Source organism: Nipponia nippon, unplaced genomic scaffold (assembly GCF_047370975.1).
Source record: "Nipponia nippon isolate SJK-2023a ecotype South Korea unplaced genomic scaffold, ASM4737097v1 scaffold_2, whole genome shotgun sequence".
NCBI lineage: Eukaryota > Metazoa > Chordata > Aves > Pelecaniformes > Threskiornithidae > Nipponia > Nipponia nippon.
This window is the reverse complement of record NW_028262336.1, coordinates 54,838,794-54,910,882: the sequence shown is the minus strand read 5'-3', so window position 1 is coordinate 54,910,882 and position 72,089 is coordinate 54,838,794. Positions and strand designations below refer to the sequence as shown.

Here is a 72,089-nt window from a genome sequence, read left to right as displayed (position 1 = left end):
GAGAATTCCTCATAAGTCAAAACAACAGTTTTAGAAAATGTTCTTTAGTAAGACTTTGGTAAATGTCTAGTTAGTACCTGGATGCATGTAAGAATATGATAATAAACAAGAATACATTTATAGGAGCAAAGAGAAACCTTATTTAAGAGTTTAATACATATTACTATTGAGATTTTTAGATTGTACTATGGTGGGCACAGAGCCCACTGAAGGGCCAAAATGCTTGGCAAGAAAAAGGGGATATTTTTAATGATCTGTAGTTGGATCAAGTATGAAAATAGTATGGAGGACAGGAGTTGAGATTTCATCGATGAAAAATGATGAAGCATGTCTGAAGAGCTAAACAGCAAAGAATGTTGCTACCTGCACACGTCCGAGAGATATGACAAGTAATTAAAAAAATATTTCCATCCTTTTGCTTTTATGTTAGAATAACCACATGAAGCAGTAGAAATAATGTGCATAGACATATTAGCATACGTACATTGTTGGATTTTCTCTTTTTGTAAAAAGAGTGGATCTCATTGCTAAAGCACTAGTGTCATGCTTTTGATATAAAGCTGTAATTGTGGAGAAAACCCTGTATTAAATTTGAGAAGATGCTAGCGCCAGAGTGTCTTTTTGTATGAGATTGCTTTCTGGGAAAAAAAACAAAACACTGAAAATTAGATAAAGGTTTAGAGAATTAGAAATAGTTTCAACAAATTGAGCAGTTAAGAGTACAAGATTAAAGTAATCAGTCACAAGGGTGTTTGGATTCAAGGTAGTATTTAGCAGCATGTATGGAATCTAATAGACAGAAAAGTGGACAAGATTATAAATGCCATAAAATTGCATCAAAATATTTACAGTTTTGATCATTTTCTGCATTAAATAGAACTGAAGGATACTAAAAGAAGTAGGGATTTGAGATTACATATACAGGCTAAGGAATTTGCAGGGTTTTTATACTTTTAGAAGTGAAGGCATTACAAATACTGATGTATCACAGCTCATATTTTACTGCACTAAGCACAATCATGTCTTCACATTATTTGTTAAAATAAGCATAGAACCTCTAATTTTGTTTAAGATGACTGAAAGATATTCCTTTCTGTGTTTTAAGCCCTCTGAAGACCCGTCTGACCAGCCAGCCTCTGAGAGACACAACCAGATGCCCCCAGTGCTTCTGTCTCATCATCTCTCCCCACTGCGACTCTGCTACCCTCCCGCCTTCCCTTCTGCCTGCCCTAGTTGTTCAGCAGGCAAATGAGGTTGCAGTATGAATTGAAGTGTAAATTCAGCTCTGAGATTTCTCATGGCTGAATTGTTCCCTCCATCTGAACAGGTAGAACCCACAAGTTGATAAAAACATACTAAAATTGGAAGTGTCTCTTAATACAGAAACCCCATCTACACAGATTTCATACCCTCCAATCCAGCACACAAGTTATAAAAGGAAAATGAAGCTATAATACACAGATGGCATTTTTTTCATTCCTGTAAAATTTTGGCTATGTTCTGAACATTTGAAGCTTGCCAGGCACCTGTAAAATATGTAATATAGTCACAAAATAACTGTTTTATCAAATTTTGTAACTGAATATGAGATGTTCCCTCTTTCTCCCCTGCTTAGACCTAAAAGTTCTGGATGAAGGCATTTATTGGTTGAAATTGATTCATGACCTATCTCTGGCAAAGAGCTAACTAAATCAATATTTCTAAAGCAGTGGTTTTCTTGAAAGACAAAAAAACAATTTTTGTCTGTTATTTTACTTTATCCAAACTGATCCTTTATTACTTTGTGTTTTCCTGACCATTTCCACTCTATGAAAAGACTTTGCTTCTCACCCGTTTGTTAGTTACATCCTGCATGATACATGTTCAAAACCTAAGGAAAATACATCAATTGATTCTACTTTAGTTACTCTTCATTGATATATTTAAAAATTCCTAAAAGATAAGTATTTTTTTGAGTAAACTGTAGTCTTCTGCTCTTCTTCCTATGCAATATGTTTCTTTTTACCTCATTACAGCCACTTCAGAATTCTCATGTATTCTATACTTACTGAAACTTTCTGCAATCACTGCACTTACAAATAGGAAAGCTATGGTGGATTTACATAAGCATTTGTAATTATAGCAAAAATCAGAAGTCATTGCCTTATTAAATCATAATCTCATACACATCTTTTTAAAATAAGACTTGAGCACCTTTAAAGTTAACAGCCTTAAAGGTAGTTGAGACAGTTTAAATCAGAAACTTTTTTTATACATCTGATTTTTTTAGAGAAAGGAAACTTTAATTTGCAAAGTATTTTAAGACTTCAGCATTTGGATTATGTTATAAATGACAACAAAAACAAAGATACTGAAATGAAAAAATGTTTAACTAATCATTTTAAATCGTTTGAAATATTATGGTTGAATTATTTCTCTATTATATCATATGCTGGTTTTATACCATTGCGTATTATGACACAGAAAAAAATTGCAAGAACTAGTCACTATACGTTTAAACAGTTCATGTCAAAATACTGACAGCTAAGCAGTGTAAAAGCCTTTTTCTTCATTTTCTATAAAATTAAACTAGTGCACAATTAACCTAATTCAATAAGCTTTTAGTAAATGAACCTCAGCAATGTCAGTTAATGTCAGGCAAATAGTTCAGCTAAATTTTCTCTTATTTATGTCTTTTAATTCAATCACAAAATAAGAAAAAAGAGATGATCTCATTAAAAAAGTAACATTTTTGATCACCCTCACTAACATATATCTTTTATAGAGCTAAATCCCTGTAAGCTCTAAGCCTCTGTCTTTTGGCATATGGCTGATTTGTTGTGTAAAACAAATTTTGTTTGTATTTTTTTTGTTACCATTCCACTACTTCCCAAAGTGGCTTCTGTATTGACTGCACTAAGTCATGCTACAAAAATGCCAAACTGATCTTACATTAATTCCCATCACATCAGATCTCTTCTATTTCCATTTACTGTTATCTTACTTCTTCCTTGTATTTCTTTTTTCTTTGAATGAGTCACATCCTTTTTCATGCCTACGTGCATCTTGCCAAGATATAGCCAGAGTGTTTAGCAGTAGAGACAGGTCCATTTGAACCTAACACTCAAAGATAGGAAAAAAAGTATATCAAGAAAAGACTTGGTCACAACATAACGAAAACACAGCATTTCTATTCATTATTTAATTCCATTACATTTTTAAGGTTTGTTCTGAAGACAGTGATCATATTTTGTCGACAGAAGAGAGAATCATAGCATCATGGAATCATTTAGGTTAGAAAAGACCCTTAAGATCATCGAGTCCAACTACTTCTCTCAGTCTTCCTGTTCTTCTTCCTCCTGTTCCTTCTTCTATTCCATTTTCCCCTTTTCCTCCTCCTCTTCCTTTTTCTGAACACTTCCTCCTGATTTTTTTCATCTTCATTCTTCTTATTATCTTTCACCTTCCTGTGTTCTTTCCCCTGTTCCTCTTTTCCTGTCTCCTTCTCATCCAGTTCCTCGTCCTTTTCTTCAAACTCCTCCTCAAACACCTCAGCAGATAAAAAACTGAACTTCTATTTTATTTTGTGTTCCCTATATGTTTTTCAAAAATATTAGTTTGTTGTAAAATGGTTCCTCCTGGAAGAAAACATTTATCTTGTACAAATTTTTGCAACCCTGTTAATACATATTATTAATTTCTTAGAGGAAAAAAATGTTTAGTTTAAAAATGCAAAATCCAAACCAGTGTAACAAGTGACCTCTTTCACATGAACTATACATGATTAGAAGAGCATATGATCTTAAGTATGCCCCAAAATCTTATTAAATTGATGTCAGAACCGTAGTATATCTGGATTCATTCCACCTTATTTTAAGAACTAAATGAGTCTTTTACCTCCCCAGACTTCAAAAGAGACAATATTCCATTATTACATGTCTTGTAGACATTGATCTTACATTTTATACAGCACAACAGATTTTGAAAAACCTCAATTGGTCTACATAGCTTCTTAATACTACCTAGCAGGGATACAATGTTAACTGGCAAAAAAGGAACTGAAAAAAAAGAAGAAAGAAAACAGGAAAAAGAAAAGACAAAAGAAAAATAAATGGGGGAAAAAAAGAAAAAGAAAAAAAAGAAAAAGAAAAAGAAAAAGAAAAAGAAAAGGAAAAGGAAAAGAAAAAGAAAAAGAAAAAGAAAAAGAAAAAGAAAAAGAAAAAGAAAAAGAAAAAGAGAAAGAGAAAGAAAAAGAAAAAGAAAAAGAAAAAGAGAAAGAAAAAGAAAAAGAAAAAGAAAAAGAAAAAGAAAAAGAAAAAGAAAAAGAAAAAGAAAAAGAAAAAGAAAAAGAAAAAGAAAAAGAAAAAGAAAAAGAGAAAGAGAAAAAGAAAAAAGAGAAGAGGAAAAAGCTAAGGCTTTTCTATTGGAAAAGGAAAGCCATAGAAAAGTTTTTATAAGAAGTTTCTGGGTTTCCTTGCACAGTTGAAAGTTTTGTTCTATTAAAACATATTGTACTGGTTTCTGGTTTTGGCTGGGATAATTTTCTTCATAGAAGGTCATATGGTGCTATGTTTTGGAATTGTGACAAAAACAGTGTTGGTAACTTAGGGATGTTTTAGTTACTGTTGAGCAGTGCTTGCACAGTGTCAAGGTCTTTTCTGCTTCTCACACTGATCCCTCCAGTGAGTAGGCTGGGGGTGCACAAGAAGCTGGGAGGGGACACAGCCAGAACAGCTGACCCCAACTGACCAAAGGGATATTCCATACCATATGATGTCATACTCAGCAATAAAAGCCAGGGGAAGAAGGAGGAAGGGGGGGTGTTTGGAGTGATGGCATTTGTCTTCCCAAGTAACCGTTATATGTGGTGGAGCCCAGCTTTCCTGGGGATGGTTGAACACCTGCCTGCCAATAGGAAGCAGTGAATGAATTCCTTGTTTTGCTTTGCTTGCATGTGCAGCTTTTGCTTTACCTATTAAACTGTCTTCATCTTAGCTCATGAGTTTTCTCACTTTTACTCTTCTGATTCTCTCCCCCATCCCACCGGGGGTGGAGAAAGTGAGCAGCTGTGTGGTGCTTAGTTGCCTGCTGGGGTTAAAACATGACACATATCAACAGCAAAACTTTTTTTCCATAGCTAAATTGGTATTTTAATATTTATCTCCAAGAAAAGAATTTCTCATTTTATGCACATACTTGTAAAATCATTTCCATAGAGATACAGAAAGAAAGGAGAAATGTTTTACAAGTAGGTTTACACAGGATAAATATTCTGCAGAAATGTTCCCCTGATTAATTTCTGTTACTAATTTTTTGTGTTACAACAGTCACTAGCATTCTTGGCAGTACAAGAGACAATGGGCACAAAAGGAAATGTGAGAGGTTCTTTTTGAAGATAAGGAAAAAAAAGGAAATTTTACTGTGATGCTGACAGGTTGCCCAGAGAGCCTGTGGAGTCTCCATCCTCAGAAGTATTTAAAAGCCACCTGGAAATGGACCCAGGCAGTCTGCTCTGTGTGGCCCTGCTTGAGCAGTAGGGTTTGACATGATGACCTCCAGAGGTCCATTCCAACCTCAACCACTCTGTGGTTCTGTGAAACCAGTGAGAACAGAAAACTAGGATCTGTAGGCCAAATTTTCCCTTTGAGAGCAGCAGGACAGTGAAATGATTCTCTTTTGTTTGTTGACTCTGTAAGAAGATAAGACGGCAAAGGATGTTCAGGGTTTGAGTCCCTGTCTGCTGTAGCCAAATACTTCATACAGCAATATCCATAGATACATCGATTCTCACTATAAACTCCCCTACATCTTTACAAGTTGCTCCAATATCTTTCTATCTAAAGGGTCAAAAATATTAATCTGATTTTCAGCCAAGATAATTCATTAAAACCCATTACTTATTTGTAAATTGGGGTTATTCAACTTCTCCCCATGGGAAATTTTCTCCATCATGTACACACAAGGCAGACCTATAGCACTTTGCTTAGCTGCATATCTGGATTTGCATAGAAACAGTGGGAGATACTTGGGCAGTTGTAAGCATAATAAAAAGCTTTCAGACTCACTGCTGGATTGCTCAGTGGCAAGCTGCCAGCAGATTTCCAGTAAGAAAGCTGTGGCTTAAGTAGTTTTCTTTCCTCCTTAATGATTACCTCCCAATGAATTTATAGAAACAATGCTACACTAACATGGTTTGGCAAAGTTAAAACACGCCTCCTCTGTTTTTACCCTTCTAGTCAATATGTATCACGAACAAGCGAGTTCAACAAAGATAGATATTCAGAAATACCCCTGCTCATGCACATTTAGTATGGCAACATCTAGGAATATCTGTCTCATGTGCCTCACGGCTGTCTACCAGCCTTTCTACTGTTGGACTGACATCAGCAGGCAATGTAAAACTCCAGGTCCAAACCCCTTTTCTCCAGGGAACATTTTTCTTTAAGTTACAGTAAAACAGGCAAACAAATGGAATGCACACACAGGAATTTGGACGTTCTTTTGTTAGTGTGTATGTACACCTAAATCGATTTACCTGGAGCAGTACTATTTTTAATAAGCCTCACAAAAGAAATTCATAATGGCTGGCATCTTAGAAATTCAGGAAGTGTGGCATGTGTTGTTTGATGATAAATGGAAAGAGAGACACTCTCTGAAGTGAGCAGTCTCAGTGGCCCATATACATTTTGCTTTCTTAGGGCCAGATGGAGAGAAATGGTAGTGTAATGACCTTCTCCCTATAAATTCAAACACCTGCAATCCAGCAGGAAATGTGGCTAATGTACTGCTGGCCATATAATTACTGCACAGGTGTCTTCCAGGCAAAGAATGCAGCAGGAACAAGCTTCCAGGGCAGCTGCATTACGAACATTTCAGTCTGCTCACTATTAGGTTACAAAGAATGCTGTGTGTGTGTATATATATATAAATATATATATATGTATAACTGTTTATGTATACATGCATCTTTGAGTTTTCAGTTTTGTAATGGGAAGTGGTGCAGAGATGGAAGAAGGAACATTGAAAGAAAGAAATGAAGAAATCAAAATACAGGTCATTACCTACCCAATCCAAAATACAATGGAATAAAGCCTGGCTATTAAAATAATATAAAGCAGATGGTGAGCTCCCACTCTACTTTTAACAAAACCAGGGATTATGCTTATTTTGAATGTGGTCCTTTGTTGTTCTGTTTTTTTGAAAACTTCACTGCCTGCCTAATTTTCCCCTCCTGTGTTATTTTCTATAGACATTTCATTCTGATTTTTTGTTGTTATTGTTCTGGTTGTCATCAGTTTTTATCTAGAAACTACTTTGGAAACCTGAAATGATATTACTTTTAAGACAAGTTTCTTACAGTACTGCATATTTATGGGGATGTTGTTTTAACTCTATAAAGATATTTTAGTTCAGCATAGTATAACCCCTTTGTATGTAGAAATGTGCTTTACTGGCAATATACACTGTGAAAAGAGCAAGAAATGATGAAATCAAAATAGTACCACTTAGGAATACATACAAATACTGGGGGACATCCTGGCCTTTTAATCAAAAAAATATTTCTGTATTTCATTACACTTCCTTTTACAACAAGCCACTCATCTCCTGAAATGTAGATTTAGGACAGTGAATTTCAATCTCTTTAGATTTGTTGACTCGCTGAAAGTTACCCTTTATAGTTGTGAAACTCCCACATAACAAATGGAAACTTCCCCCAAAGCGATATGCTTTTCTCATTTACATTCCACAGATTGCTCAGAAGTTGGTGGACCATATTTACTTACAGTGAAGAAAATGTGCCACACATGATCTGTGACTCATAGTGAGCAAGGCTTCTTAGCAACACAGAATCTTAAAAGTAATTAGCACACAGAATGGCTGTGCAATGACAAAAATTTTCATGCTAGCAGACCGTCAGAGCATGCTCAGTCACCTAGTCTTTTGCACATCTTTTAGGGCATGGGGAGAATGTTGAACACATAACTACCACTGGCTTATTTCTCCCACAAGGGCAATTTTGAATCTTCATCAGGTATGACTCCAGGGTTCATTATGAGACTGTAGCAAACCTTCACATTTCTCTCCAGAGTTCAGGAAACTGGAGTGCTGTGACTTATTACTTTAATACTCAACTGCTATTTTATTGCTGTTCTCTTTGTGCTTCTGTTGCTATTATTTTATTTGCATTCATTAATTATTACTATTATTACTTTTATGTACCTATATAGACCCTCATTTGGCTCTTAAAAAAATAAAATGTATTGCATGTTCTCCAAAAATCTAACAGGGGATTCTCTTTGTGAACCTAACAAAGTTATTTTAGTAAAGTTATCCTCTTTGGTATGTTATTCTACCTAGCACAAAAAAAAAATAATAAAAATGCTCTTACAAACTTATGAATAACCAGTGATAGACATTGTCCTGTTATGTGTCTTAAGTAATGCGGAATGGACCTATTAAAGAATATGCTGTTAGAACAGGAGAAGAAACAGTGTAACAACTCATGTGTGCTATTTACTTATATGGTCCACATATTTTTCTCACATGCACTTTACATTTCCCTTCTGAAGTAAAACAAAGTCTATAGGTCCCTACAAGCAGTTCTTATTTTGCCATGTTAAGCTTTTTTTTTTTTTTTCAGATTTCTTTGTGAACCAAGACAAAAATTTTCAGATGGAAAACCTAAGATCAAGGTTTTAAATCCATATATGCAGCACACTGTCATTCAAAGAATAGGTTTTGAGCTGAGTTTTCGTTCTTCAAAACTTCTCTTGTTTTGTTGAAGTAAAGTCTGTTCAGTTTTCCAAACACTGTACCCTACGCTTCATAAGCCCTCTTAAAAACACCCAAAAATATTAGCTATTCCAAGCTATTGTGCTTTCAAGAACCCACAGAAAGAGAACCCTAATAAAGGCAAGAAATGTGACCGGGTAGGATAAACAGTAGTAGCACTGAAGGGACACTTCCAAAACTAATTCCATATGAATTAACCAGAGGATATGGTTACAGAATTTTTATTATCTTCATCAGAACTTTTTGGAAATTATTCTGTTATATACACACTGATGGAAAATAGTAGCTTCCTCAAAATACTCTTTTTGTGGGAACGTATTAGTTTGAGCATAATTTTAATTATTGAAAGGATCTCAGTTCCAGCAATTTTTCAGCAAAAGCAGTAGCCCAGAGCTTAATAAATGCAGGTCAAATTCAGAATCTAATACCTACCTCAGTCAGAAGAATACCTGAACTTAGCCTTCCTGCTTGTAGTGAGACCTATTTTTTGAGGAGCAAGTGATGAACTTTCAGTCCTTCCCATTGGAACTGCTCTACTTCATATAAATAGTCTTTGGCAGAAGAGGAACAAAAGGTGTCTCTACAGGTCAAAGCTTCTGACACAAATCTGACAGAAATAGTCTCACTTTGAAGTCCCTTGACGCAATCAGAAGAACTTGACTCTGTCATCCTATCTGAGTAACATCACCAGTGTGATGGTTATGGCCAGCGAGGTATTTTCTTGTTCTCTTTAAGAACAGAACAGCACAGCTATTTCGAGGGTTCCAGAAGAGCTTGAAATTATTTATACTATAACTCTGTTTGATGGTAAGGGAAAAATATTTTCCCATCTTCACCTCTTGCCTGCTTGCCAGTATCATCTTCTTTTTCTTGTTTAAAAATTTACAGTTAACTGAACAAACAATCTACAACTAGCTGATGTTTTGACCAGCTGTTTGATATGGGTACTTCTGTGCATATAATGATATATTTTGTAATATTTTCTCATCATTGTTATAATTATTTTAATGTAGCTTTCACTTCTATTTCAATTACATTTAGCTACACACATAAGTGAAAGTGGTCCCGGGTCATCAATAATTTATTTTCCTCTATGTCTTCATAAATACTGTTTTTTTCATTGAGCTATCAAAACAAGCTCAGCATGCCATTTGTACTTTTAACAGACAATGTGCAGAAGGGATTTCTCAAGTGAATTTTATTGCAAATTCAAGTGCTATTCTTTTGTATTCCTTTTTTTATTCTTTTGTTTTTCTTAATATTTCCTTTAACTTTATCTTCATGGAAATATGTCAAAAAAAATTCTCAGCCAAGTTACCATGCTATCCAAAGAACACTGCTTTTTTTTTTCTGTAATGTGAAATATAGAGACTAGTATAGAGAATGAATGGTTTTGACCACCCTACTTCCACCAGTTTTCAAGTCTGTGACTACCATTCTAGTCCATTCTTGAGATTTGTGTTTGAGGAGAGTCTAAGCAAGTCAGCAACAGGAATACACTGCAGCTTCTACCTTTACTTTCTTCAAACTTCCCTAATACAGCACATTTTAATTATACAAATATGAACTGAAATATTCATATTTTCATTTCAATGTTTTTTGTTTGTTTGTTTCATTGTACAAGCTCAGTTTGCATTTTTGACCTCTTGACACCAGTTAGTGAATTGAGGATTCCCATCTGCCAGAAACAGGACTAAGCTGAGATGATTATCTTAGTTCCAAGATCATCTAAGTAAATGCCACTAACGTTACTTTCTAGGTCTGCTGCTCAGTTTCTCTGCATATTGTGCAGTGCCTTCAATGCTCATAAACCCTTTCTGCTAGCTCCTTAGGGCAAGTATATAAAATCCACCTGTTCCTTAGAGTAATTGTATAAAATCCACTACCAAAGTTCAACATACTGATAATCTATTATATTTGAGAGTTTTACTTACTGGAAGGAATTTCTAACCATAAAGGACTGAAATATAGTGTAACTGAGTGATCCTATTTGTTTTTGTCAGGACTCTTGTCCAAGAACTGAGTCAGCTCTTTGCAAGGGAGGGGAGAGTGATGCCTCTCTGGCTTTAATGGTGTTCTTGAAGTAGCTAAATAGGAAGCTTGCAGAAAGGCCAAGAAACAGTAGAAAGGAAAGAAAGGAGACATGGGATCAAATAAGCTGTCAACAACTGAGTACATACAGGAATCAAGAGGTAAGATATCAACATATATTTTGGGAGTTGAAAGCTCACAGTCTAGGAAATTGGAGATCACAGAAATAGGTTTTGCATTGGGACATGAGGTGGAGAAAAAATGTGATAGCATTTGAGAAAAAGAAATTTAAAATATTTTATAAAAATATTTTAAAGTTTAGGAAATGTAAACTTTTTTATGAAAATTGTTATTTAAGATAAAATCCCTTACAGTATGATTTTCTGCATTTAGAACTCACAGAGACCCCTGGAATCACAAATATAATTGGCTTAGGAAGGAATAAAGTATTATTTGTTATTATTATCATATTTTCCTAGTGGTTCATTCCACAGTAAGAAATGAAGCTCCCATTAGGAAAAAGGCAAACAAAAATGTGTATCTTAGCAAAAAAATCTTAGAAACTAAGTTTGAAAAAGAAGACAGTAACACTTCTGTATGAATTCTGCTAACTTCTAAGGAACAGGAAGTTTATTTGGTTTCTAGTGAAGCATGAAAAAGGACAATCACATGAAAACTACTCCATTCCTCAAAAAAAAAAAAAAAAAAAGGAATTACATCCCCGCCACCCCAGACAACAATAAAGAACATAAATGCGGGGGGGGGGGGGGGGGGCGGGAAGTCCATTTTTTGTCTTCTCTGAACAAAAGTTTGGAAGAATAAGTCTTTAAAACATGGCTTATGGAGTTAATTCAAGCAAAGGCATAGCTGTAAATGATGTGCATCACTTAGAAATGAAAGAGCTGTGAATGAGGGGCAGCTCATCAATTACTGAAATGGAAGTCTCAGAAATGTAAATAAAGACAACTAAAAATTAAAGAATCCAAAATAAATCTTCATGTTTTAATAAAGACTGACAGGGTTACCATAAAGCTTTTGAGACTGGAAAAGTTCGAGCTGGATTTGTGTTTATTTTTCAGCACAGTACAATTTCAGTGAAATACATGCAATACACACTGAAATCAATGTCATTTTGCTGAATCTAATACATTGTCAATTGCTTCTGAAATCAATAACAGTACTTTCCAACTGATGGAATTACACTTTATATATAAATATGTTTTCTTTCAAAACATATATTTATAGAAGCCAGTAACTTTTTGTCAAAGGCACTACGTTTTCATTTACAGCAATACATTTATTTCTCAGCTTCAGCTTTTTCCAGTCAGAAGTACTTGCCCATCCAATGCATATTTCCACACAACATATATCCATTCAAGCTAACACAATACAGCAGTATCTGCTATTCTGCTATGAATAAATATAACGTACTTCTGTGGAACTGAATGCATATTATTGAAAACAACATATCTGAAGCTTTGCATTAAATCAGCATGGCGTAACTGCAACCAAGATTTGTCATTTATTTTTCAGCTTCTGCTGAATGCATGCTTCTCTACATATTGAATAAACAGTGTTTTGCTGGACAAAACTTAGATCTAGTTGAATATATATTCAGGTATTTTCCAAGTGAAACTAAAATGCTTTCAGTAGTGATGGGAAAAAGCAGTTCTCATAACCCAAGCAATTTTACTTTCCTGTAGTCTCCAGTTCTTAGGACTGACAGGTGAAGGGCAAAAGGTTTCAGAGACGAACGCCTCAAAATCTCATTACAATATCTTTCTCTTCCTTACTTGCTAAGTGTGTCAGACAGTAGTGGAAAAAGTGGTTGTCTGGGGTACAGATCCAGGAAGTATGAAGAGAGATCCCTATTATTTCTATTCACACTTTGGACTACAAGAGGGAATCTTCATGCAGTGGAAACTCAGATTTTTTTTTTTTTTTATGTTTGATCTCAAAATTGCTCCTTCAAAGTAACTGTGAGGACATGAGGAGGTAAGATACCTTGCTGTATCTGCCTTCATGCATCAGCACTTCTGTTAGTACTCTTTCTTGATTCCTTCACTGATGATCATCATTCTGTGTACCATCAAAGCATTTTCTGTTATTCAGATTTGAAGATGAAAGAAGTATCAGCACTCTTCAGGCCAAGGTGCTGAGTCACTTATCAGTTATTTTTGTTGGTACAATGTTCATGCTTGAAGAAGTATTTGACAATGCTACATATTTTCCCCTTCCCTCTCCCCTGCAGAATTTAAAAAGTTGATGAGCAAAGAAGTATAATAACAAAATTGCTTGTCTATAAACTCTGTTTCCAATTAGCAAAAATTAGGAGGACTATTTTAAGTATATGTAATATAATTAGAAAGAGGATATTTTCTAAGTATACTGTTCATCAAAAATGTTTTCATGCTGCTTAAAAGATTTTTATCTGACAGTAGTAAACAAAGTAAAAGAAGAACAGTGACAGCTACCAAAGGAGAAATGGATTTCATGTTAGATTTGACTTACAACAGATGATGTTTTTTTGCTTCTTTAAGCCTTGCTCCCACCAAAAGTGACAGATTGAGGGGACTTTTAATAAATCCATACAATCTAAATTACAGATTTAGTAAATCTATACAATAAGCCATTTATCTATACAATAAACCATCATATGGTTCTTCAAAATGATTATGTAATAACAGATTAAAATATCAGTCATATATATATATGGAACCAGCTACATCTCTGCAGCCCTTCTACAGTGGACAGTAAATACTCAGGAAAAAAAACAATTATGTTTTCAGATAAGGATTTATATTTTCATTATACTGTTTGACCTTAGGCTGCAGATATTTATTCAATACAATTTCTTATAACTACCATACCAAATGTAACCTTAATGATGTTCCACAGTTTTGCAATGCAAAGTATAATTTGTTTATGATTCCTGATTGTGCAAATTAAGCCTAATTAAATCTTTTCTATTCAGGGAAACATTATGCATTGTAAGAGGATTTTTATTGGAAAAGCAAGGTCAATATAAACAATTAAAAAGAATTTGTTGCTCAGCAGTCTGAAAATGTAATTTCAAATGCTGTTTATCGGATTCAATTTAGGGGTTCCCCACTGGTTAATTTTTGAAGCACGTTTATGAGAACTGCAAGCTTCACAGTGTCCTGGAATCTACTCCTTCATTAAATTAAGATAAAAAAGAAGTAGACATACCTTCATAAACTATTGCGTGTAGACTTTCACCCCATAAATTGAAAGGTTTTTGCTAGAACAATCTTTTCTGCATGTGTCCTGAACACAAATATTTCTCCCTAAGAAATGTGCACTGCATGATAAGGATTGGCAAAAAGGAAGTTTAAGGTACTGCCCATAGAAAAGAGAGATTTATCACTTTGACTTTGACCTTCTGAAGAACTTCATCTAATTTGAAAATATTTTCACAGATCACATTTTATTAATAATTTTATTAATTTGTTAGAATAATATTTATTTTCTCTCTATCTTATATACATTATTTAGACGTAAGACAAAGCTTGTCTGTACCCAGATATGGTAACACTATGAATAGAGTAAAACACCCAGTGAAGAAATGGAAGCAAGGAACGTCATTTAATATTCAACTTCCCTGAATGGGCTGCAACATAATCTGGACCGTGGAGGACTGCTACAATACAGATACCAAAATATTAACAGAAATGCTGACATTAAATTTCACTGCTCTTTTTCAGTTTTGACCTTTTTAAAATGTGTCTGCAACACATATATAACATATATAACATTATAGCCATATATATTTATGCTAATGTATGAAGGTTTCAGCAACAGATTTTTTGATGGTGATAATTGTGTCAGAAAACTTGCCACCACTAAGGAAAAGACTCTGCTTAATATTTTTTTCTTAACTGCCCTCCATACAATCCCATTTAGAGAAGACCTTCAAAAGGACATTCCTTTCCCTCCCTCCCTCCATCCCTTCCTTCCTTCTGCCCTCCTGTCCTCACATCCTTCCTTTCTCTCTTTCTTCCTCTCTCCTCTCACTTTCTTTTTCCCTGATTCACTCTTTGTCTTTCTCATGTGGTACCATCAGAAAAAGATCAGGTGGATCAGATAGTAACTTATGTCTTCTATATGCAAAATCTTTGATATTAAGTATCATACATATATATATGTCCACATTGGATTTATATCAACGTTAATCAGCGCAGAGCTTGGTAGCATGCATGGAAAACAGTTGCTAATTCTATTGGTAATGCATAAGAAAAAAATTGATATCCAATTACTTATTCCAACCCCTCATTTGCTCTTCAGTGCTAAATATAAAATTACTCATGTAAATAGCAGTGAAATATATTGTCCTGGTTTCAGCTGGGATAGAGTTAATTTTCTTCTTGGTAGCCGGTATGGGGCTGTGTTTTGCGTTTAGGATGAGAACAATGTCGATGATATACTGATGCTTTGGTTCTTGCTAAGTAGTGCTAAGTTGTTGCTAATTAGTTGCTAAGTGGCACTCACACTGGTCAAGGACTTTTCAGCTTCCCCTGCTCTGCTGGGTGCACGGGGGGCTGGGAGGGAGCACAGCCAGGGGGGCTGAGCCAAACTGGCCAAAGGGTTATTCCATACCATATGACGTCATGCTCAGTATATAAGCTGGGGAAAGAAGAAGGAAGGGGGGCACATTGGGCGTGGTGGTGTTTGTCTCCCCAAGTAACCATTACGCATGATGGAGCCCTGCTTTCCTGGGGATGGCTGAACACCTGCCTGCCAATGGGAAATAGTGAATTAATTCCTTGCTTTGCTTTGCGTGCATGGTTTCTGCTTTGCCTATTTAACTGTTCTAATTTATTTTACTTCAGTTATTAAACTGTTCTTATCTTAACCCATGAGTTTTCTCCCTTTCACCCTTCTGATTCTCTCCCCCATCCCACCGGTGTGGGAGTGAGCGAGTGGCTGTGTGGTGCTTAGTTGCTGGCTGGGGTTAAGCCATGACATATATTTACTACAGTGCTAAAGAGAAAAAGCTTTGGTAATGAGAAGTTTTAAGTGTATACCCCAGCCCTACTATAGTATTCTGTGCCTTGAGAAGTTCTAACCTTCTTACTTTTTTCTAATTCCTCTGTGGATTCCTACCAGAAATGCTTGTTCCTGCTGGACCGCCTGTGCTACAGAGATGCTATCACACTAGATGACATTATAACTCTTTTATCCCAAGACTGGGTAATGTATCAGAAGTGAAGAAAAAAAATGTACAACTTAAAGTAAACAGTTTTAAAACTTTCGAGGTGGAACTTCAACTTCTATATTGGCAGTGATTTAGCCTTTTTAACCTCTCCTCATGTGATATATTGCTTTGTATACAAATTTCTCTGCTGCTTTTCTAAGTTTTTTTACAAGAAATGGTTTACCTTCAGGCTTGCAACCACAGTGACTAAATAAGTGTACAAAATGCCCATAAAAGATTCTATAGGTCAAACAGACAAGGCTTAGATATCGGTTTCAACTGTCTTAGAATCACAGAATCATAGAACCATAGAATCAGAGAATGGTTTGATTTGAAAGGGACCTTGTCATGGTTCTGTCACTACAGGTTTCTCTATCTTTCTTATAGGCCCACTTTAAGTATTGAAAGCCTGCAGCCAGGTCTCCCTGGAGCCTTCTATTCTCTAGGCTAAACAATGCCAACTCTCTCAAACTTTCATCATAGGAGAGGTGTTCCAGCCCTCTGAACTATGAAGTAAAGCAATCTGCAATTTCCAAATGTAAATGATTGAGATGATTGTAGTAAGGCTGAAGTGCAGCTGAGGCATCTCCGTGATAAACAGGAGGTATTTGAGAAGATACTAGAGAAACCAATCTGAGTTGCCTAGACATATTTTGTATGCATCTCTTCTCCACAAGAACTCTTCAGTTTCTCTAAGGAGGTACACAGCTGGTATCAAACACTGTGCCTGTGTTGTTTTGTTTTTTTTTTTTTTCATACTGTGAACTATCTCACTATCAGTTCAGCATAGTTAGGTAATTATCTTCAAACAGCTGTCAAGAACATTCATTTTAATTAAAGTATTATGTTTCAGGTGAATTTTTAAAAAATTCATATTGAGAGACAGTGTCATTTGTCTGAAATGTAAAGTTTAAAACAGAAAAGCATTTGTGCTCATAACATCCAAGTTTCACAATTAATATTACAGAAATATTTGTATTATCTGATAATAGGTTAAGGCTTGGAAATTTTGCTACTAGATGTGCATGCATTTGCCATATAGGAAGTATAACCTGGAGTTATACTGTAATCTCTGTCTGTTAACCAAACTTCACAGGGCTTGAAATTGAAAAATGAAAACTTTTCTTCTGTCACAACAAAAAAAAGCAATTATAATTTCTGCCCACACAATATTTTACATAAATCTCATTATGGCATCTGGACAGCTATTACTCTGGTTATTCAACAACCTTGATGAGCTCTTTCTTTAAAGATGATCTAGCAGTTATTTTTAGTACAGGACGAAAGCACATTTTCAGTACGTAATTTTAATGTGTTCCTGTCATTTCTTTCAAATTTTTAGCACAAATCACTAAAAACATGTGTGCCATGGGCCTCATCCAAAACCTATTTTAGTTAATGGAAAGAATTTCTCTGACTCTAATGGGATTTGGATCCATCCCTTTGTCATTTGGGTAAGTTGCTAAACTCATCCCTTTTCCAAGAGTTTTGGAAAAAGAAGTGTTTTCAAGACTGGGTCTGCATTTTATGTTTTGTTTTGTTTTACTTCAAGGATGAATGAGAAAAATCTTGTTGGGGAAATCTAGTGAGTTTATTTTCCATTTCATTAGTATTTGTAAAAGTGATAGTTAAAGACATTCAATGAGTTTGTGCATGTATATGTTTATATATCCATAGAGTAGTACACACAAAAACTCAAGTGCATACATGCATAGGATTTGTCTAAATCTTTATTATATGACCGAAAGCATTCTATGTTCTGCTGTTCACCTCTAATGAATGAAATGTATTTAAATTTATGGAACACCCAATCATAATCACTTTAGGTATCCAGGTTTTCCATCTATAATTATGATATTATATATGCTACCATTAAATAAATTAAGTCAGATCTCATGCACAGAAGAATAGGATACTAAAAATTAGAAAGAAAAAAAGCATAATTCACTGTGGTTCCTGGATAAGAACACCTATTTGAAACTTTGCAGAAACTCATTTGGTTTGCAAATTTTATCTCAAAATGAGAAAGAAAATGACACAATCCCTCTGAGGTAGTTAAAAAGGTGTTTTGACAGTGCAGCATATGCAACCAAGCCCTGCCAATGGCTGTCAAGTCAACATATGCCCAGTGTTTCCTTGGTACAAACTGTTCCTGGCAACTACAGGGGACGTTATTACTATTAGAGCCATTTTATATTTACGGCCTTCCTTGTTTTAAAGTGCAAGTAGAACTGGTGAGTGATATTGAAAAAGAAATATCAAGATTGTGTTTGCAAGAATGTCTAAATGGCCTTGTCGAGGACTGTTATGGAATCAGAATTGTCTCGACATTGCCGTTCTACCGCCATCTTCTGGTTTTGACATCCAGCCTCCGACGAAACCACCACAGGACGCCCGTGCAGAGACCAGGACACTAAAGGCGGGACCATGAACTGCACACATGCCTGCGCAGAGACCAGGGTGCGAAAGGCAGAGGCCAGGGCGTGGAAGGCGGGGCCATGGACTGCACGTACACCTGCGCAGACACCAGGGCGTGAAAAGTAGAAGCACAAACTGCATGTACGCAGACCCATTCTGCTCATGTGCATGGCCCTATAAAAGGACCGCGTGTGCCTTTTGAGGGCCTCTCTCTCTTCTCTTTCTCTTCTCGTCCTACCCCGCGCACCTCCTTGGAAGCTGCTCCTGTGGACACAGAGACTGGACCTTTGATCGACGGGACAATGCCGGACTCGGAGTGGCGGTAGCTAGTTCCCCTACGTGGCTCTCTTCTCACCTGCCTGAGCATGCTCTTTCTCTCTTTTTTTCTCCTCTTTTCTCTCTCTGTCTCTTTTCCCCCCCTGTCTCCCTACCCAGTCCTCACCCCTTCGTTCACCAAAATAAAGTCGAAAGGTTGTATGGCATTTGACCTCGTTTGCATCTTAATCTCGTCCCTGGGATCGTATCGAAACCTCCCCCAACTTTGGATCGGGACATGCCTCATTATTTCAATACCTCTATGAGAAGCATACACAGTAACAAACTGATTAGCCCTGTTTCAGGGACTCTTCCACCTTAGGCTACTGCCAGTACTACCACTCTAGAGGATGTGCTAGAAAACGAGAATGGAGTAAGGTCTGTCTCTCAGAGAACAGCATATTTAAAGAATGAAAAATCTAACCAGGAGGTAAAAATCTCTGGTCACTGTAAGGGTAGAATAGCATCTTCCACATACTGGGAAGGGCTAGATGATAATGAGAAGATAGATTGAAAGGGTGTTAGCTGTCAAGATCCCTCCTGCATTCACTGACAGTTCTGTCAATAAAAGTAAGCATTACAGCTGACTTTCAGCACCTATGTGGGTTCAGCACTAAAGACAGTCTAAATGTATACACATGAAATATATACGTGCTAAGCACATTCAGCACCTAAATGGAAGATTGACTTAACAGTAATAACTGCCTGCTAAGAAACTTCACAGTACCTTTTGGGTTCATTCTAATATTCCTGTAGTAAGCATGCAAAAATTGACAGACTGCTCTTGCAGATTTCTACACACCATGAAGAACGTAAGGATGCCTCATGAAGTGACTAGTACTGCAATCTAGAGTCAGACTAACCTTTATGCTCAAGGGATGAGTTTTATTCATTTGCTGAATTTGTTATGGACGTAGAACTTGGCACTTATGCTGAAACATGGTATCACTTTGTGCAAAAATACACCAATATTCATCAGGCAAACAAGAAAGTAAAAAAAAATCAAATTATATGTAATCTCTCTACAGGAAGAAAGTGTCACTGAATTTTGTCTGTTGTGCTGCATACATCTGTGGCTGTTAAGCAATTAACATATTTACAGTGGTGGAGTCTTCATTGATCTGGTTAATAGTTAGCATTTAAACCAGCTCTTTGATTTGGTACCAGTTGCCCAAAATAAAAGGCAACTTACAACAGAAATAGACTCTTTATTATGCTTCCTGGTGGTAGGTTATGTACCCCTAAGCAAGCAGGAGACACAAAGAAAAATTACCTCAGTGGGTGATTTGTGTTTTTCTTGCAATGTATTTGCATATGCTGCAGATGGTAAGGGGAAAATACAGCCAGAACATGCTGATAAGTTTGCTGGAATGGTATTGTTGTTATTCAGATCAGTAGATAAAATGTTGGCCCTACACACTGCATGGGAGTATTTTCTGTCTCTAAGTATTGTGATCCTATGTGTCTACATGCCATAAAATTATGTGATCCTGTGTGTCTATATGGCATACAATTACTGCATTACGTGTTTGACAGATATACTGTCTTCTATGTAGTTAAATCTCAGACTGTGCATATCTCTGTAAGAGAGATTACTTTTCTATTATAAGCTATTTTTCCTTAGTAGCATCTTCCAGACCCTCCAAGGTCTACCTTAAAAGTATGTATGGAAAAAAAAAAATGACACATTTACAGTTTTAATGATGATAAAGATTCAGATAGAATAAGCAATGGATTTAGGTTTATTGATGTAAGTGGAAAATTCTTCAATGTGAATACAACTAGTCATCAAACTTTCTCAAGACCTGAGGGGATCCCAGTTTTTTCCATATCACAGCATCAGAGACCAGTCCAGGTTGGAAGAGACTTCAGGAAGTCTCTAGCCCAACCTCCTCCTCAAAGAAGGTGCTCCAATGCGGTCCTGCATTCCAAGCATCTGAGTCTTAACTGTACCACACAAATAGTTGTGTGGACTATCATCTCCTTCTTGAGGAAAACAGTAAATCTTTTGTGTAACATAAAGCCAAGATTTGAGAGGGTGTCTGTATAGTGCCACAGAAAAAAGAGAGATGACTCAGCTTAATTCTTGTGAAAAGGCGCCTAATGGCCCTCCCCTTGATCCATGACGTTTCACCCATCCTCAACTTTTAGAAGAAGGTTCCTTTTCTCTTATATCACATCATTCTTCTCACTATTACCCAGAAGTCAGATGCAATAGAATGAGTTCATGCTCTAGCAGAAAACTATCCTGTGTTTTTCCCCCACATTCTTTATAATTATTTTCTCCCAGACATTAATTTATATTACTTAAGCTTTGAGTTTTTAAACAATAATTGTAACTTTTGTATTACTTTTTTTCATTAGTTTGGATTGACATGCTTCTACCAGTGTATTTTTAAGAGGTTTTTGAAAGACCCATACTGTGCTGAACAGCTATTTATGCAACAGAGCCATTAGAAGTTTGACAAATATCTGCTTTATTTAGTGTCCAAGTCCTTGGCTTTAAGCAATTTATGAATATTTAACTTTGAGTAAAGCTTTAAAAGACTGTATTCATCTCCATACTTCATGGGATATACGTGTGATTTTATTTAATATGTATGGTAGAACAACAATGATATTTCACACTGCATGAAGTAGTGACTGAACTACCTCATAGAGCAGGTCAAGCATGTCATCAGTGCTGTTGTGATGCTCATTCACTATAAGGGAAAACAGACTATATGGAAAAGATGGAACAACAACTAATAAAGATACACTGTTTCTAATGTCTGATGTTACAAATTCCTTAGCTTCAGTATCTCTAATGTTTCTGTATGGTATACCCTATGCTGCAAAGATTACAGCTTAAAACAGTGAAAATAAATTTTATAAGCAAACTTTTGGTGAGGAAACATAATGTTAAAGTTGGATCACAAAAAAGTGCTCTATGTTATATGATTAAAAAAGTTAGGCATGTATATCCTGTATTTTTACAGCAATACAATACCAGAAATGGAATATATATGTATAGATGGAAATAGATTCCTTGTCTTTTAGAACTGCTCAGATATTGCTGGAACTACAATTGTTTTTTGGAAAATGTAATTATTTAACATAAATAATTAAATACTATAAAATACTTAAATAACACATTTATTACTCTAAAATTATGTAAATTCATACATTATTGTTATAAAAAGTGAAAGAATTTTTTATCATTCTCTTTTTAAAAAAAACATATATAATAATGTGAATTAAAAAGCACCAAAGGAAACATTTAGTTGTCCTTCTGTAAGGACTTAGGTGTTTAGGCAGTAATTTTTTTACCATATAGATGAGTCAATTTTTTAAAAGATACAGATTTGATAAACCTTATTAGAGCTCTGGTGGAAGCTTAAAGGGGATTTAATGAGTGCTGCACAGAGAATAGAGGCTTTTCTTGTTGTAGTTAAAAAATAACATCTGCCATTGGCTTTCTAGCAACAGGATCTGTTCAAATAACCATTGGAGACAATTTAAGAAAAAGCCAGTCTGTCACTCATTGCTGTTTAAATCCATTTGTACATGCTATTATCATGGGTACTAATCAATGCATACATTTTCTTAAATTTGGCATCAGTGGCAGGCATCCAAGAATATATTTAAAATACGATAGCTGAGTAAACACCTTTGCTATTTTGAACATTTTATATACAAATACACTAAAATGTTTTACATACAAAAAAGGCTGCAAATGATGCATGTGTTTTATGGCTGTCTATTTTGGGAAATATTGACTGGAAAACTTCAATGAATCGTGTACTGTTTAACAATCCACTCTTTTTAGAATGCAAAAGGTCTGCTGCACAACTCCATAAATAAAACAGGTGCCTACAAGTTGGAATGAATGATAACATGGCAGCCCCACAATGCTGAACAGTTATTAACTCCCAAATACTTGACAGCACTAGTATTCACAGAAACAAAAATCAAACAAAACCAAAAGACAAAGCCCCTGAAGAGATTATGTAAGTTATTCCCTAGTTAAAAGGAACTCAAAGGATCCACTAATAAGATACACTCCCTGGAGTTTACTTTGCAGCTCTCTTTTGCTGATGCATGCTGCTTCTCATCTGAAGTCATGGCATTCCATGATGTTGAAAAGTTGGGAAAAGCAAGCCAAAAATTTCCTTCATTTCATTTAATCCTTTATTTCTGTAGCAACACTGCTAGGATTTTTAGACTGTGGTGTGGAATTTAAGCATCCATTTCCTTCTCAATCCCATTTTTGAAGTTTTTGTGGATATGCCACCCATTGTTTTGTCCCATTATTTTTTCTGTCTGTTTATAAAAGGCCTCTTCTTTGGCAGTTTCTGAGAAGCAGATAATCTATCTTGATTACTGACATAATATTCTCATCCATCAAGTTCTTATCTTCACCTGTATACTCTCAAAGTGCCTTTCAGCAGACTGTTAAGCCATATGAGAAACTGGATTCTTATGCTTAAAGAAGCTCTTACTAAATAATAACAACAACACCAGTAATAACAATAATAATAATAATGACTTTATAGGTAGTACAATTTTACCACCTGCTCACCCTGTTCTGAGAAAGCTCAGAATCAAAAGACATTTTTCCACATTTAGTTGATTAAGATGTGTCAGAAGTGTGAACAACACCAGTGAAAGCCAGCTGTTAGGCTGTAGTCCATTTCATTTAATTTACATACTCAACTGAAATATTGACAGTAGACTTCTTCAGGTGAGACCCTCAGACATGTGAAGTTGATTTTGTAGCAAGTACAAAAATATCAACTGCAAGTGAAGTAAAATAAATTTACATTTACATTTAAATGTCATAGATGTTGAGCAGATTAATTGGCAATTTCTAATCTTTATTTTCAATCTATACAGTAGTATTTCCTCTTAAATTCATGGGAGGAAAGGGATTACCTTGGACACTGAGAATTCTCATGGTTGGGTGAAGGAGCCTGGATGCTGGTAGGAAATGAAAGGGTTAATAATGAAGAGTGATTTAATGTTGAGTAATCTAAAACTGGATATACTCCTAGAAGAAAAAAAACATTAAAGTAGCATAGTGTCAAGCTGAATTTAGTTAGAATAATCTGAAAGACTTCCCTGAGTATAGAAGTGACTTGTGTTAATCAAGACTAATATATCACTGATTAATTCCTTAATTGTGGAAGTTTTTGTAAGAGTAAGGCTATTAGTTCTGCAGCTAGGAATGCCAAGTGAGCTCTTCTGAATATTTGTTTAGGAAGATAAATCTTTTTTTTCTCCTAACGTTTCCTTTGTGGGATCTTTAAAGGATACTGCACCCCATTACAAAGTAAGATTCATTTTAGTGATGTAATTCTTATATGGATTCTTATAATTCAAGGTTAATATTGACAGACCCAAGAGAGATTTACTATTAATTTCAGAAAGAACATTTTATTCTTGGGGTTTAGGTGTAAATGTAAAATATTTAATGAGAATTAGAGCTCATGAAGAATCTAGATTTGACACATTTTTTCTTTGAGTTCTTTCAGAGTAAAGAAAGAATTAAATAAATCAAATTGTTGTTTGATGTCCAGAGCTCTAGAATAAAGCAAAATACTGGAAAAATTGTCTAAACTGCATTCCACAATGACAATTTCAGTGTAACATTAAAAAAAAAGAATAGGAAACTATTAAAGAAGTTGTATCAAGAGTAAAAAAAAAGTAAAAGAGAGAGCATAAGAGAGAGATAAAAAGAGCAAGAGACAGTTTAGCAGTATTTCAAACAATTACGACCTTTGCACTAGAAGATGATTCACACTTTGGTCAGAAACCAAAAATTATTTTAAGGCATAGTGACACTTAGCATTGTCATTCTAAATGTTTAAGCACCTGTATCTGAGAGTGCATGTAATGAATACATATGTATGTAGCTGGGTTCTCACTGTATCCCCAAGCAATAGTATCAGGTGCAAGGAAAAAGACTCAGCAGCATGATTCCTGATCACCAGGGTGCCAAAAGCAGTCTGCTGGAAAAACTGGAGTATGGAGACCCGCTGTCATCCCTGTTAGATGTACGTCACTGAGCAGTGACGGCAACCTGTTACTTTTCTGGTGAAGTGTTGGGAGATTGAGTGGTTGCCCCATGACCAGTTAGGCATGGCAATGGGAGACACAGAGGCAGTTGACCTAAAAATATTCTTGTTAGGCGATCTAAGTTATTGCAATGTCACTTTTCTGTTTTGATTTCATAGTCATACCTATTGTCTTGCTGGTCATGGTTATCTTATGTAAACTTTGCACCAGATTCTAAGTATTTTTTTCTTTTAAGTGATTATTTGAAAATAGCTGCTCAAATTCTCTTCTGGCTGGTGTTTCCAGCCAGAAGATGTGAACAGTTTTAACAAATCTTTTCAAATTACTAATAAACCCTGGCTTTACTGCTTATTTTCATTTCTGTTTTATTATTTGTTCTATGTCAGTATTCTCTCAGCCTGTCTTACAAACTGTATGACAGTGAGAGAAATGCTGAACTGAAAACACATAAATGTGAAGAATTAAAGGTTTGTGTCCCCACAGATCATGGACTCATTTTAGAAAATGTTAGAGTAGGCTGATGTTTGCAGATTTTGGCTGCTTGAAGAAGCTTAACAGGTACAGCAAGGGACAGAGAGAAGCTGGAGACTAGTTTAGAAGTGCTCCTAGAAATGTCTCTACTTGGTACAACTCTCCATCAGGGTCTCACAGAAACAACTGAACACTTTATGAATAAATTATTGTAATGAGCAGACAAAAATCTGTAGTATTGGATTAATTTCATTAATACTGAAAATGTCTTTATTAGCCCAAGAGTGGATCGCATTTAATGTCAAATGAGTGCCATTACAGTCTTACTTTTTGTAGCAGACTCAAGAATAGTCATCTTATTTTCTGACAGTGGGTGCTGTAATATAGACGTTCTCTTTATATGGGTGTTATTTAAATGATATCTGTTGAGCATAAAACTTAGTGATGCATGTACATTTTAAGAGTTGGCTTACTGTACTGTAGGTCTTATTGTGAGCATTTATTGTTACCCTGTTTAGTTGAGAGAAGTAATTATTCCTGATATTATCTACCTCTCTAGCAAAAGGACAAATAACCTTTAAGCATATATGTAAGACTTCGGAGAAATAAATACTTCCATTTTGTTCCTGTCAGGGCCCTGAGGGCAACAGCAGCCCTGACTGTCCCTGCTCAGCCCCACAGTGGTGCTCCCCCAACCCTGCCATTTTGCAGAGATGTCGGTCTCCAGCTGTGCCAGCAAAGGCATTGCCCTCTGTGCTGGTTTGTGCAGCCAGCCTTGTCTGTATTTTGTGCATGTACGTGTCTAGTGGTAATAAGCATTCAGCCTCGCTGCTGGTAGGATCTAGGGAGAGGGAATTGAAGCAGCCTGGCTGTATGGGACTGGAGCGGGATAAACCCCCTTGGCTTGAGCAATAAACAACTTGGGCTCCAGTGGACCTAGAATGAGCAATCCCCTGTCCCCAAAGACTACTGTATTCAGTTTCCCTTGACAGAGCTGACAATTTACCTTTATCCATATCACGTTGCTCTCCTGACTTCACATATGTGTTCTAATTCCCAATTTGTAGCACTGATTGCATGTTAGTGCAAAGAGCTGGAAATTCAATGTTTTGTTGACAAAAGTGCTCAGTGATGGAAGTGGGTGAGCTGCATGTCCTAATCTTTTACCATGACCTAATGGAGGTGCCTGTTCCACCTGTCCTTCCTGCTGGCTTGTGTGTAGCCATTTGCAGGCTTCCCTGCGACCCGGAGACTTTACACACTCCTCCAAGATATCATGACATGTTTTAATGTTGAAATTTACCTTCTGTAGCATCCTACTGTAAAAGGTAATATTTGAGAAACCAAGAAAAATATCTTCATTTCAGAGAACTCATCTTCCAGCCTTTCAACAAACAGATTTGGTATCTTGTGAGTATTTGCAAGTCCTAGACATAGCTTCACATTTCCATTCATGAAATGTTTTTTTTCTTTAGCAGTATCCTGCCATCAGGCAGGAGATATTCCAGGCTGTCTTCAGCTTCACTGGGGCCAGTAATGTTGAATTTTAAAAAGCTGAATGTAGTGCGTTTTTTTTCTTACTGCATCAAGTGCATAATACAGATTTTTAAATCTTTCCCCGTTACAAAAGTCTACATGGGATCTTTGTAGGAAACCACTACTGCCTCTGACTGGTAGCAGTCTTGAAATATTGCCTGCCAGAGCCCTAAGACTGACAGATGCTCATTGACAAATCCAGGTCTAGCCCTCAGTCATCCTCAAGCTCAGGGGAGCAAAATGGCAGGAAAGACTATGGCAGGAAAGGCATTCCAACCTCTCATCTAAATGGCTTTTGCAGACTTTTATTGAAGTTTCTTTATGCAATATATGCCAAATGCAGGCCAACAGAGTGAGGAATGGTGAACAAGTTTCTCATGCAACACTATGCAGGGACAGAGTTTTACTTAGATATCCAAATACATACCTGGAAATTTCTGCCTCAATTTCCAATTATCTCAGTAGCATCCAACTAACTTCCCTATACTGCACACACACAGTATTACTTCTTCTTGATAACCTTCCAGTTGCTTTACTTTTTACCCAAACGTATCTGAGAGTGAATGAGAGATGAGGTATTCCTTGTATCAATGCCAAGGGCTTACTTTCCTTGCAGAAAATGTGGATGGTCCTGAGATATATCTCTTCCTGATCACAGCTTTTCTCAAACGTGTCTCTGGATAAATTCACTGGAAGTCAGTGTAGGAGTTGCATAACCACTACACATTTCCTGCTGGGCGTGCAGAAGGCAAGCGTGAGTATTTTATTGGAAAGCACGAACAGGCATGAGATAGCCGGAACATAGTGTCAACACAGTTGTCTGACTCCAAACAGACTTTGAGGCCTGCACAGGATGAACATGTGGTGGGCTCAACTTCAGCAGGCATTTGTGCTCTGCTATGGCAAACAGTACAGGCTCTAACAAACATGGTCGCACTTACTTATATCAGGCATTGAACAAAGGGATTTTCAGCATGAACGCAGCCAGCAACTGGCAGTAACTGTAAGTTATCACTGCTGCTTTGAAATTAACTTTTGCGAAGCTTATATGTAAACTGAAATACACTTGCCTGTTACAAATCTTACAAAACACAACTGACAAAGAAATAAGACTTTTCACTCATTTCCACATGACTCTTGACTTCATTCTGTCTGAAAGGAAATTGGAATACAGTTTTCAGGAATACTTAGTTGCTAAAGGTACTGATACAAAAAGAGCTGTTGTGAGGTGCCTTTCCTTCGAAAGACAGGTAGGGAACCTTCTACATTAAGTTATCAGCTTCTTTTTTTTTTTAATGTTTTTCACTCCAGCCTAAATTCTGCTATGTTCTGGTTTAGTGTTTTTCTGGTTTTGAAGGTGTTATAAATAATAAAAACTAGACTTACAGTAAAAAAAATGTTGAGCTGGAGTGTTTATGCAATATAGTTATGATATTATATTCTTTTTCCTTTTCCCTTTCCTTTTTCTTTATTTCTTTGTCTCAGTAGGCAAGGAGCACAGCGCTGGCAAGGGTAAGTTCCGTGGCTGAGTGCGAGGTGATGAGGATAAGGGGGGATTCCTGGAGCCCGGGAAACCCACGGACGTGCGGAGAGAACCGCCAGGAGCCGCCAGCTCTCAGGAGTGAGGCTGACGCGGCGGGGGGCGTAGCCAGGAGCAACCGCAGGAGATTTAAACGGCCCCTAGGGAGCGCGAGTGACCAGGAGCACGGCGAACAGGACGGGCGAACAGGGCGTGGCGCGTCAGAAAGGGCGCGGTGCGGCAGTTTGCGCGGCAGTTCACGCAGGCAGGGCCTGGAGGCAGGGTGCTGAAGGTCTGCCAGCTCAAAAGGTAAGTTCAGCCGGTGGTCATCACCCTCTCAGAAGCACCTCAGCTATGGTCTCCACCCGGCAGAAGGCCATATCCTCCACAACCACCAGAATGGATGTGGCAACCCAAACTGTGCTCCCAACAAACCATGCAGCCGCCCAGGTCTCAGGCTGCAGAGAGTGCCACAGCCTTTCACTGGTGACAGTTGGCAGTAGGGAGGACAGCTGTGTGAGGTGTGAACAGGTGGATGATCTGCTCAGCTTGGTGGCAGAGCTATGAGAGGAAGTAGAAAGGTTAAGGAGCATCAGGGAGTCTGAGAAAGAGACTGGTGGAGCCAAGCTCTGCCCTCCCTGAGACAGAAACAGGAGCACCAAATACGAAATACTCAAGATCAAGGGAACCCTGTATCCTCCCACTGCCAGGCTGAAGGCAGCAGCCTAAAGGAAAGAAGTGAATGGAGGCAAGACCATGCTCAGGGTGGAAGGCGAACTCGCTCCTTGCCCACTACACCCTCACAGGTGCCTCTGTCCAACAGGTATGAGGCTCTGAAAGTGGAAGGCCAGTCAAGGGAGGATGTGGATGATAGTCCTTCTACAGCAGAGGTGTCTCCAAGGTTAGATAGGCCTACCCCTTGTATCACAGCCACCTCCACGAGGAAGGAAAGAAGGGTTATAGATGTAGGTGACTCCCTTCTGAAGGGAATAGAGAGTCCAATATGCCAGGCAAACCCTCCTCATAGGGAAGTCTGCTGCTTCCCTGGGGCCCGGGTTAAGGACATCACCAGGAAACTTCCCAGCCTGGTACAGCCCTCTGACTACTACCCGTTATTGATCTTCCATGTAGGTGGAGAGGAAGCTGCAACCCATAGTCCAAAAGCAATCAAGAGACACTTCAGAACCTTGGGACGGTTGGTGAGTGTCCTGGTTTCAGCTGGGATAGAGTTAATTTTCTTCTTAGTAGCTGGTATAGTGCTGTGTTTTGGATTTAGGATGAGAATAATGTTGATAACACATTGATGTTTTAGTTCTTGCTAGTGGTGTTTATACTAGTCAAGGACTTTTCAGCTTTCCATGCTCTGCCAGGTGCATAAGAAGCTGGGAGGGAGCACAGCCAGGACAGCTGACCCAGACTGGCCACAGGGCTATTCCATACCATATGACGTCATGCTCAGTATATAAGCTGGGGGAAGAAGAAGGAAGGGGGGGACGTTCAGAGTGATGGCATTTGTCTTCCCAAGCAACCATTACATGTGATGGAGCCCTGCTTTTCTGGGGGTGGCTGAACACCTGCCTGTCGATGGGAAGTAATGAATGAATTCCTTGCTTTGCTTTGCTTGTGCGTGTGGCTTTTGCTTTACCTATTAAATTGTCTTTATCTCAATCCATGACTTTTCTCACTTTTACTCTTCCAATTCTCTCCCCCATCCCACCAGGGGTGAGTGAGTGAGTTGCTGTGTGGTGCTTAGTTGCCAGCTGGGGTTAAACCATGACAGTGAGGGAATCAGGAGCACACGTTATTTTTCCCTCCCTTCTTCCAGTTGTGGGCAAGAACATTGAAAGGAACAAATGGATCCAGTCCATTAATACATGGCTTTGTGGCTGGTGTCATCATCACAATTTTGTGTTTTTCAACAATAGGATGGCCTACATGGCACCAGGCTTGCTGGCATCTGACGGGATTCACCTTTCTTAAAGAGGGAAGAGGGTCTTTGCTCAGGAACTTGTGGGGATCATTGACAGGGCTTTAAACTAGATTTGAAGGGGGAAGGGGTTGATATCAGGCTTGCCTGTGATAAGTGGTGGGATGACATGGCACGGTTAGAGGGATGGGGTACTGTTGGGGGATGGGGTGCTAGCAAGGGCCCTCAGCCTGTTGATCTGTGGCATGCTGGAGACACTGCAGCACAGTTGAAGTCTTACGGGCATGAGCAGGGGGCTCTTGAGGTAATAGGAGCCAACAGGTAAATATTGGAAAAATTCCTCAAGGGAACCAAGGGGTGTTCCTCCAAGAAGGTGACATGGACGACAGGCCAGCTGAAGTGCCTCTACACCAATGCATGCAGCATGGGCAACAAACAGGAGGAGCCGGAAGCTACCGTGCTGCTGGAAAGTTATGACCTAGTTGCCATTACTGAAACTTGGTGGGACGAGTCCCATGACTAGAGTGCAGCTATCGAAGGCTACAGGCTGTTCAGAAGGGATAGGTGAGGTAGGAGGGGCAGAGGCATTGCCCTCTATGTCAAGAAATGGATAGAATGTGAAGAACTGTCCCTGAAGAATAGCCACAAGCAGGTTGAAAGCTTATGGGTAAGAATTAGAGACCGAGGCAACAAAGGGAAACTCGTGGTTGGTGTGTACTACAGGCCACCTGATCAAGGGAAACCTATTGATGAAGCCTTTTTTCTCCAACTACAGGAAGCTTCGTGCTCACAGGCTCTTGTCCTGATGGGGGATTTCAACCACTCCAACATCTTCTGGGAAAGTAACAAGGCAGGCTGTAGGCAATCTAGCAGACTCCTGGAGTGCCTGGAGGACAACTTTTTAAGCCAGGTAACAGACAGCCCTGCCAGAGGGGATGCAGTACTGGACCTGTCGGTCACCAATGCAAGTGAGCTCATTGGTGATGTCAGGATTGGAGGCAGCTTCGGCTGCAGTGATCACACACTGGTGGAGTTCACAGTCCTCAGAGATAAGGGTCAGGTGAAGGGTATAGTCAGGACCCTGAATTTTAGGAAAGAAAACTTGCAGTTCTTCAAGGAGTTAATCAACAGGATCCCCTGGGAAATGGCCCTCAGGGACAAGGGAACAGAACAGAGCTGGCAGATCTCTAAGGACACTTTCCATAGAGCGCAAAAGCTCTCAATCCCCAGGTGCAAGAAATCAGGCAAGAAAGGGAAGAGGCCGGCATGGCTGAGTCATGACCTGCTGGTCAAACTAAAGGGCAAGAAGAGAATGCACAGACAGTGGAAGCAGGGACTGGTATCCTGGGAAGAGTACAGGGACATTGCCCGGTTGTATAAGGATGGGATCAGGAAGGCCAAGGCCAATTCCTAATTGCACATTGGGATACAAAACGCACTTTTGGCTCCAGAGTCTAACTGAACACAAGGAAAAAATTTTTCACTATGAGGGTGGTGAAACACTGCAACAGGTTTCCCAGAGAGGTGGTAGATACCTCATCCTTGGAAACATTCAAGGACAGGCTAGATGGGGCTCTGAGCAACCTGATGTAGTTGAAGATGTCCTTGCCCATTGCAGGGGGGTTGGACTAGATGACCTTCAAACATCCCTTCCATCCCAAAGCATTCTATGATTCAGTGCTGATGATAGCTTTGCATGTCTAGTGTGGTTCATTTGCAGCTAGATAAGGCACTGTCAAATGATCCTGCTGCATATAGAACTTACACAATAAGCATCTGACCATCTTTATCCTATTTTTTTTTTTTTCACATTGGCCTATTGGTCAGCTTTTTAAATACCCAGAAACACTTTTATATGATGACATTGTAGTTAGTGTGACAAAAGAAAATAGAGAAATACATTAGAATCTATGCCTGCAAAGGTTATGTCAGGAATGTGTTGGAACGAGTCAACAGCTGTGATGGGAAAAAAAAACAAAACAAAAAAATCCCATATTGGCAAATAATCAGTGTTCTTTTTATATTTTAAATTTCCTTTGATTCCATGAATTTCACTGTTTCCTGACTTCTATTAAAAATGCATAAACTTTTTGATTAGTTTATCACAACGTGGAACCAAACAACTGGCTATGACAGAATTTAATTTTGCTGCAGAAGAGCCATTACCTTGATGCTGTGGCTGGGATCACCCAGTCAAAGCCAGAGTAAAGGTTAGGAAATACATCACAGTCAGTATGGCAGGAGGCATTTGATAACACCACAAATAACCTTATGCATCCAATGATTTGAAAATGGGAGGGAGGGCAGGAAAAGAAATTGAAACAGAAAGCTTGTTCAGAGCATGAAAGCTACTTTCAAGAAGCCCTTTTTTCACTTTTCTGCACCAATGCCTTTAAGTTATTAATTTTTTCTGCTTAATGAATACAGAGTTTCTGAAGAAAGAAATTTGAGAAACAAATAAAAAGACTTTCCAAGATGAAATTTCCTTGATGCTTTGAGTTAAAAATAATTAGACTCTAAAACATAGCCTTCCTATGCATATACAGATAGTGACATATATGAATTGATTTTGATTGCACTAACAGTGAGGTAAACCAAATAACCATAATGATAAAAAATGTATTTCTTGGTTAAAAATGGTACTAATAATAATACAGGTCTTAAATACTACATTTGCAGTCCTGCTGAGAAAGCTAATGAGTTTTCACACTTAGGTATTAGAAATATGGTCTTGCATAAGACAAAACTGGAGTTATGGGACATAGCAACAGACACAGTGTGGTTCTGATGGCCGGGGGAAAATAAGAATAACACTGTAGATTTAGGTGGAAATTACTGGTGGTCAGCTGAGTGATACAAGATCATTTGTACTGAAGAGTCAAAGATTAGATTTCATGCTATCCATGTTGCTCCCTTCTCTGTTGTTGACTGCAGATTTTTAATCACACTAGCCAAGTGACTAACCCCAAGTCAAACGACATTTTAACTGTGTAAAATCTGTGTTTTTAAAAATATATTCTGCAACATATATTTGCTTCATGGCATAGATTAGTTGACCTTGCTTTGAGAATCAAGGGCCTTAGAGGGGAGATCTTAAAGAAGAGATTATGTTGTACTTTTTTGGTCATTTTAATTAGCTTCTCAACATGAAATTTAGCCTCAACATTGCAGTAACATAGATCTTTGCGTTTAATTATATCAAAGCTTAGAAATTTCATCAGATGGCCCTACAAGACAAATACTGTTGCATATGACTTATTTCCCAAAGTGGCAATACTGCTTGTTTCTGAGTAGCAAAAATAATATTACAGAGGACATAATGAATAATGCAAGAAGTCTGATTTAACATCAGGATTATTTCTGGCACTCAGTATCTGTGAATAGCATATTAATAGCATATACCAGTTTTTATGATTGAATGATAGGAATAATGAACTGGCACTGAGCCTGTGTGATTCCTGGCCAAAAATGGGATCTGTTCACTAAATCTAATAAATTTTATGTCTAAGATTATAGCAATTCAGTGAGTCAGATTGCAGGCTAGAACACTGGCTTTTGCTTTATTTTCAATTGCTATGTGAATTTACATGAGACTCATAACTGGTTATCATGAAGGCCATAAGGAAGTAAAACATTCCTAATAACAACAACTATGCACCATGTGAATGTAAAATAAATGTATGTCATAAAAACGACATGTGACATTCAGAAACATGTAATGAATCCTGTAGCAGAAATGAAGCAATATTCTGGCCTTTGCCTTCCCCCAAACATAATTTTTAGGCTCTGGTTTGGCATGTAGGACTCAAAACTTTCAGAGCTGGTTCAAGTTTCTCAGCAGTATAAATAACTGTCCTGGTTTTAGTTGAGATAGATAGAGTAAATTTTCTTCCTAGTAGCTGGTATAGTGCTGTCTTTTGGATTTAGGATGAGAATAATGTTGATAACACACAGATGTTTTAGTTGTTGCTGAGCAGTGCTTACACTAAGTCAAGGACTTTACAGCTTCTCATACTGCCTTGCCAGTGAGAAGGCTGTAGGTACACAGGAAGCTGGGAGGGGAAACAGACCAAAACAGACCAAAGAGTGTTCCATACCATATGACCTCATGCTGAACAAAAACTGAGGAGGTTGGCTGGGGGCGGGGTAGGCAGGGCCGCTGCTTGGGAACTAGCTGGGCATCGGTCAGCAAGTGGTGAGCAATTGCATTTTGTATCACTTGTTTTGTATATTCTTCTATTATTATTATTATTATTATTATTATTATTATTATTATTATTATTATTATTATTATTATTTTTCCTTCCTTTTCTGTCCTATTAAATTGTCTTTATCTCAACCCATGAGTTTTACCTTTTCTTCCAGTTCTCTCCCCCATCCCGCTGCAGAGGGAGCAAGCAAATGGCTCTGTGGTGTTTAGCTGTCTGCCGGGTAAACCACGACAATAACACAAGAGATTACCAGAAGAGGAGCCCTGGAAAACAAGATTTGCTGTTGCTGTTTTTCCATCACTCCACACACATAGCACCTTTCCTTGGCAGCAGCCAGCCTTGCTTTTCCTCCTGTACAGCAGGAGGATAAACTGTCTCTGTTCTGCTGGTCAGTGCAGCCTGGTGCCCAGAGTAATGCTTTCATTTGTCCAGATCTGAAGGTAGTTTGAGGAGAAAGCCAACATTCCTTAAATTTATTAACCACACGACGCGTGTTTCTTTTTAAAATCATCTCTCAGCCATATGTACTCAACAAAGCTGAAATGTGAGTCTGATTGGTAGAGACAGATATATATGGAAATGAAGAGTCTTTTATATCAAGGTGTTTTATGACACTGCAGTATTTTCTCATAGAAAACAGATGAATTACTAGTGAATTTTTGGAACTGAAGTTGAAAAATATAGCAGATGTAGTTACCTAATAGTTTGGTTTTCCAAATGACCACAGATGTCACTTAGCCTGAGTCCACCTCTGCTTTGATTACTCTTTTACAAGCATACTTCAGTCCTGAAATAGGGTCACAAATGCAGAGCTAGATCTCTTTAAAAAAATGTTGTAAAGTTTCCTACTAAACTTTACGGCAAACACAAACATGAACACAGCAGTACAGATCAGTAGATGCAAATAGCTCCTCCTAATTAGTAAGCTATTCTTGCATTTAATTTTGCATCCCAGTAAAGAGCAAACAACTCACCAGAAATTCTGGTATTTAGGACCCCCATTATTGTTAGCATTTTTTAATCTCAGAGATTATATCTGCATCCGTATTAGGGTGAATTTCTGTCTGCAGTTGTTTTTGCCTCTTAAAGAAAGAAACAAAGACTGCAGCACTGCCAAACAGAGCTGCCTTTGAACAATTAAGAAAGCCAGAAAGAAAATTTTAAAACGTTTGGACTATGTACACAGTTTATTTTTTACTTGCTGTAACTAATAGAAAACCATTTTTATGCTCACCTGTCCAACAAGCACAGTGTGTTTAGAATAGGACAGAAGTCAGTTCAATTAGTTAGCCTCCCCATTACTGTAATTAACATTAGAAATAATATGATTGTATCCCAATGCTGAGATCAAACTTACATGTGCACAGAGTGCCCTCAAGAACGAAATAATAAGTTAACAGGAAATAATTATTTAATGTTTAATGTTATAATTCATATCGGGACATAGTGGTTAACACTTAACTGTGTCTCCACCACGTGTCATATCAAATCTATATATTAATTATTACTTGGTATGCTACTCTACTCCATCAAGCCTAGTATAACTTAGGGGATATGCATGACTATTTCCCATTAAAACAGTAATTCATGAGGTAGATCTGAGGCATTCAGTAGTGTAGCTAATTCATTTACTCCAGTCCTTAAATATAGACCATATCTTACACCTCTCAGGTTTCTCGTTGATCTCACCGCCAGCCAGTATGCTCCCAGGAAGCAATTCTGCACTCTGAACTGAGTTTACTAAAAGTGAAATGCTCAGCATTACTGCTGTTTGCCATAGTTCCCTGAAAACGAAAAAACAGTAACAGATAATTTCTTTAGAGGCGTTATGTGGTTCCCATGCTAAGCAATATTGTTTGTAAGAAGTATGTACGACTGGGCAAAGTGTGACATATGCTTTATAATTACTGTAAAGGGGAAGATTCCTTTATGTGAAGGCAAACTGGCTTCTTTCTCATCTTTCCTGTACACAGCTGGTTTGAAACATTGCCTCTTGGTAATGCTGCGAATCCAGACTAAGTGAAAATAGAAATTGCTACACATGTCCATTGGCCAATATCTAAAACAGTTTTATAACTTTTTATTGTTGTGGTAGTTCTCTAAATAAGAAACTAACCACATGTAGTAGAGATGAAGCATAACTATGCCTAAAAGAGTTTTTGAACTTTAATCCCCAAATTCCCAGACATTTGAATGGTGGGAAAATGAAATACACAGCAGAAACCTAGTCTGAAGCTGAGCTTATCAGTTTCCCATCTCTGTGAAACATTTTGTTAGGCCATTTTCCTCTAAACCTGGTTCCTGTTCCATCATGCATAGATAAATAACTGCTTTCAGCCTCAATAAGCTAGTGTTGCTAAGCACAACTATGGATTAAAGTACTCCATGTTTTCTCCCAGCTATGCAAGGAAATCATGACTCTAAACAGAAAATGTCTCTGCTTTTCAGGTTTGTTCAGTTGTTTTTATTTTACTTTTTGCAGTTTATAATGTTCTGTCTTGGTTACTGTAGACATTAGAAATTTTTCTTCTAAAACGTGTTTGTAAATCAGAAGACATTATGTGCTTAAGTGTATTCGTACTTATGGGGAAAAGCCAATGAAGAACAACAGAAAAAAAACTCTAGCGTGTCTCAGCTTGAAGCACATACTGCTGTGGACAGTTTCTTATGGCTGAAAGCACAAAGCAATAGAAACCTTTATTCTTTGGTTTGAACCTGAAATACTTTTTCTTGTCTGTTCATCATTTGGGAAATAGGATGGAAATTGTAATTCTGCCCTGCCCAGTCCCTGGGATTTACAGTGGACATTCATATTGCAAGCTAAATTTCATTTGCCTGCAAAAGACTACATCCCCATTCTTCAAAATGTGAATAGGAATCTCCTATACAAAGGACAGCTGTAAGTGCAGTACCTTAAAACTTATACCTGTAAAGTCCAGTTTAAAGGTCACAGTGTAGCCAGCACATACACATTTAAAATCTCCAGAACTCAAAGTTCGTTTCCCTGGTTTGCTCAAATATTGCAAGGGTCACTCTTCTCTAATATGAGATCGTGTTTTTTTTTTTCTTCTTCTAAGTCAGAGCTCTGTTCACTGTCTTCAATTGCTAATTGATTCTGACATTTCTTTTCTTGCTGCAATTGCTTTTTGCAGCTTTACACAGGTCCATCTTACCTTTTTTTTCCAGGGGAAAAAAAAAAATCCATCCAATCTGTCTTCCCACTTGAAAGTAAGAATCCAAAAGGGATGGGAATAGCAAGCCTTTGCTACAAGATATGTTCAACCTGCAGTGAAAATACTTCCCAAAAGAAGACATAGACTTCAGTGTGCTAATTCTACTGGCATATATCCTAATTTTAAACTTCATACATTTCTGCACACTCAAAAAGCTGAAGACTGATTTTCAGCACTTAGTGCTGAACTGTAAAAAGTGCAGGAGTATAACTATGTATTATACAAATAAGATATGAGTCAATGGTCTTCATTTTTATTATTACTATTTTAATTCTATAAGAAAAATATCTATAGACACTCTATGCCACTATATCATTACTGTGAATATTAAGGTGCCTCTTACATAAACTGTGAAAGGTCAGTTTTCACAGCATGTTAATCTCTCAATATTTTAGCAAGTATGTTTGAAGCTTGTGATGCCGTTTCCCAAAACATCCACACAGGAGATGTAAAACACTCTAGTGTATCTGGTTGTTGCTACCAGCTGCTCTGTGTGAGAAACGTAGAATTTTATTTAATACTTCCTCAGAGATGGCAAACAGATGGTTTAATGCACTCTTTAAATGTTTGTGCTTGAGATCCAATTATTTTTGTTCAGTTAACAGCCTATTACTACTTTCAGCATAAAAGAATGTAACATTCCTGATCTTAAGGCCATAGACTGTTTCAGGCTAACATATAAACATTGTTATACAGCTTGTTTAAGATTCCACTTTTGTTTAAGATTTCCACTTTCCCTGCCCAGTGCCTCTTTCTTACAGCACTGTCTCTTTAAGTTTTATTGTTTAATTGTATGTTTAACAGTTTTAGTTGTTGATATTTTAATCTTAATGTCTTTGGACAATGCTTACATTAACAGCAGTTTGATAAACCAGCCATTTAATCAAACTGCCCCTGAATGTCGTTCTTGACAGATCTGAAGACTTTCCTTGGATTTTGTGTGGCATCTCCTATGGCATTTCCCCTTCGGTTCATCAGTGTGAGTTTGGTCTTATACCTGAAGCGTGGGTCTGATGCTTGCTCTCTGCTCACTGCTTTACCAAGAGTTCTGACAAGCAAGTTCTGATGAGTGGTCTGTCACCTGCCGTGTTCACAGAGCTGAGCTAGTGACATCCAGCCAGCTGATTGAACTATCAGCCCATGTGACACATGCTGGTATAGCAAGTGTTGGTGACATAGGCAATGGTATGTAAGAGTTCGTATCAGGGAAGCATGCAGAGGTTTGAGTCCAACAGCTTCTTTGAACAATGGTTTTAAGAGTAACCAAGGTTTCTGGTCTTCTAAAGTCAATAACAACATATTTCTGAGTATGTTTGAGTTTTCTTTGCTCAAAATACAAGGAACTTTCCTCAACCCATCATTTTGTCATTTATAGAGCCACCTTATTGATTCTATGGAGTTTCATTTAGATGAGAATTTTTGTGTTTCTTTTCATTTAATACAACAGTATATGCATAGGTGCATAGAATTAAAAATTCAGAAATATATTCATAACATTATTAATAAGTTATTTATATGCAAATAACAAAGCTCATAGGCTATATTTGATTATTTTAAAGACTTCTCCACCCAGCTGTCAATGGAGCAAATACCGTCTTCTTTCAGTCATGACTCTTCAATAAGGTCACATTTAATATGATCTGTGGCAACAAGGTTTTTATCAAGTGTTGTGTACTTTTGGGACTAAAGTAACTCCAGGCAGTTACTCCAACTGTCCTTATCACCACCCTCACATTACAGTAGAATTTAGATTAACCAAAGGGGGTAGATGAAGCATAATCCTGACAAAGAAATGAGACAGTTTACACATTAGGATGTGAAAGGTTTAAGCCGCATTAGATCTGCTGTCTTGTATCATAGCATAGTGATCTACAGTAAGGGAATGATAGTGACAGATGCAGATCATGAACCAACCTGTTACGGAGGCATGTCGTCTGCCTTCTTCACTGTTGGAGGCTCTGATGAAGTAAAACTTGGTTTTAGAGGAGCACTGCAATAAACAGTGAACAAACCCAAGTTATAACAAGCTGGAACTTTTTTTTTTTTGGCTCAGTTAATTGACCTGAAGAGTTAGAAACAAAAGATACCCTGTTCAAAGTAAGTTTTCCAGAGAATCAAAAGAGGGACCTAGACATGTCATTTTCTCCACTTCGCTGCCCAAAGACAAGATCAGGTGTCCTAAATCATTCTTGACAGATTTTTGCCAGTCTCTTCTTAAAACTTTCTAATGCTGGAGATGATAGAATTCTCCTAGGCAGTCGATTCTAGTGCCCAGCTGTCCTTCCAGTAAGAAAGGTTTTATTCTCTAAGTTCTAACACAAATATATTTTGTGTGTTCAAATCTCTTCCTCCCACATTTCCCCCACTGGATGTATAGATGTATATATAGCAATGATATTCCTGCACAGTCCTTTTTTTGCCGTCTGCGAAAGCAGGTCTTTTAGATTTGTAACCTGCATTCACTTTCTTGATTTTTATTAAATATGAGTGATAAAACTGTGGAAAATATTACAGATTATGCATTACTAATGCCTTGCACTCACTACTGAAAGTACCATGCCTGATATGTCATCTATTCATTATTTTCTTGGCTGCAGATGAATCACATTAGTTTTAAATAATATATATAATACTAACTAATATACTTACAAATTTCTCTTCTGTTGTTTCTAAATTAAGAATTCCTGGCTTTAGCACCATTTTCTTTCATAGTTTGCTTTTTTCTCCTGTTAAAAGTGTTCTTATTTATACAATCAATCCTCAATACGATCATACCATTTTCCCTTTTTTGTATTCTGGTATCATTCTGCAGTGACAATGCTTCCTTTAAATTTGTGACAGCAGCAAATGTAGTAATATAATGTTATTTTTTAGTGTTGTGGTCATTAAGAATTGTTTACAAGTTTTTCCAAGGCTTATATTTTTTTTAGGAACTCTACTAGCAACTTCTCTCCAGCCTTATCTTCCCCTCTTTTTAATTCTTCATTCATTTTATACATTATAATTCTTATGCAAATCCTCAAGCTTTCTAGTCTAACATTCACTACTGAATCAAATGGTTTAGTAAAGTCTAGATAGCACTACTGGTATTCCTTTGTTTAGGAAACCAGCTGTTTTATAAAGTGACATATCAGTTTAATGATGTGACACAGTCTTCCTTTGTTAGTATGTTGCCTACTCTGTTTCAATTTACTTCAGGAGGGAGGGTGAAATCAAGTGATTGTTCCAAAACAATGATAACCATGACAATACTTTACATAAGTCCTTAAAACTCAGAACAAGACCTTAATAAAACATGAATTAAAGTAAAGTAAGCATGAAAATTCAGATTTGTTAGAACACACAGCACTCAACCTCCTTTAAGCTACTTATTATAAACCATTTATTAGAAGCTATATAACTCTGTACATGAGATGTATGTATAACTAGCTCAGTGTGAGTATTTTCAGATTTCTGAAACAGCTAGAAAACACAGGGCACATTCAAAGGCCGATAAAACAATATTAACATAAATGTTCTTTTACTATATTCTATTGTTTCGTTCAGTGGTCTACTCCTTCACTAGAAACATGATTATGTGGCTTTAATGATGGGGGGCGGGTAATGTTTCTCTCTCCCAAGTTAGGCACACAGTGTGTCCTTTTGGCATCTGTGCTCAGAATATCAGTACTGACTCACCAAAATTCTGCACCTAATGCTCTGTCGGGTTATGACTTGAATAGCTAAAGACAATATGCTGTTCTTTTTTAGAAAAATGAACAAAACAAAATCTCTCACAGTAATAGGACAACATCTTGACTGCAAATCTAAAGACAGGGAAGATATTTTGAGTGCAGAGAGCTGAACATTGCACAAAATTTTACTGTTTACTTATCGAATGAGAGAACTAGGGAGATTGAAAAGTCATTTGGTTTGGCATGAAATTAAATATTTCACGGCACTTTTTATATCTTTAACTCTGATATGAAACATTTTTCCTCCTGTAATCTCTTTTTTTTCAAGTTTAATGAAAATCAATTCAAATAAAAAATTATTTTAAAAGAAGAAAAGGTAATTTAAAAAAAAACAACAACCCACACTTACTCTTCTTCACTGAAAATTCAGTGAAATTCCATCAACTGGATCTGAAAGTGGTACATTATTTCATCTCTATGTAGGTGGGTTTTGATTTTTTTTTTCCCCAAATGAATCTATCTTTGCTCTTGGTGACTTGAAATTTTTATGGACAGTACCTAGAAGAAATGAGAGTAAGAATCAAAATAAGAATGAAAGGAATGAAAAGAAAGGAGAAATAAAAATCTTATTTGCTATAGGAAACCTTTACTTACAGTCTATTGGAAAAGTATAGTGATTAACAAGAATTATTCTCCATATGAGTAAACAAAGGGGAGTCTTTGTTATTGTTTATAATAGCATGTTCATTAACTAACATAAACTAAATGCTTTATAAGCCTCTTAAAATCAAACATTTTTACCAGGTATTTTAATTGCTTATAGCTAGGCAACCATGAAATAAATTGCAAGTTGCCCTTGCATGATTTAAACTTGGTATGAGATTTACCACAAACAAAAGAAATATTTCTCTGCTGGATTTCTTTCTGCATCATTTACTCCCTGCAGTTTAGAGCAGATTAATGTGTTCAGAGACTGATTGCCGTAATTACTCTGCCCTGCTGCTCTTCTGTATTATGCAAACAAATGCACATGATGAAAGAGAGAAAATGGACAAGAATAGAGATTCTTAAGCTCTCCTGATTTCCAACTTAAACTATCAGGTCATGAATAAAAGCTAAAACTTTGAACCTAACTTGAGTGTAGTTCGCAAAGATAATTATGCATCTCATTAGTTCTTTTTTCATGTTTGTTTCAATGACTTTTTATGTAATAATTTTCCATTCAATTTTTTTTTTTAAATTCATTCTCTTAATTTAGAAACTTTGTAACTCTAACAGACTTTTGGTGTTGGTAAATGTTTAAGTTCTTTTGAAAAACTACCTCCAAATATTTGTTTGTGAGTAGCAATCATCAATGGAAATAATTCACTTACATTTTAGTTACAGCAAATGACCATCATAAATAGTTTAGTTTTGCTTTTTTTATTCCAAAAGACAGTAAAATAAGACATTTTAAAAAATCTGAAACAAAGCTGTAAAATGGGTCAGGAGGTTTTGGAAGATAATCCCGTAATTCCTACCAGTAGTATGCTGAGATTTTGTACATATAAACACACTGTGTGTGTTTATATGTCCATGCACAATAATGAAATCACTCATACCTTTTTCTGACTACACTTTTATCTCTCTAGTACACTGTAAGAAATCTGATCTAACAGTCCCACTTCAGGCAAGAGGCTGGACTTGGTGACCTCCATAGGTCTCTTTCTACCAATGTTTCTGTGGCCTTATGAATCCTGGCTTCATGGAAATCAGCTGAAACTCTCCCATTGACTTCTGTAAACCCACAATTCAAAACTGTCATGTAAGTGTTCCCACATTTGCCATATGGGTTACAATCTATTGTTGTTTATGGTTTACATAAATCTGATAGTTATGGCAGAGAAGTTGTTGACAAGGTGTATGCTTATTACTGCTTTTTTTTGCTTTTTTTTTCCTCTTTTTGTTTAACTTTTTTGAATATGAATAAAGATAGGAGCATAAAATGGGGATTGTTGTGCTTTCCTTTTCTTGTTGTTTGTACTTCCTCCCCTGGGTAATTATCAAGGACCAAGGTTTAGTGACTTTTTGTAACAGGCATTAAGTAGCCTGTATTTATAAATTCTCCTGTCTCCATGATACAGGAGACCTCCTTTTTAGGAAGACCTAGAAAAGATCTCACAGTGTTGAGAGTATATATGGGATTAATTCCAAAGTTACAAATGGTAGAAAAATATCTTTTCTTCATTTCCTTTGAAAATATTTTCACTACATTGGTGTGCTATATCACTGAAATGTCAATTAAACACTGTTTTGTACTGAGTTTTTAAATATTTTTTTTCAGTTACAGTATTGATCTTTGAAAAATTAATACAGAGCAAACTAAAAGTTTATATATCATTCAAGAAAGAAAGAAAGAAAAAAAAAGTAAATTTTTTTTCTTGGAGCAAGATACTGAGAAATGGCAAACTTGTTTTTCTGCTGCAGGGAGCTGTGTGTTAAAGTCATTGGCAGTTGGCATGGACTCAGATAAGGACGCATACTGTCCCTTATAGGATTAAAAAAACACTATGTCTGCTTTATCTAATTGCTTCCTTTGAGACATATATCTTACTTACATTTGTGTCCCCTTTCTCATGCATTGAAAAACAAGACCAGATTACCTTCTCGTGTGTCACAAGTAATTTATGGAAAATGTGATAAATTCAGTTAGAGCTTTCTACTATATTTTTAAAATTATACAATGATGTTTGTTTCATCATTGTACTAAGAAAATAAAAAAAAAAAAAACAAGCCAAAAAAAACACCACAAGCCAAAAAAAGCAACCACGAAACAAACCAAAACCAAACCCAAACCAAAGACAAGTACAGAATTTCTATGAGGCTGTCAGTCTGATGAATGTGGCTCACTCTGTAAGTGCAAAATGAATATTTGGGGTGCACATGTCAGGAAAAACATTTGTGTTCAGAAATCCTTAGATATTACAGGGCCTGAATGCTTCTAGCAGATATTTTCAAACAAATGTGAAAGCCATATAGTCCAGTGGCCAATAACAGCATTGAATAAATCAACTGGACTTATTCTGCCTGTTCTGTTTTGTCTGTTTTGTAGCCCAAAGTGTATCTGCACATAAAAATAACCCTTTTTATCTTTTTCTAATAACTCCCAGTAGGTAGATTACCATTCAAAACTCACCTATCATGAAACTTGGATCTCAACCAGAATACCATTATGTTCAGAGTCAGCCTGCAACCAGCTTCATGTGAGTTTGGCTAACTTGCAAACAAATGTTAGAATGAAATTCTTCAAAGTCTGTATCTGCTTTTAGATATGGTTACTATGGTTATTGAAACCATAGCATGGTTTTTATGGTTATGAAAATCCAAATGTTATTGCATTAAGTTTCCACTTAAGGCAAGCTCTTTGCTGTGAATCAGGCTGCAGCAGTACCTTGTTTGTACCATTGGGGTCTTCTCCCTTTTCCCTGACCTCAGTCTCAGGCCTGGCACCAGCTATCCTGTCATTCTTGCAGTCATGCCTATGACTCATCTATGTTACTCATTTGTTTCTGTTGGTCTGGGAAACATTTATTTCTGTTCTGTCTTGTACCAGAACTTTTCACCCTTGATCACATTATCACTTAGTAAAGGTGAACCAGTTCAGCAGGCAGATATTAAGAGGTCATTTCATACTTGCCTTCATCTATTAATTGCAGCCTGCCATCTCAGACTTTGTAAGTGACACTGTGAAAGATCCTAATCTGTTCTAGTGCATCCTTAAACAAATTTTACTTCAGCAGTAGTCGAAAAGCTCACATAGGATGCTGGAGCATCAGAAAATAATTTCTGTTGAGTCCTACTTATGAGGGCTTAAGCCATCACAGTTCAATTGCATACTGTAACAAATGAAAACTGATATTCACATCCTCACTTATGACTTCTCAGAAGACAACTAACAAGGAAAAAGATCTCAAACTATCTTTCATCTTTAATGGACTATATGTGCACACCTGCTCCATTATACTATAATGAAACCCTAGTCTTTGGTGAAGACCAGCAACAACAAAGGAAATCTAGATTACCTAAATTCACGTTGAAAGCAGAATTTCAGAAACAGGCTTTTCTCTTTCATTTTAACAAGCTTCATTATGCTGAGTGCTGTGAAACCTTATTTTCTTTGGTATAATTGGTAGGGAAAGGACACAAGTATGGTACAATTCTATGCCTAAACTAGATTATTAATGGTAGGAATTGCAGAACTTAATATCACAATGACTACAGTTCTCTTTTGGTTACCTGCCCATCTCTTTTCTTAAGGAGATAATAAGTACAATTATTGTTTACCTTTTTACATTTTAATGGTAGAATTGAAGTCCAGATACAAAGATTCAGAAGCCCAAATCAATGGATATTGATAACCACTACATGACCTTGCAGATTTACCTTAGATTTACCACAGCACAGCAGATCACATATTTATATCAACCAGGGGAACAACACTGCTGTGTTTTTTTGGTACTGGTGTTTTTTCATAGTCATGCTGTTAGCGACATCATACATGATCTTTTGAACCCTGAAAACTATATGCAGTTATCATATCAGAGAGAAAGAGCCTACATTAAGTGCAAGAATATACAGAACAGAAAATAGTAGAAATAATTCTGTAAGCCACTCTGAAATAAACCAAAGAAAACCAAAAAAAGCAAGAAAACATCAACTGAAGATAGTAACTAATGGCACCATTTTGAAAGGGAACATCTAGTTTTGGCTTTTTTTTTTTTTTTTTCCCAAGGCATGGATGGCCAATTTCTTACCAAAACAAATCTCTGCTCTAAGGAACAGAATTAATAGTGTGATCTTTAAAAGCAAATTGGAAACTGCCCTACTGACCACTTTAATTTGCATTCATGTGTTGTGCTGGGAGTCAGTGACTGCTTACTCTGTTAAGAATGCATCAGCGAAATCAGGTAAAAATATTGAAAATCTGAAAAAAAGAAAAAAATATTAGCCAGTTTCCCTGTTACTATGTTTGCCATAAATTACTAATCAGCCTTAGACAGAACTCAAATCTTATCAATATTACTTGATTTTCCACTACTTAAAAAATAAACCATTAAATCTAGTTCACTGTTCGACTGATTTTCTTTTCATATAATTTTATCACTCTTTTGAATGGTTTGAATTTTACCTAGTCTCATTTTCAAAATCCAAAAAAATAAGACTACTTAAAGCTAATAATGTTTTGATTCAGTTTTGGGTTTGTTATTCAATCCAGGAAGGATTGAGTGCAGGATTCAACCTTGGATTTTACAAGAAGCTGTTGTAGTGTTACTCAATTTCTTTAATATTAGCAATCTCCACTTACTTTTTTTTCGTGTCCCTGATAACAGGTATTTCCTCTGAGCTGGTCATCAGATTTATTACCTTATATTTAATTACTATCCCTGTTAACATTTTTATCTTATGATGTATAAAACAGAACAGCAAAATTATGTCTAGTGACACAATATTAATAATTATGTACTTGTTCAGGGAAAAGGCAACCAAGATCAAGACTTAATATGATTCCAGGGAGGTTAAACAAAGCATCATGACAAATGATGAAGAAATAATAAAATCTCAGCCACAGTTTTGTTGGAGAAATCACAAGTATTTGATTATTTCATCACCTTTGTTCTCCCTTGACACCTATGCCCAGATCCAGCATGAATACCTTCTGCATCTTGGTAGAAAAAGATGATGTTGCACTGTCTTGTTGTTCCTGATTTTCTGGATTTACTCTTGGTAATATTCTGATGCAATTCCCAGAGCCTACAAGAGTTGCCTTGTGAGAGCTGAACTACCTTTTTACTATGAAAAACATTTGCTGCTAATCCCAGAAATGTCAGTGATGAGTGCATGTAGACCTGAAAGGTTGCAAAGAAAAAGCAAACACATTATCATGAGGGGTGAACTGTTCTCTCCTTGAAATGCTTATATAAAAGAATCAATAGCTTGTTAAATGAATATATTTTTCTCAATTTTCTTCTCCAATTTATGTGCACACCCAGAGAGAGGATTAATTCATATAAACACTGTCTAATGTAAATTATTTTCTCTGTTTTCTATTCTTTGGCCTTTTATTAAATTAAAATTTTTACAGATTTTAAAGTAAAAGTTTTACAGACTCTGGAAAAGAACACAGCTTTTGCTTAATGATACAATAACTAATCCATATACTGGTTTTTTTTTATTGTTTTCACATCATTTTTTAACTTGAGGCAAAAATCTTCTTTAACATGCTGTAAAGGGCCTGTGTGTTTAAAAGTATTCATTATTTACTTATGAGACACTTTTTTTTTACTTTTTTTGTTGTTGTTAAATGAGCTTTCTTACGATAAAAAAAATGCTATTTTGATCTCCCTTTAAATTATTCTCATTTATTCTGACAGTTTTACCTTTATAATAACAGATTTATGAATTAATAGATATGACTCAACAGTGCTTCAGCATCCTGTAAATGTTAAAGTGGATTAATATGTTCCTGACCAAGACACATCAGCTTGAAGTAAATCAGACTTTATCAATCAACTTAACTTTTTTCCCTCACTGGCTTCTTAAAGAGGGAACAGATACTGAGGAATTATTTTCCAGTGCTTTTCAGTAAAACCCCTCTAGGCAATGTAAGATAAAAATCAAAATACTTTAATTATAAAACTTCTGAAAATGCTGTTTCATAATAATAATTATTATGGTCTTTGCAGGGCAACAAGAAAAGCATTCTGTTTTGTCATATGATCATATTATATAATTCTGCATTTATACTTCAAGCTAATTAAAATTTGTAACTACCCAACACTTAGTAGAAGCTGCTTCAAACTTAGAACTTAGAACAGCTTTCCAATAATAAGTTTCTGTGTTTATTCCCATATTAATCTACAATTATTCTGTGATAGTTTAATATTCCTTTAATATCCTAAATTTATTGATGTACAAATGTTTTCTTTTAGTTTAAATACTTTTTTTTTTGTAACTTTTAGGTGCTTAAAATAGTTACTCAGGTATTTAGAAAATTGTATATTTCCTCTAAGTTTCAATTATTATGTTAAACTCTTCTAGTCCCTGCTCACAAAACAAGGTCTCTTCACAGGCCTTTATTTCACCAGTTCAGGTTGAGCAAATCTTTCCTGAATAAAGATCAGAATTTCTCACAGTAGTATTCCATACAAAATTTTATCATTAAAGCCCTGTATGATTTTATTAACGCTTTCATCTCTCTCTTCGAAACACTTCAGATGAAAATTTCTTTTGCTATCCTGTATCTAACGCCAGGAATAAACTAAATCTTATTTATGGCCCCGAGTTGTCCTGTCATTATCTAATGCCTGTATGTCTATCTTCTCGTCTCTTTTGCTTCAACATAGCTCTGCTAGAAAATCTTGCAGCTAGCTGCCAGATGTTCAATCTTGTAAAATTTCATGATTCTTTTTTTTTCTTTTTTTCTTTTCTCCTTAAATTCAATACAATATACTATTTTATTAACATTTTACTGCTGCTTCTCATGTATAGCTTCATGTTGTCTGAAACTGCATCTTCCAGAAAATTACTGAATAAGGGAACTAAATATTCCAGACACTTATGAAGGTAGCTACGCAAAATATGATACTGTGCTATGATTTTATCCTGTTTTACAGGGGAGCAAGGTGAGCATCATTGGGTGTTGTACTGAAATTGTGAACTTCTAAATGATATTAGTAACACACAGGAACATTTTTAGACCCATATACCCACATCTAAATATATAGATATATCATGACCAGCAGCCAGGAACCACTCAGTAAAAAAGTTATTCTGAAGAGTGTTTGAAGTGTGGAGTCACTAGCAGCCCTCAGTTGCTGGTCTCATCTTATTCTACATAAAAAACTGACACTTCTGTCTTCCTCCAGCACTACCATATCCCGGTTCTGGGTCTGTGACCCAACACTTAGTTTGGTGTAGCTGAACTATCAGGAGATTCCTCTCACAAAAAAAATGAAAAAGGTGCCTTTACATTAGATCATAGTTATTATATCTGATTTTCTAAAGTGCTGTGAGCATCGAGCAGCTTTATACTATGAATATTAAAATTTACTCAGAGCCCAAATAGTTACCTGTTCTCATCTTCCTATTTTCAAATGCTTTCTTCTGATTCCTTCTTGGAATATTTGGGGGTTTATTATTTGAGTTGGTGAACTTTACAGCATATCAAACAACACTAAACAGGCTAGTCTATATGGAATTTTGTGATGCAAGAAAACAGGACGAGTTCAAACACATTCCAGCAAATGCCATAAAATGTAGCTCTCCCAGCGTATCAGGAATGAGACAACTCAAATGTTTTTTATTGTTTAAGAGGTGGCAATATAGCAAAGGGTAACAACAGTGTTTCAGAAAACCTATGAAAAGCTCTACAGCTGAAAAACAGCCTTAAATATTACCTAAACTTCACATGCTGCTCACACAGTTTATATGTTGCTCGTATAGTCTGCAAGTGAGAACTTACAGGGCTTTATATTAAATTTGGTTTTTAAATCTAGTTGCTTTTATCCACCAGAAAACCTTTTTTTATATACTTTGAATCTATATAAATTACCTTTTATATATAAATCCTCCTCCAAATAAAAGATTTTTGTAACACTGCCCTTTCCTGAGTACAAAATGATCTCTTTAGGGGTTTAAAATCCAGCAAAAGTCATAGACTGTTTAGAAGGAAGCTAGTGCTTGTGACAGCGAACACATGCAGACTGGCAAAGTAGGAACAGGACATCCCACAATAGCTGCTCCATGGTGATTGATTCTTTGTAGTCTTTCCCCATGAAATTTGAAGAAAGACTGCATTGTTACTGTTGCTCATTCCATATCCTCTTCCTTCCTAAAAGAGTGATGGGAACCTATTTAATGCTTCTGAGAGACTCTGAGTAGGAAACTCAGCACAAATTATAACCAGAAATTTCTGTGTACATGATTAATAAACATGTTCAGTCATTATTCTGTCCTCTCCCAAGAAAGGTCTTGGATTTGTTCACTCCATTTCTTTCTTTTTAAAAAATACTTCTCCCATTAAAGAAAATTAGATTAACTTCAGAAAAACAGTGTCTTATCTTAAAAAAAACCCAAACAATTCTTTCTTTTTCATACAATATTTTTGGACAAAAAATACCTGTGAAAGTCATTCAACAAGAAGAATTTTTTTTTTTCTAAAATTTGAGATAAAAGGATCTGCTGGAGTAAAACTAGACAAAAATATTCATAAAAAGAAAAGAACTAAGGATTTTTTTTTCTTGTAAATAGCATTTTTAAAAGTATTAGGTCTTGCAGTAGTCTTGTATTTGAGTAGATACTTTTTGTTAACCTTTGAACTTCATGTGCAACCCCCCCTGACTTTTTTTCAGTTATAGTGTGTCTTCTTTTCTTTAATTGAGATTATTATCTCAGGTTTGCACTCTATATTCTCTACTCTGGTTTTTTATCTATTCTTCTCTTGATTTATTCCTTTTATGTATGAAAATCAAGTCATTCAAATGTTTGAATTATTTTTGCCCAGAAGCTCCACTTTAGGAAGTTTCATCAAGGTAAAACATAAACTTGATATTAATATGAACTTTTCTTATTTATTTTTTACTGTATTGCTTATTTCTTTTTAAAAGTACTGTTGTCTAACTCACTATACCTTTTCTAATTGTATTTCCAGATCAAATACATGTTAAGCAAATTCTAGTGAAAGACCAAGCTGGAAAATATATAAAGTGCCATCTAAAAGATCACTATATAAATCTGTTGTTTTGGCATAGGCAAAAAGTGTTAGGCAAAAAATTCTACACTTGCTTATAACTGTGGAAAAATTTATCAAGTACAGACTCACACATTTTATACAAAAACCAAAGAGAAATATTGTGGTTTCATAGTTGATGCAGTTTTTTTGTCTGAGAACTCAGACATAAAATGTAAGAAAAATAAAATTGTTGGAAAAAGAAGTACTTCTAAGACCCTAATGAGGAGAAAATACTAAATAAAAGACTGAGGGTAAGGTGTATTAGATATAAATTTAGGAAATGCACAGAAAAAAAATACAGATATGTATCATGCACATCAGTAATTCTCAAGGTGCTTTACAATAGGAGAAGTATAATTACTCTCATTTTAAATATGTAGAAATGGAGATACAGAAGATGGAAAGGCTGGGAAAAAGGCCAGATGCAAAACATGTAGGAAGAACTTACAACTTTGAAAAATGTTGTATAATTTCCTGTTCTGCATTAAGTGATCTTTTGCAGCAAGAACGTTAAAAAGAGAATGAAAGAGTAGGGGTTAATCATCAGGGAACAAATTTTAAAGTGCAAGTGGAGAAAAAAATATAATCATAATAATTATTGAAGATACAGAAGTTTTGAACGTTAAATTCTGTTACTTGTCAGAAGTCTCTTAAACGATAAGCAAACTCTCTGCCTACATGATCAAAATTAGGAAAGATGTTACAACATTAACTCTCCAAACCAATATCAACACTATATTCCATAATTTCTTCCCTAAGAACTATATTTGTCAAGCCACTGTTTGAACTGGGCTGATAAGACATTGCGATCTTTCTTTTTAATATTTGGTTCACATATTCAGATAGAACAGATAGAAGTAAGAAAGTATAATGCACCAAAAGCCACACAATGGCAGATGTATGCAGTCTACCTGGATTTCTACTGCTCTTACATATTATAATGAGACTATATAAGGTCATTACTCAGCATACACGAGGTGAGAGCAAGCCTCCTACTTTCAGAAGTAATTACTTTTATTTCACAAAGTTTCTGTTAAATAGATGTTTTGCAATTAAATGTCAAAATACTGCTAACATGATGCAGAATAACACAGTAAGAGGCAAAACCTCACCCACACTCCCACTTTTTTATATAAAAAGAAATATTTTCTTGTGGTTGAAATCTGCAGAAAATGAGAATTATCATCTTATTAAGAGAGAAACAGGTAACTGAATTTTATGTGCTTGCTTGTTACAGTTTGGACAAGATCCTTATAAAATAATCAAAGATGGTCCAGCTGGAAAACGAATGAAGTTTCTGAAGTTTTTCTGCATCTTTTAAGTCTAGACATAAGCTATGATTTAGGGTCCAAGGTGTCTTACAGAAATAAGCAGTGACAAATGTAAAGAAATAACATGGTTTCTTTGCATTTTCTGTTTGTATCTGCATTCAGATAAGAATATGTCCATTTGGACTCCAAATAAGGCATAAGGCATGGGCAAAAATGTGTATATGTATGTTTTAGTGCATCAATATTCTTCAGAACAGATATGCCTTCAGTAGATCTTCGTAATAATTCCCTTTCCTGTTAGCTGCTGTTCAGGAAAAGCTGTGGAAATGCAAAATGAGTTATGACTCTACTAAATTACAACTTCATTTTCGAGCAAGACTTCTTTTTTTGGCAGGAGGATGGGAGGGCGAGTTTTGTTTTCTTTCTTTTCTTTTGGGGTGTGTGTGTACTGGGTTTGGCTGGGATGAAGTTAAATTTCTTCACAGGAGCCTGTATGGTGCTGTGTTTTAAATTGCTTATCAAAACAGTGTTGATAACACAGGGAAGTTTTAGCTGTTGCTGAGCAGTGCTTGCACAGCATCAAGGCCTTCTTTGATTCTCATGCTGCCCCCACAGCAAGTAAGCTGAGGGTGAGAAAAAGGTTGGTAGGGGACACAGCTGGGACAGTTGACTGAAATGGACCAAACAGATATTCCTGAAAAGTCATGCTAAGCAATAAAACTTGGCAGGGGAGGGAGAAGTTCTTCCAAAGTAGCCACTGCTTGGGGAATGACTGGGCATCTGTCTGCCCAGTGGCAGAGTGATTCCTTTCAGAATCACTTTTCAGTTTTCTTTTCTTTTCTTTTCTTTTCTTTTCTTTTCTTTTCTTTTCTTTTCTTTTCTTTTCTTTTCTTTTCTTTTCTTTTCTTTTCTTTTCTTTTCTTTTCTTTTCTTTTCTTTTCTTTTCTTTTCTTTTTCTTTTCTTTTCTTTTCTTTTCTTTTCTTTTCTTTTCTTTTCTTTTCTTTTCTTTTCTTTTCTTTTCTTTTCTTTTCTTTTCTTTTCTTTTCTTTTCTTTTCTTTTCTTTTCTTTTCTTTTCTTTTCTTTTCTTTTCTTTTCTTTTCTTTTCTTTTCTTTTCTTTTCTTTTCTTTTCTTTTCTTTTCTTTTCTTTTCTTTTCTTTTCTTTTCTTTTCTTTTCTTTTCTTTTCTTTTCTTTTCTTTTCTTTTCTTTTCTTTTCTTTTCTTTTCTTTTCTTTTCTTTTCTTTTCTTTTCTTTTCTTTTCTTTTCTTTTCTTTTCTTTTCTTTTCTTTTTCTTTTCTTTTCTTTTCTTTTCTTTTCTTTTCTTTTCTTTTCTTTTCTTTTCTTTTCTTTTCTTTTCTTTTCTTTTCTTTTCTTTTCTTTTCTTTTCTTTTCTTTTCTTTTCTTTTCTTTTCTTTTCTTTTCTTTTCTTTTCTTTTCTTTTCTTTTCTTTTCTTTTCTTTTCTTTTCTTTTCTTTTCTTTTTCTCTTCTTTTCTCTTCTTTTCTTTTCTCTTATTAATCTGCCATTATCTCGACCCATGAGTCTCTTGAGGGTCTGTCTTTGTTTGAGTGTTTGTTTTTAGCCCTCACATTGCCCTTCTAATTCTCTCCCTCATCCTGCTGGCGGTGAGTGACTGAGTGGCTGGTTGGGAACTTAGTTGCCAGCCAGGGTCAATCCACTGCAGTATGATAGAATAAGTTCTCCAGAAAAGACTTTCCACCTTTGGAATATAACTATTTTAAAAGAAACACAACACAAATAACCTCATGGACTGCATTTTCAGGGAATACCATAGCAAGTAAAAGAGTTGTTATTCACATGTATGGACAGGTTATTCATTTGTATGGACTGAAATGGTATAAAAAAATCCAAAGGTATCACCTTACTAGATTTAAGGTAGTGAAACTGACTTTGCAATATCTGCTCTTAGCTCTAATGCATATAAAGTTTATATCTTTATATTGTTTGATCTAATGTAGTGGAAATTAATAAGATAGAACTGCAAAACATTACTTTGAAGGAAAATTTTCCAAAGTTACAGGGAGAGTCAGAAGATGGTAGCTATGCACTTAGCAGCCCATGTTTCCTCATTTCTTTCCATTTTATAGGGTAGGGGGCCTGATTAAATCTCCATTAGAACAACTAAAATGTGCCATAAAAGTCTTAATTTATTTATTATTTTTAATAATATAGCACTGACAGTGAGCATAAAGTGACCTAATCGTTCTGAACTCATCATAGTCATTTTTCCAAAGAGATTATGTACTTGACTGTACTGTACCTAAATAAAAACCTATATAGTGGGTGACATAGAATATGTCCTTATGTAAGAAGTCCTGTATATAAGATTAAGTCTGAAAACAAGCCCCGGTGACAGATGAAGAACAGTTGTAGGAGTGGATTAATGCACCAGTTTTCCTTTCAGAAACAGGAGGGGAGTCTTTTTTGGTCACAGCTGAAAATATGCCTGATGTTCTCAGCCTTATTCTTGGTGCAGCTATACATACAGCATAAGGCGATCTATAGTTACTTCTCTGGGCCTGATGTGGTGCCATGTAAAAGAGATTCCAGTGACCATGAAAGACACAAACCTGCAGTATGTTACTTGGGAATGGGTTTGCCATTTAGAAAAGTTTGCGAAGTATCTGCTTTTCCACTGGTTCTGACTGTCTCAAGAGCTGAATACACATCATTCCTTTTTCAATGTTTTTGTCAGACTGTCAGATTACATTACCAAATGAAAAATTGACTCCTGTGTAAAATCAGTAAGTGACAGCATAATTTCAGCTTTGTGTTTTAGGATGGGACCTCTACAGAGCAGATCAGCAACATGGTTACACAAAGAATTCCATGGTGCAATACTGGAGGGCTTTCAAATTAAGCTTTTCAAATGTCATAATCTGGAGTAGATATATAAGAATAGATTTAATACAGATGAAAATATTTTTACTTGAGCTCAGCTCTTTTGGCTAAAGAATAGATGTTGCTGTATGGTTTTGTTTTTAACTTGGTATAGTTCTGAAATTATAGATGTGTAATGTTGTGCTGAGTTGCACCGATAGCCATGTTTATGCTCAGTGTCACATTCAGAGACACCTGAGAGCACTGCAGGAGATGCTTTCATACATTTAAGAATGTGCTTAGGCAGATCGGGAACAGCAGAGGTGAAAAGGGACTGCTTCCATCTCTGTGGTTCAGGTGCATATCTTCATCAGAGTTGTTGTTAACCATGCCTCAGGTATAACATCCCTCTGAGAGGCTGTTTTTCTCTTTTCTCTTTTCAACACAACATGCTTAGCTATACAGCTGGCTCACACTTGATTTTGCCTTTCTGTCCTATGAAAATTTCTAATTGGTTCATTCAGCAGAGTGAATGCTCTGTGCTGGGGTTTGTTTTTCAATATCTTCTCTTTCCTAACAAAACCCGAAAGGATATTGGCTAGGTTTTTCCAGCTTCATCTATCCTCTAATTTAAGTTAAATGTTTGGGTGCCCTAACATTTCAGGTCTCAATGTCCTTTCAGTAAGGTTGATTGTCCTTTCAGACAGGTCTGGGTATGTCAGGTGTCTTTTCTTTACTACAAAGGACCAAACCATTCACGACTCAGGAGATAATTAAGAATATTTGGTGCATTTTGGTACACCATGTTTGCATTGGCTGATGAGTCTCAAAAAAATGAGAACAGTTTATATGGAAGTAGCTTACTGGACAGAGATTTATTTTGCTTTTCCTCTTCTTTTCTAAACAGACATACAAACATATAAATCAGACCTTGAAGATCAGACAGAAGACCAGAAAATAATTACATTTCCCTAAAGAATATTTATTAATTTTTTTTCTTAAATACAAAGTTCACTTCTTGAAAAGCAGGCATAGATAGTATGTCTGGACATATTTCAGAAGAATATGAGAAGGAAACTTTAAAATGTACTCTGTGTTGAGAAGATATTCTATCCTTCTTTCATCTATCATGCTACCTAACTGCATTCAGTTCCTTCAGTCTTCATATCTGTTATAATAATATCTCTCAGAAGGAATCCAAGCCATCCCCTCTATTTTTCATCTGTTCTTAATGGAATGAAAAAGAGGAATAAAAACTACAACGGAAAGTGCTTTGAAATTATGTTTGGGAATACTGGTTTTCCTAGAACATGTTAAGATGTAGGCTTCCACCATGTCTAATTAATTCAACTTTGCTTTGTAAGCAGCATACCCTTACTCTGGGTTTTATGCTTTTCAAATCTCCTGAATTATCTACAACAAAATATTTGCAGATCACCTTATGGGCTGTGCTTTAGCTCTGCTTTGAGTGTGGAGCTTGTGAAATCCTCAGTTCAGATGCTAGCAGTTGCATGTAAACAAAAGCATTTCCCATTTATGTCCACTTCTGTGAATAATATCCATTCTTCACTTGCTATATTAAGTTTGTTCAGCTTTTAACTCAAAGCTTGTCATTCTGTTCTAGTTGGTTTTTGGAAAGGCTTATTGATGTGTTTATCATGTAGGCTATAAAATGTTTGCCTCCTTTTTAAAAGTGTAATTGCACAGATGCATTAAGCTGGCTGGTCTTCAAGACATTAAGACTAGCCTGGTTCAAGGAGGAATAGTGTGTAGTAAGCAGGAAAATACGATTTTAATCAGTGTATCTATAACTCCAACCACAGGACCAATAATTAAATCAGTATGGTCCAATTACTATTTCAATCGAATTCAGATTTTGTAGCCTTCTGTCTAATACTGTAGGAGTCTTACTTCTTTTAAGCATCTAAATTGCATTTTATAAGCAAAATCCTATGTTCACCATTCACGAGAGCACTGTGGGTGTTGTCAAATGCTTGGTGTCGTACAGCAGGATGCAAAGGGCTGTGTCTGACACAATCTCTGAATCTGTAATGAAGCACTGTTTGCCAAGGTGGAGTTTAGGTGGAGCAGCAACAAGACCAGCAGCACACCGTCCAGCGATACATAACCTGGAATTACTCAGCAGGATGGTTTTTTTCAGCTACATAGTGATTTCTGTCCAAAGATTTCTATTTTAACTCACATACGTGTGCATGCGTGCGCACACACACGCACACACACACCAGTGATGATCCCTGCCCCTCCAGTGCCACATGGACCCCCAGGAACTGGGTGCTTTTTCTGACTGCTCAATCTGCCAGGGCCCAGCTGGGGGCCCAGCCCCTATGTGTCTGACCACTCCACCGTGGGCTCAGCCTGCTGCACTGCATTTAACATCCAGGGATGTATTCCTGCCCCCCACCGAGGGGCTACTTTTTTATCTGAAGTCTGGAAAAGATGATTTGCTTAAATCCTGTCCAAAATTATAACAATATATAGTTATTCTGAGTTATTCTGCAAATGAAAGTGTTTGTTTTACCTTTGAATAATCTCCTTACATTTGCATGTAATCAAAGAATTACTCTGCTATGGTTGAGACTATAGTCTCAGTAGTGACTTATGATAATATTTTATTCCTAAGATTCTGCTACTGTTTCTGATATGTATACTTCAGTTATTCCATATACAAATCACCATCTCAACATTATTATGTGACCTTTTGAGAACTATTTGATTTTCAATGTGTTGAAATCCACCACATTTCTGAGAGGAAAAAAACAAACAAACAAACAAGCCAAAAAAACTCCAAAAGAAATGTTAAATGGAATCCTGGGGAGAAAAATTTCTGTGACATTAACGTCTTTTTCCTTCCTGAAAATTAAGCACAAGGAACAAAAAAATAAACAAACAAACAAAAAACCCAAACCAAAACAAATAAACAAAAAATTTAAAATAAATCTTTATTTCCCTCTTATTGTAATTACTTGTTCTACACCCACCGTGAAAGTATTAAAACTATTAAAATTAATGTTGATGGCTGAAAAACAGATGATACAATGCACTATGCAGCAAGTACCATACAGCTTTAATTTTTGCATAATGCTTCATTTATCAACAGTGCCTTGAGGACTTCTCCTGTGCTGAACTCATTTTTTCTGTTGAGTAAGATAAATTCTTTTTCCTACTGGTCAAAACTGTGGTATTTTTAAGAAAGTGGTTATTAGTATAAGACCAGCATGTTTTCTCAATAATGACATCTTTTGCTTAATGATGCTGCAGGTATTTCCCATTAACATACTATTTTTAAAATAAATAATTAGAATATGAATGTCAATATGAGACCACATGTTCACAATAAAGGAGACACAGAAATTGTGTTTTTCAGCCATTTGATTTTATCACACAGAAGTTGTATTCCCCAAGCTACAGGTAAACTTCCATGCAGTTTCAGGGACTTTTGTTGGACTAATATCGTAAAATAATAAAAAAAAAAAAAGAGGGCTATTAACATGAAAAAAATAGATTTTGTATTAGAATTAAGATATATTTTTGTTTAAATTTTTCTATAGGTAAAGGAAAACATTTGCAAAATGTGACATTCACAAAATAAAATATACTGTGTCGAGGACAATTTTTAGCCTAATGTTAAAATAAAAGTCTTTCTATTAAAGAAATTTTAATTTAAAAAAAAACGTACTAAATAAAAATTTTTGTTTTAAAAAAGCAAACCAGAAACTCCATGGAAAATGTTGAACACGGAAATACTTGTTTCAGATTTGACAAGCTATATATTTTTAGGCAGAATGGACTTCCCATCTTTAAGCCTGGGTTAGAAGTGTATTTGTGAAAGAACTGACAGATGCCTCTTTAATTACTACTATAACAGAAGAAACCTGTGGTTACTACTATCAAATTATAAGACGGAATTGTTAGGTTGGGCGTTAATAAAGATAAGTCAATGTTGAAGTCTTTGTGGTGCACAAAAGCAGCTTCGCTACTGAAATACAAACAAATTACCAATATATCCAACATGTTTTTAAAATAACGTAAGAAGTGAGAATAAAGACAGCCTATTAAAAAGAAAGCCTTGAAAATGTGGAAGGCACAGATAGAACTTATCAAGATGAAAACGATCATGTTAACTATTTCACTTCTTCATTTGGCCAATAGCAATTGTACAAATTATGCATTTTTCTCTTTGTGATGCATCTGCCATGGTGAGAATCAGATCTGTGCAACTATTCTGCAGGTAGGACAGACCATTGTCATGTACAAGCACACAAAGGATCTGAAACAGTTTCTGAGGCATAGATAATGCTGTCTAGTTTCGGTTTTAATATCAGTGCAGAATTAAATTGTCTTCAGTTGCCCAAACTTTTTATTTTCATATAGGCACACAGCATTTATCAAACACAGTAACTCAGAAGTCCATCCCTCTGGGGCCACCTTTAGACACAAGGTAAACAAGTAGCTGTTGCGGGTGTCAGGTCCCAGTAAGTTAAAGCCATAACCTTCCTACTTCTGCCTGTGCCAAAGACTTGAAGAATTGGGTTGCTGAGGGCAACATCAGGAGAAGTGTGCCAAGGACTAATATAGACCAGCACAAAACTAGATGCCCAGGGCAGTCCAGGAGACATCGCTGCCACTGCTCTTCTGGTGCCTGTTTTCCAAAGTGGGGTAGAAGAACCTTTCACTATATTTCTCCAAGCTGTATGGTAGCACCTGCCAGAACATATCTGTCCTTAAATCAGTGGTGAATAAAATGGAAATGATTTTACTAATCTCTTGGGTTTTGACACTACAGGTTGAAACTAGGTTACATTTTCAGGCTTTTCCTTGCAGTTACAAAAGCTAAAGACTAATTTATATGTGTATGTACTTATATGTTTTTATACATACGTATATTTGCTTGACATTCTCAGATAACTACTGGTCACCAGGAACTGTTATTTTAATTAAACATGTAGCACTACAAGATTCAAAAGGAAATTATATGATTTAGCATTTTCAAGCATCTTAGGGAAATACTTCATAAATAAAAGTTTCCTGACACATACTGTAGACATTGGATTACAATGATTTTCACTAGATGTTTGCGAGAGGTCTTTTAAGATTCATCCTAATACTGAGGTGTAACAGTGATCTAATAAAGGTGTCCTGAGAGTTAATAGACTCTACAGGTAGACTGTACCTATTAATTTATAGTGAAGGTATTTTCTATCCTCACATTGAATAGAAAGTAGCTAGGACAAAGGAGAAGAAAAGCTTTTGATAGCCACTGGCCGCCTTTCTGCCAAAACTATCTCGTGCTCTGTAGATCCTCTCTCTAAAACAGATCATTAAGCAATTATCCGGTTCTGCTTACACTTCCAACAGCTGCTAAAGGCATTAAAATCCTCTCAGAATGAGACCCCATGCACAAAGGTGAGCAGTGTTCGTGTGCATTCAGGACTGATCAGAGAGTAAAGAAAAAGTCATACTCCTGTGCATCAATTAATATCACTTCAAGTTAAAGGTGATTTTCTTACAGTATTACCACTTTATAGTATGCACATTGACTCCCATTCAGCCAAACACTTATGCTAGACCAGGTTATTACTTTGAACAGAGAAAAAAGATTTGAAACCAGAAGCTCCTGCACACTAGGAAGCAACTGCGTTCATTCAGTGGCCATCAGGCTTTTTTTTCCTTCAGCAGTACTATGTTGATCACTTTTTTCCCTCTTTCTGTTGCAAATTTATCCCACACAGTGTTAGATACTGAACAGAAGCACCTATATCCAGAGAGAAATTAGCCTGGGTTCATGAATGCAAACCATGAAAAATAAGAACATTCTTCCTTTGCCTATAAAGGGAACCCAAGGCTGCTTTTCTTTCAAGTTAGATAACTCATTTAATAACACTTCCCATCAAATTTTCCTCCCCAGACACACACAACTTCTTCCCCCAAAAACAATTATCTCCAGAATCATTAATAATTGCTGCTCACAGACTGGAAAGAGTTATTACAACAAAAGGAAATTTACTCATATTTAGACAAACTTCTACACAAAGAACGTAAGATCCAAGTGCTGTTATGTTACTGTGCCTGTGAGGCTATTGTACCTATTATGGTCTTCCTTTAATCACCTTGCTCTTTGCCTTTATGCTCAGTATATTTCCTAAGACTGTTAATTTCTTCTTTCTTCATTCCATCACTAAATCATATTCAGTTTATGGAAAAAAAAAAAAAAAAAAAGGGTTAATTGTGTACTCCTAATATTTACCAGCCATTTTTTGCATGTTTCAGAAGGAAAAAACTGGGACTTACTATTTCAAGGAAGCCAGTTTCTAATATTTCATTCTGCCAAAGCTCATACATGTGTTTAGTGTTTTGCTCACAACAGATGTATTTAATAGAATGGAACTACTGCCACAAAGTTAGAAACATACGTAAGTCTTAGCAGGCTCCAGGCCTAATTAAATACATATATTTTCTCTCTTTTCATTTAGTCTCAATAGAGAAAGTTGGAGAATTTTAAAGTATCATTATACATGGCTTGTTCTAGTGCATTTCTACTGTCACAGTGCAGTTTTAATCAACGTAGTGATGTATATTAATAGTGTAAATGGAACATTTTATTATATTGCTATCTTTGACAGTCTAATTTTTAGGATTCTGTTATTGCATAAGTGTGAGAAAATATAATTTTAAATATCTCTGCTAATAAAATAGAATTAGGCCACATTTAAATACTACTAGTACAGAAATATGCAAAGATTGTTACCATAGAAGTAGTAAATTACATTATTTTGTCACTCTTTCCATTTTTAAAAGAAGTGATAGAAAATGTTCCGCGAATGCTGATGCTTTCTATGAGTGAGCCGTGTTGCTAGGACAATAATATTTTTTCCAGATATAGTTCCCTAGAAATGGTATGGTGTTTATACAAAGTAAGTCACTAGTAACTAAGTGAGGTAAGAATGGTCACTTCTTTTCAATAGTGTCTCTCATATGAAAGTTAATTTATAGGCTTTAGAATGATTTATCTTTAACTTAAGGGAAATTCTGTGTGAAGGCCATCCTGAGGTTATTTGCCTTCATCTTTTCCCCATAGCAAAAGCAATTAGCTCTGATAAGGCAGAATCATAGAATCATAGAATGTCCTGAGTTGGAAGGGACTCACAAGGATCATTGCATCCAACTCCTGTCCCTGCATAGTCCCCAGGACACAACTGGCCCTCTTGGCTGCCAGGTCACACTGTTGGCTCATGTTCAACTTGCCATTGACCAGAACCTCCAGATCCCTGTCCGTGGGGATGCTCTCCAGCCTCTCATTCCCCAGTCTGTATGTACATCCAGGGTTGCCGTGTCCCAGGTGCAAAATGCGGCACTTACCCTTGTTAAACTTCATATGGTTGGTGATTGCCCAGCTCTCTAAATTGTCCAGACCTCTCTGCAGGGCCTCTCTGCCCTTGAGAGTGTCAATGGCTCCTCCCAGTCTTGTGTCATCGGCAAACTTTGATAACAAACCTTCAAGTCCTGCATCCAAGTCATTATGAAGACATTATGAGAACTGGCCCTAACATGGATCCCGGAGGAACCCTGCTAGTGACTGGTCACCAGCCTGATGTAACCCCATTTACTATAACCTTTTGAGCCCGACCTGTCAGCCAATTGCACATTCATTTCATTTTATCCAGCTGTATCCCGGACATTTTGTCCAGGAGGATACTGTGAGAGACATTATCAAAAGCTTTACTGAAATCCAAAAAGATTACATCGACTGGCTTTCCTTGGTCAGCTAGGTGGGTAACTTTGTCATAGAAAGAAATAAAGTTTGTTAAGCAGGACTTTGCCCTCATGAACCCATGCTGGCTGGGACCAATGACTGCATTGTCTTTCAGGTGTTTTTCAGTAACTCCCAGAATAATCTTCTCCATGATTTTGCAAGGCACAGAGGGGAGACTGACAGGCCTGTAGTTACTAGGGTTATCCAGGCTGCCCTTCTTGAAGACTGGGACAACGCTTGCCAGCTTCCAGTCAACTGGGACCTCCCCAGATTCCCAAGAGCATTGAAAAATCATTGAGAGAGGTCTTGCTATGACATCAGCCAGCTCTTTAAGTACCCTCGAATGAATCCTATCAGGCCCCATTGACTTATAGGGATCCAGCTGGAGCAGCAAATCCCGCACAAGCTCAGGGTTGGTTGGGAGTTTGTCATTCTCACAGTCATGGTTCTCTAGCCAAGGACTCTGGGGGTCCCAGAGCCCATCATCGGTGTTGAAGACCAAGGCAAAGAAAGCATTAAATATCTCTGCTTTGTCTATGTCCCTGTTTGCGAGGTGACCATGCTCATCAAGTAATGGGCCAGTGTTATTTCTCGCCTGCCTTTTGCTATTTACATATTTAAAAAAGCCCTTTTTATTATCCTGGCCAGCTTCAGCTCTAGTTGAGCTTTGGCCACAGATCTTTCCTGCCTACAGCGGTGAACAGCCTCTCTGTAGTCCTCCCAGGTAAAAAATATGGAAAAGAAAAATTAAGTCAGCAGAGTAATAATTGTTGGAATATTGTGAAGAAGAAAGCATCTTATCACTCTCTTTTGAAAATGAAACAAAGCCCCCATTTCTAGAATTTAACATTTGTCATTATTGTCTGAGTTCAAACTCTCATTAGTTACCTTTACAATACTTTAAAAATGTTAATGTCCTTTATACTTGTTGACAGTTTAGTTTCTTATCAGTTTTAACTGCTAAAATGGCAGAATATTCGTGAATGCTATTATTAACCTCTTGATGATGACAAGATTCTTACAAATCAAAACAAAATTAACAGGAGGCAGGCAGGCTCATTAAAAGGATTTTTTTTTTTTCCGGAGAAATACATTATATAATATCATATCTAGCTAGTTCTAATTGAAAAGATTGTTCTAGGAGAAACTCAGTAAAACCAAAAATATACACAAGGGTGGAAGACATTATTCAGATTTATCTCTCTCTTTCCATTTTTACTTGCTGTGGAATCATGTTGGATGTTCATACAGTGTTCACAGAAATATAAAAAAAATGTTGAGGATAACAATGAATTCATTGGTAAGAAGACCGGGAATATAAAATTTCTCAAAACATAAATTATTGGGCTTTAATAGGCTGCCTTCAGAAGGGTGTATCAGAGAGAAGCAACCTGAAGTCAGATATGTGTTAATTAAAGTATATAGTGGAAGTGTTTATGAAATTTCTTGAGGAAAGAAATGGTAATCCATTTGTTGCATGTAGTATTCAAGAACTGAACCACAAAAATTTTTCATAATGTCTGGAGTCTCAAGACGATTTCTAAACTAAATGCTGCAGAAGAGCAGTCTACTCAGGATGACTCATGCTGTCAATATGAAGTCATATAAGGGCAAACACAATCAGGGAAATGCACAAGGGTTTGCACAGAAAGAGGCAAGCTTTTATTTTTTGCACTTTTCCTGCCATATTAGAAAACAAAACAAAAACACACACACCCCTTCATCTTTTATCAATAGGTGGAATTTCTGGCTTAAATTCAGAAATTAAGAAAGATAAAGTAGGGTGGACCTTAGGTCAGCTGTTGAATCAACCCAACATATTATTTCCAGCATCATCAAAAGACAATCTGCTTTTCTCTACAAAAGCTGTGCTTCAGATATGAGGAGAGTGTCTCAACTAATTTTAGGTACAAATATACAGTGCAAATATCTGCCTCTGAAACAGTCATCTTAGTTTCATTTTATAAACAGTAGATAAAATAATAAATTTTCTAGGAGTGAGCTCTCAGTCATTAGGATGGGAAAAAATATTTCTGCTCCTCATAATTTATATGGTTATACTACAGTGTAATATGCCAATTAATGCCAGATGATTCACATTTACAGTGTCTTCTGAAGGCCAGTGGAAGCCTGAAAAACTATTTGTCTTGTGATGAGGTAGGTGGAAACCCCTCAGGAAGTTTTTGGATAAGTGTTTGGAAAGAAAACTAGAGGAGAAGCAGACAAATGCAGAAGGGCAACAAAGTTTGAAGGAATCATTTTGTGAAGACAAAGACATAGACATTATGAGTTCTCAAGACACAAGAAAAGACTTCTGAAAGATAAAATTCTGGTCAGAAATAGATGAGAGCATATTCAATGGTTCAAATCCTGCTTTAAGCATATTAAAACTACATGAAGAAAAAATCTCTATAAGCTTTATACAAACGATAACCATCTGAGATACCAGGGCAGTGAATAACCTTTATCTAGCAAAGACGTAGACACAATGGAAATTTCAGAAGTCGGGTGGCATAGTAAGGCAATGTGTGGTATATTCCATAAATACATATATATGCTTTACAGGAAAGGCAAAGTAAGTACACTAGTGAAGAAGTGGAATTATATGACAAATGAAATTCTGAGCTCAATAAAATATTGAGAAATGATAGACTATCTGTGTACTGAAACTGAAACATGTATTGTGTCAAACATTAAAAACAAGAACTTACTTAGAAAACGTATGGTATGAACGTCACGTTGTTGTCCATCCAAGCTGCAACAGGCACTGTGACAAACTAAGAGCTATGGCAGATTCAGTGTAATGAGGGCAGAAATCATTGTCTTTCAGAAACCTATTGGTAGCCTGGAACAACATCATAATGAAAAAGAAGATTTTTTAGTCACAGTGTCTTCTGGAACAACTATTAAGGAAAGACACAAACAAAAGGAAAACAAAAGGAAAACAAAATATTTATTTCTGAGGACTGTATGGGACATGGTTCAAAAGTGACTGTTGCACTCTGTAATAATGAAGATAATCTAGTCACATTTACAGGAAAAGCTGCCCTAAAAAAAAAAATCTCTTAGTAACACTTAACTTAAAAATCAGTATAATACAAAAAACCCCAAACAACCCCTTTTTGTTTGTTTGTTTGGGGTTTTTTCTTTTGTTTGTTTCTTTTAGAGGGAAGATAAACATTTGAAAGGACATAATACTTTCAGGTAGTACAAAGCTGCTTAAGGGTGCTATGTTAAAAGGTAATTTTTAATGTATATTATCTATCAGAAGATAACTTTGACAAGGTAGAAATTAGGAAATTCTGACAAGATAATGGATAGCCACAAAAAGATGGGCCAAAAAAATTTAGAAAAACAACTTATTAAAAGTATTTAAAGCAGTAATAAAACACAACAGAAACAGGAAGTATGACAAAACACCCCTGCAGAACCAATGATCAATGTGCAAAAGGAGCCTTCCAGGAAGGTAAAGCTATAGCCATCAAGCTAAATTAATTCTTTGCACAAGTGTTCAGGTATTAAGAAAGTTCCCACAGCGGTGAGTTCTTTATGGAAAACAAATCAGAGCAAGTGTCTCAGACTGAAGTGTCATTTGGAAAGTTTTGAGAATAACCTTGTAAACTGAAAAAAGAAGTTGCAAACTCTGTATTTTATTCATAAAAAAGTTCTAAAGGAATTAATGAGGTGAAATTCTCCAACTATTAATTCTAAGAATTAATGGATTAAATTCCTCTCAATATTAAAGTAAACAACTTCAATAGTAGAAACTATAGTGAAAAGAAGAATGAATAGGAATACAGATAGATATCAACATAAATCTGGTATAATGGTGAAAGGTAAGTGGAAACATACTGAATTACAAGGAAGAAGTTCTAAAACAAAGAAAAGGAAGCTGCTTTTCACACAATACATCATTAAACTGTGTAATTCAGCACCATATTAGATTTCTAATGCCAACTTTGTGGATAACTGCAGGAAACAATTAGACAATACACTGGTGAAAAGCTCCAAGGGCTATTACAAACACCTCTGGGGAGCTCCCTAAACTACAAGTTTCTGGAAACTAGGAAAGTATAATGGGGGAAGTTTCACTGCACATTTCCCCACTCTTGCATTCTTTTAAATATTCAGCACAGGCCACTGTCAGAGAAGTACTGGAATAAACAGACATTTTGTCTGATATGGTGTACATGTATAAATATAATGCATAATATATATATGTTTGAGAGATTAATTATACTTTATTATGAAAGAACAAAGCTTATAAAAAGAAACCTTTATAATGGCATCTGCTATTTCACTTTGATATTATACTTCTGTTTTTTTTTAAAGAAAATGGATTTTGTAAGGATGTCTTTGTGACTTTTGTAAAGAAAAACACAAGTAAGACTTGGTTTAGAGTAGCTTTTGATTACATTCATGCATTAGGTAAAACCACTCTGGAAAACAAAAAAAAAATCCCATATTCACATTTTCCTTTTCTGTAATTGCACCTCAGTGTCAGTCAAACAAGACTTCATCAAAACTAAAACCAAGATGAAACAAAACTCTGAATTCAAGCATAATAATTTAGATCAATTTAATAATATGAGTGTAATGAAATTTAACAGTCTGAAGACAGAGGCTGATAATTAAAGTACATTTTTACTATAAGTACAATGGCACAAACATAGCATGACAATGAAAAAATAGCACTGATAATTCATTTGTTTCTAAGTCATAATGTAAGGGGAATTATACTAATCAAGATAAATTAATATCTCAACTCAATATTTATATATAAACGCAAAAGATGGTACCAAATCTGCATATGAATAAGTATTAGATTGTTGAGAACTTAATCCATATTTGCATAAGTTAAATAGCTGCTTAGATTCATTATAAACATATAGATATTTGTAAATAAAGACATTTTAAAGAGTGGAGCTAATGTTAGTTGGTTAATTATCTTCAAATAATATTCTGAAAAGTGTGAACACCTCATTGGTTTTCAAAATTAAAGTCAACATTTAATTTCAAACTCATGGTAGCAGCATTTTCTTATTTATTTCACGTTAGTAATGATCCTGGGAAAGCCTTTAAGGCACCAGACAGGACTGGGGCACCTACCAGACACAAACTTCCAGTGGAAGTTGGGAATATTAAAATGTCCTTTGTGCCTTTGTCTTTTTTAAATCGGAAGGACAAAATATAGTCAGCTGTTGTATCAACAGACAATATCTGTAGAAGTCAGATTTCTTTTTGTTTCCATCATTTCAGATTTTTATTTTTCTCTTTTGTAACTGGAACTCAAACACCTTATATCCTGATATTACTTCTGTTCTTGTCCCAGGCTTATCACCAGGTAAGTTTACCTGAAACAGTTAATGACCACATAATTACTGAAAAGTCCTTCAGTTTTAAAGTTTTCTCAAATTATTATCCTTATTTTATAGGATATTAGGGAAAAAAAAAAAAACACCTCTCTGTTTCCTGTTTCGTTGGGGACAGTCAGCAGTGGAGCATGTTGCCCTGAGAGGCTGTGCCATCTCCATCCTTTGGACGGTTTCAGTCCTCATCTGGACCAAGACCTGAGCAGCGGGTCTGACCCCTGAGGTGGCCCTGCTTCTGGCAGGAGGGGTGGCCTTGAGACCTCCCAGGGTGCCTTCCATGATCTGCAAAATACTTGCAGATACTCAACTTCTTTATGTCATGCCAACAAAGAGAATAAAGAATAACTTTTACAAAATTTCAGTCATTTATCCTCAGTAACAAAGATCTGTTGGATTTAGTGATGTCTCTCTTCAGGTCACATTAGGTGAATAAAGAAGCAAGAATGGGGATGTTTTGGAGAGTTGGTTTGTTGTCACCTGCTGTGGTATCTGGAATTGATCGCTCCAGCTCTTCATGGAATAAAATAACAAAATTTAAAAAGCCTACTAACCTTGTACTTCTGTTTGTGTTTTCTGAGGAGAGTATTAGTGTGCCTGAATGTAATCCTACAAGATGCTGTAGAAAGATTAACATGGGAAAGAACTCCATAGGAAACTAAGATTAGATTTTCCTTGCTCACTAAACATCTGTTGTAAAAATATGTCCAGAAAGAAAGTCTTCCTGGAATCAGGGGATGATCTTAGGGCATCTCACACTTCATTACTTTCAGGTTTTCAACTAATGAACTACAATGCATCATGATTTAATGTATTGGTTCATTGAGGCTGTAACTCTGGGACTGAGCTAGTCAAGGAAAGGAGCAACTAGGACCTTGAACCCAGTGCCTAAGGAACAAGGTAAAGAATATTTGGGGTTAGAAAGCTGAGCAAGAAAACTCAGATGCTTGAGGCTGATGTGGTCTCTTATTTTTCTGTGCCCACAAACACCCTGAGTATTGAATTTTGTTAGATCCTGATAGATGAATAAGAGCCATTGGGAATTATTTCATTATATCCATACCACCCGAAAAAAAAAAAAAAGTCAGCTATCATTTGACCAAAGGAATTCACTCTGTACAGACAGTCCTTGGTGTCCTGCCTCTACTCCCTTTACTTTCCTGTGCCCCAGCACATGTATGCAGTCATGTCTGTGCACCACAGACTGCACAGCTGGATTTTCTCCAGCAGCATTCCTCTGCTATCTGAAAGAAAACAAGCTTCAGCAGCTTGGGTGCCCTATGGCAGTGAGGACTCTGCTAGCTTTTGCTGTAGAAGATAGGGATGTCCAACAGAGGTCTCCCAAGCCATAGAAACAGGCACTGCCTTTTCATAAATACTGCATATTCTTCTGCCTTTAACAGAGTGTACAGATGTAATGTATGTTTTACTCTCAAAATTGCTGTCAATATATAAAACATGTTTTAAATGGAAATCAAGAAATAGTTTATAGATGTTTTCTGTGCAGCATCCTGTAATCATCAAAGAAACATCAGGAAAAGTGGTTGTAGTTGGCCTAATTTGCAGTGTTTGTGTCACATGCATTAGATGTAAGAGTGGGATCATTTGACCTGTTGCAACCGCTTTCTGTGGTTTATTTTCAGTGTGCACCAATTTAGGCACAATTTGTTTCTGCTGAGGTAAAGTATACTTCATATGCCAAGATAAGCTCATACCACATAAGCTAAGACACAGGCCTTTAAAAATTATAATCCACTCCAAGTCATGTTACTACTGGCAAATAATGTGAGAGATTATATACTGAGCTGCAGTCTGCAATGTATTTGCAGACTTTCTATGCTTCTGTTCTTCATTAAAACCTTAACACACTGTTGGGACAAACACTATTTCTCTTCTTTCTATACTATTTTGTTCAAAAGACTTAATGTTTTTTTCCTCCACTGTGAGAATATTGACCTCCTCCATAAGCACCTCCACATTGTCAAAACAGCTACCCTAGGGCTGCAAGTATGTCTTGATGTTTTTACGAAGCATTTTCATCAGTTGTTTTCATAATGCATAAAGTTCATAATTTATCTCCAAAGCAGCCTCAGACAGGATCTTTAAAAGCTTTACAAGGAGTTCTTTATTATTTTACCACACAAGAAGTTTATTGTCTGAGAAACATAACACCAGGAAGGCTCCTAGTCCTTGTCTTGCTTCCACATATGTGCGGAGTCTCTTTCTAATTTCTAGTGTGCTTTATTGACATAAATCCTTGTACACACTAATTGTGAAGCAACTCTTGATATTCCACTGGAAAGTGGAAGGATCTCATTTAATCTCTGAGAAATGGAATCACAGTCATAGAATATCTCAAGTTGAAAGGGATCCATAAGGATCATCAAGTCCAACTCCCTGCTCCTCACGGAACTACCTAAAATTAAACCATATGACTAAAAGCGTTGTCCAGACGCTCCTTGAATTCTGACATCCTGATAAACTAAAAAAGAAATGTATTTTATTTTAGGCAAAATATACTAAGCTGTGGGCTCTGATGTGTTAGTGGGAAACCTGAAATAAACTTTGATACAAGTAGTCCCTCATTTTTTTCTTGACAGTACTCACACTCTTTTTTACCTATGGATATAGTTCGACAGCACATTCCACAAAAGCCAAGTTATATTTGCTTTCATTTTAAAGGTGCAAGAAAACTCACATGATATTTAAAAGTTATTTGCTCCTCACTGATAAGCATGTGTTCTAAGTTTCCCAACCTGTTCCTATTTTCTGTTCTTTTTCTTGTCCCCTTTTTCCATCTTGTAATGAAAAATCTGTACTTAGCCTGCTTAATAAATCTTCTACCTAAGAGATAATTTTTTTTTTGTCATTAATGCAGTTCAGTCATGAGCTGAAGAGACAGAAGGAGAGGATATGAAACTCTCCTGTGTTATATTTTTTTGAAGAGGTGTAGAAAGCCAAGCATATAGGTCTGGGCAATGGATTTGCACCAGAGAAATGTTTAATGTTTTTTTGCATTTGTGCATGATCAAAGGGATATTTTCATTTCTGCATATGCAATTGAGAGAGGAACACTGGCTTATTGACAAAGGAGAGATGGGCATTCCTGTTGAAATTCATCTCACCTAACTCTAGCTGCCTGAAAAATGGGCATCTAGTCAAAGCTATTTGTCTAGGCCTCTTCTCCCTCCCCTTTTAGTCAATGGAGAGAAACAGATACTGCCACAGGCAATTCATCGCCCCTATTTCAGATACACAACCAAGACGGGATGAATTACCTTCTGGGAGTTGCCTCTTTCTTTTGAGTAACTATATATGGAGGCTACATTTCTAGCTCTGAGCAGCCATTTAACTTTTGGATGGCTAGCTGAGCTGAAACATACTTTCTATGTACATTTGTAGCTCAGATTTCTGTTTGCAAGCAAGGAAATTAAAGACTTGGCAAAGCCATTCCATGTGCTGGAAGCAAATACTCTTAGTGTATGTTACAATGAAAACGGTATTTGCATGGACTGCACTTCCAGTCTTTCATCTGCTGCTGTGCCAGTGAACTGCTGGGTTCAAAGAGTCAGCGATTACCAAGCCAGCAAGATGAAGGGCCTGAGGAGCTGCAGGACAGAATGGGCATCTAAAAAAGCTTTTGGATAGCTTTTATGAGAACTCAGTAATTATCAGTGCTTTGCATACCC

The 72,089-nt window shown here is 36.3% G+C and overlaps 1 long non-coding RNA gene across 2 annotated transcripts; it reads left to right on the top strand.

Annotated features, from left to right (window-relative positions):
- The first annotated feature begins 36,839 nt into the window (after positions 1–36,839).
- LOC148055788 (uncharacterized) lies at positions 36,840–68,698 on the top strand. 2 transcript variants are annotated; one of them, XR_015705141.1, is made up of 6 exons: positions 36,840–36,920; positions 38,620–38,684; positions 43,011–43,183; positions 44,529–44,621; positions 68,291–68,375; positions 68,467–68,698. It is a non-coding gene; the product is annotated as an uncharacterized LOC148055788 (long non-coding RNA). The 2 variants fall into 2 exon arrangements; XR_015705142.1 differs by lacking the exons at positions 68,291–68,375; positions 68,467–68,698 and adding an exon at positions 56,168–56,281.
- Positions 68,699–72,089: the final 3,391 nt, after the last annotated feature.